The sequence below is a fragment of the Pagrus major genome, chromosome 10 (genome assembly GCF_040436345.1).
Source record: "Pagrus major chromosome 10, Pma_NU_1.0".
NCBI classification, from domain to species: domain Eukaryota; kingdom Metazoa; phylum Chordata; class Actinopteri; order Spariformes; family Sparidae; genus Pagrus; species Pagrus major.
Genome location: NC_133224.1, coordinates 9468109 through 9540197, shown reverse-complemented (window position 1 = coordinate 9540197; position 72089 = coordinate 9468109).

The window sequence follows — 72089 nt, the reverse complement described above, 5'->3', positions numbered from 1 at the left end:
TGTGCCTTTAAAAACACACTCAGGCAGCAGATAGACACTACATCTCTCTCCTCAAAAAAATGACTTCCATGCAGGCCTGTCAGGAGGGCAGCAAATTAAAAAAAAATAAATAAAAAAGCAGTCCAAAAAAGAGAGAGACAAATCGAGAGACCTGTTGTTTGTTTTTCCACAGAGCCTTCACAGATATACGGAGCGGAGGAGAACATAATACCAAATGATGCTCGCCTGACGTGCCGTTGTCTGTCTGTCATTGATAAAAGTTGGGAGCGCAGATATTCAAATGTGAAGCCGGGATGTTTTTCTCTCCTATCAGGATAACTGTCTGATCGGGATTTGCTGGTTGGAATCACATGAAAACAAATCTGAGGGCTTGAGGTGCTCATGAATTACAGCAACACATTTTTTTGCCTTTTTTCCTCAGACGCTACAGATCATACCCTAATCCCTGTTTGCTGTCTATGCAAATCACATGTCGCCGGGTTGATATCCATTCTCCTGCTAGGCTCTGGCTGGACACGAAGCTCTCTTGTTGTTTACACCGAGTCTGACTCAGAGGACTATCGGGTTTATGCAGCGACGTTGTGTGGGAGTGAAGGAGATACAGTAACAAAGCCGTCTGAGCAAACCGGTCTGAATCAAATAATACTGTATATGCGCCCCGTGTTGCTTGGAGATCCTGACATTTCCATTACCCAACGCTCTCTGTATGTGCTCTGCTGAACTCCAGGCATTATCAAAGCCAGGAAATTGCTTGAGTAATCATCCGGCAAAGACACAAATGCCAACGCTCAACAAGTTGCCTTGTTGCGTGCATTTAAAGACTATGAATGGTCTTTATATTTGGAAACCCTCGCACCATGTTGTCAATTCAGATAACCCAGTCTGAAGGCTCGGAGATATATAAGCTGTGAAGATTTAGAGGATGAAAATGAAGGAACACATCAACAAATCAAATTTGACAAGTTTTGTTCTTCCTCCAGAGGGAAATGGAAAGGGCCTTAAAAGAGAAATGAAACGGATCAAAATACTGATATTTATTTCCTCTGAGGAATTAAGGCTCAGAAGTTTCCTCTTTCAAGTCAAACGCAATCTATTTCCACTTTCATATAATTCACTCCAGTTGAAGAAACTCAGAATGCAAACTGACCCATGTGTCAGTATTATTTTGTTATTCAGCCTGTGTCTCTCTCAATATAAGATACTGTGAAAGAGAATTATCATACTGTAATACATATATCTCTGTTTTCCACTATAGTGTACTCCATCTGTGCCAGGAGCAGACTTCCTGCTCTATGGGAGTCGTTGACTGTGAGAGGCAAACACGTCTCTGTGCCACAGCAGATGTTTCATCTACAGTTATTGTAAATATGGCACACAGTAATAAATATTATCAGTGTTATTTGCTTGCTGTAATATGACCTCTTGCAAAGCGATAAACAGAATTTGTTTGTCTCTTTCTTGTTGCCAGGTTTCAGCTTTGTAATACCTCGGTCACATACAATCCCTGTGATAGTAAATATTGGCTGATATTGGCTTAAATACAAATAGAAATAGAAAGCTCAGTACAAAAATGGGCATTTTTGCACATTTATGACCTTAAGGTCCTTAGGTTTGATTGTTTTTGAAGAATGTGTGTCTTTACTCACTGACTGATCACAGCTACCAAGACCGAGGGAGGTCAGTTTGAAGACAGGGGGTATGGAGGCGATTTACAACAGCTCTGATACCTCTGCAGCACAGTATGTAGACGTTTATGACACACGTTTAAAAACTCCACGAGGTCCTGCATTAGGCATTTCACAGGGGCCCTATGTCGTCTAAAACATCATCATTTTAGTTTGAACTGTGTTCACATGGTGTTTTTACATAAATAAAGAGATGTGTCTTCAAATGACCACAAATTAACTGACATACTAGACATAGGCACCTAAAAAAGTTACAATGGCTCTGACCTGGGGTTGTCAAAAAACAGCCTCAAAGACATTCTCATGTACTTTAAAAGATAAACCTAATCCTTCCAGGAATTCCAACATATAAAAAGAGAAATTCAGTTCATTCACACGCCAATTAAAACTTTTCATATTTACTGTCCAAAAGAGTTTGATGCAGCTGTCGAGGTTAGCAGACGCCAAAACATCCCTCGCCACCTGTATGATTGCATAATCATATTTTACAGTACAGTGTCAAGGCTCCACCCGAGTGTAAACAAAACTGTTGTTGTGTGAGAAAAGGTTTCTCAGAGCCACACGGTTGCCTCTGATACTGGGCCGACACTGAGCTGCTTCACTGAGCATTAGGTCTGATTCTCAGATTGCTGCAAGATAAACAACCCAAAAGTCAGTGGGATCACCAGAAAGAAAACGAGGGAGCTACGCTGATACATAAAATAAGGAATAAGAAAATCCAGGGACCGACTTCTGAAGCTTGTATCTCATACTGTTACAGTTAATGTTTTTCTGAGTATTGGGGCAAGTTAAAGGGATAGTTCACTCGGTCTGTTTATCAAAAAAATATTTTTTTCCTCTTACCTCTAATAATACAGTATATATCCATCTAGACTGTTAGAGTCTTAGAGATCTCTCGGCTATATCTGCCTTCTCTTGAATATAATGGAACTAGATGGCAAAGTTGATCGAAGTGCCAAGAAAGAGGAATACATTAAAAAAAATCAAAAGAATTGTCTCTTTCCAGAAATGATGAACTTGTTACTCAAAATAACCCACAGACCTTGTTGTGAGTAGTATTACTACTATTGAACCACTACTAGCGGGTGTAGATTGGTAGAAAGAAAAGAGTTCCAACATGAAACCACTCTTTGAGCTTCGAGTGCCATCTACTTCCATTATATTGGATTGAAGTCAGACACCTCAGAGGAAAAATATGTAATTTCTTACTTTTGGGGTGAACTGTCCCTTTTAACTCCAAAAATATCAGCCTAAAATGAAGCCTGAGGAATAGCAATTTGTTTTCTTGCTGCTAGTTAGAAGATGAACACAAGTCTCCTGTCCACATGCAAAATATGATGCTGAACAGTTAGCTTGATTTCCCAAACTCAAACACAAAAGTTATATATTGTTTTCTTTATCTATACAAAAAGTAAAGTGTTAGAAGTGACAGGTTGCTGTTGCCATCTTGGCTTCATCCTTGTTTACAGTATTTGAGCTAAGCTAACCAGCTGCTATCTATAGCTTCATTGACGCACACACGAGTGGAAGGCTATCAATCTTCTCTTCTTACTTTTGGCAAGCTAGTAAATAAGAATATTTCCCAAACTATTCCTCAAACGATTAGCATTTGTATCTTTGGATAAAGCTAGACTAGCTCTTTCCCCCAGTTTTAAAATTTTAAGCCATGCTAACCGGGTACTGGCTGTAGCTTCATATTTACCGTACGCTTTTTCTTGGAAACCTAGCAAATAAACACATTTCCCAAAATATAACACAATTTTGTTACCTTTGGACAGAGCTAGGCTAGCTATTTCCTCCTGTTTTCCCAGTGTTTGAGCTATGCTAGCTGGGTGCTGCTAGTTACCATACAGACACGAGAGTGGTGTAGCTTTTTCTTGGTAAGCTAGGAAATAAACATATTTCCCAAGATGTCACGCAAAAAACCTTGCCATAAGTAGTCAGATATTTCACTAAAATTATGAAATGCCAACTGTAGCTAATCTATAGCCTAAAAAACAGGATTTCATGACTTTTGAATTACCATCTCTTAAATTTTTTGTCAGTGTACTTACCAGTACCATGTTGGGCTTATCTGTTTGAATACAGACGGAGTGCAGCTATCTGTCCCAGGGGGGGAGTAGTCCAGGTATTCACATGTTCTTGCAGAAAGCCCTCAGGTATATAAAAAATAATGCGTACCTCCAGCAGGAGAGTGCTTCCTGTTCCAGTATGAATAAATATTACAACCCCAGAGGCCTCCCTTGTTGTCATAATTCTGAATCTGTCAGGTCTCTCACTCTTATAAGTGCAACCTGCTATTAATTTTTAATGTATAACATGCTATAAGGGATTCATGTATGCCTCACCTGAATCACATTTGCATAATTGTCATATTTTAACCAAACAACAATGAAAGAACAATCAAATTGCCACCTACATTTTATAGCCGTGATGCACTTAAGCACTGCTGCCTTTGACAGGCCGGAAATACTGATTTAATGACTTGATTGCCCTGCGTAATGTAGGGCTTGTCAGGCATTTGTAGATAAAAATGAGCATGTTTTCCTTTCCGTTGCATCTCTGATTTGCTGTAAATGCAACTGATGTTTATTTCTTTGGAAATGAGTTATTGGCATATTCGCAAATCCGAGCTTTTCCAATCCCCCTTCCGCAGCTCCGCTCGACAGCTCAGCGATCAATCACTGGCAGCTCTCCTCCTTCCCCTCCTGCTCTATCCCCTATAGTGTGTGTGAGTCAGCCCAGATTTTCAAGAATTAGAAACTCATATTATCTGGGCTGTCGACACAAAAAATGTTTACTTTGCCTTATTTTTTAAAAACCTTGAGAAAGTGGTCAACTAAATACAGAAAAAAGCGAATGCATTACGAAATAGCTGCGTTCGCGGTTTGAAATGTGTGTCTTTTGAATCATAATAAGTCATGAGGAGAGATCTACACGCTGATAGTTTAATTTACATTCGGATTGTTTCTTATTTCATATGCATGGCTTTATATAAATATATTATGGGATGCCTGCTCTTAGCAGTGCAGAGTGATGAAAAATGATGCAAGGATTGAGATTATTTTCCTTGATTCCACAGACCATTGGGAGGATTTCTCTCGGCAGGCTGGTGAGAAGCTAGGCTTAAATCTAATAGAAAAGTCTCCTGTCTAATACCCGTTTGGTCCGAAACTGCTGAATAGGACTGAAAATCATTTGTAAGACTATGTCTCCCCTCACCCACTTCCCACTTTGATGACTTCAAAATGGTCAGCATTTTACTTCAAGTGTGTCAAATTTGAATGAGGACATTATTCCTCTCTCTGAGCCCTACTTTCTTTTTCCGAGACGACCGCAGCAGCTTAAATGCCTCGTTAGGCATCAGGGAAATTTCTCAGAGGATAACAATCATATCCGCCAGTTGGGATTGGCAGACAGCTCAGATGAGATTTATAACTGCCCACACTTGTCCAAGCTCTGGTAATGAGGTCACTGATGATGCCCATGAAACAAAAAAGGGGGCCTTGTGATCAAGGAAACAGAACTGAATCATTCTAACAAGACCACACCACTTATTATTCTAGATATTAGCAGGACAGGAAATAAAAAAGAGATGAACAAGATATAAACAGCTTGGCATTTTCACGCTTTTAAAAGACATCTTTTGAACCCTTTCATAGGCTGTGAATTTACTTTAGTTTTAAACCTTTAACAGACTGTGATTAACTTCTCACACTATCACTCCATTGGGGTTGAATGAAAGAGAAATGATAAATGTATATTTTTTTTGGCATTCTCTTCGTCTCCTTTGTGGTACGTTAAAAATCTAAAAGGTCAACATAATTTACTCCTTAATAAATAACCTCTTGCTGTTTAGAAGTGTACCATCACTCCTTATTGGACAGTGGCCTTTAATAATAGCTTGGAGTTTATTGTAAAGGCCACAAGTTCGTCAAAGCAAACCTATTTACTGGCCCTCAAAATATGAAGCAGCAGTATAATGAGCACGGTTCTGCATCTTTGGAAATACTGTAAGCTGTATTACCAGTAAAGTGGGGAAACTAATTTGGTATAATTCTTTGTGCTGACTGCTGACATTTAGGCCTTAGTTACCACAGTGCAATTCTGGGCATATTCAACATTTAGCAGTCGCCGTCAACAAAAGAAAACTGCATTCCAAGTGTTCCAGAGGAATAAATTAGACGATGAGGTGAGGGGTGATGTAGGCTTGGGAGAGGCGGCTTTTTTTTTTAAGAGGAATCCTGAGTGAAGATCTGCCAGTACGCCTTTGGAGGGCATAGCAAGGACGGAGAGGCAGGCGCCAGCGGTGAGGGCGATCCTCAAACAAACGCCTTCACCGGTGAGGGGATTAAGCCTTGGGCTTTGAAAGTGAGAGTGGGATTGAACTGTGCAGGCCTGTTGAAAATACAGCAGAAGCACCTTTTTTTTTTTTTTTCCCCCCCCTGAATGTTCCAGATGCCTCAGATTGGACCCGGTGTATGAAAAAATCCAGTCGCTTTTCATTGAAGTTGTTTGTGAACATTTCTTGCTTCCATTGAGGTGCAAATATTTGTATCAAGCCGGAGAATCTTCCCTGACAGTGTCGCAGCATTGTGTGGACGCCTCGAGGGCCTCAAAGTATAAGTATCCCTGAGAAATCGGCAGGTATGAGATTCTTTACGAAGAGTGGGCATCGGGGGGAAAACATTCCTTACATTTTGCCTGATATTGGATCATCTTCTTTCCAAGATACACCCCTCAACACGGAGGCCAGTTTAACACAAACCGTACCTCAGCACTAGCTCCTATTTCTCACTTTCTTCTGCTGAAGGACCTTGCTACAGTGCGATGTTGTGAGGGAGAATTGAATGAACCACCTTCCCTGGGAGACTAATAATATCATGGATCCTGAGTGCTTGCTCTCTGTGATGAGGCCTAACAGAAGGCTTGACAGGAGAAAATGATGTGTTGTTCTCTGCTGGGATAACAGTCCAGGTCCCCCTCAGACGATTGCAGCTGAGATATGAAGTGTACATAAACCACAGGGTTTTCGGATCCTCGAGGGCCCGCGAGGGAAGAGAAAACTCGCCGAGCAAAGGGAAATGAGTGACACAGAGGAGCGAACGGGGGCTGCTGAGAGACCCTCAAGTGCCATGTGTGCATGCGTGCGCTCTGTCACTCTCTCAACACATACAAATAGAAAAAGCACTCACTTCAAAGCATCTAGAAATTCAAGACACACTTGAAATGAAGTATAGAAAATTACTTCACAAGTTGAATCCTTAGCATTTCTATGAATATTTCATCACTGAGCAAATTTTCCTCTTGCAGGGAGGTCTGGGGGTGGGCCCGACTGATGGCAGCGACAGTCAAAACCACTTACTTACTATTGATACATTTCTCTATGTGAGACATGTACATAACATTTGAAGCCTGTGTTTTCACATAAGGAGTATCTTCAAATTAATTGACTTTCAAGAGTGAAGCTCTCCAACAAGCGTTACAGTTTAACTATATTAATTATCTGACTGGTAATGTGCCACAGTCATGCTTTTTATTATAATTAAATGCTATATAACAGTGTTAAGTTTGTGTATGTAAAGTATGTTTTTCACCGAATTGACAGCATTCATACAAACAAGCAAGCCTCGGGCCAGATGTATAAACCATGCGCATACGCCTTTCCCCCCACACGTAACCTGATATTATTAAATGAGGAATGCAGTGAGAATATGCGACCTCACACATACTTCAGGCCACACGTTTTCTCGAGAGCTGCAGGTGAGACGATGGGTTGGACGTGAAGCGTAAGGTGAGAGAGAGGGAGAGATTGTTGAGGTTGTATCCAGTTTCGCTGATTGCGTTGTTATATTTCAGGCCACACAGCGTGTCACCTGGAGCAACATTTATATACTTAATTTTAAATTGAATGCCAGACTTTAAACCCAATTCTGACTTTAATTTCAGAATTAAAGAAAAAAATGTATAAAAATTTATTTTTTTTTAAAAAGAAGTCAGAATTCTGAGAAAAAAATGTGTATCTACACAGATTTTTTAAATTGGTGTAGTACATTCAGTTGAAAGACATACATTAAAGGTGCGATGCCTAAGAACTGGCCACGTGTCGAATTCACACTCCAAACAAATAGGGGGCAGCATGTCACCAGAGTAACCGCTAACTGCTGCTAACTGTAGCTGCCACTAGCTAGTTCGCTCAGCTAGCCGTGCAGCTGGCGCTCCTATTAGCTGTCCCCGCCCGAAATAGGTGCTCTGAGCACCAGGGGAGTGTTAGTTTTGTTTACTATTGGACTATCACCTCTTGAGGTACAAAGTCGCAAGCTAGTTAGCATGCTAACGTCAATAGATATCTCTGCAACACGATACATAGACTGTTTCTGTTCGTAATTTTAGTTCATTGAAACTAAAATTCTTATATGTTGCACCTTTTAGCTAGTAACCAAAAGAAATGACTAAGGAAAGCTGAATAGGGAGGCAAGCACATTAACTGAATCAGCTGGAAAATAATTACCATATGTTTAGCCAGAAACAGAAACACTGAAAGAAGGTGCCACATACATTAAATACTGTCCTCCTAATATTTGAGCCTTCTAGCAGTTGAGTAATTTTGACTGGAACAAAGGAAGAAGTCTACTGACGTTTTGATGAAGCAATAAAGTCCATGGGGAGACGGTCAAAGTTGATGGTTGAGGCCCTTTGTTTCTCCTTTCTAGTTCTTCCAGTCAATGTTATAAAGTAGTTGTTTTAACCCAAATGTGATCAACCTTACCCATATTGTCATCACATCACAAAACTGTTTTGTAATGGTTTTGAAAGGCACACCCAAACGATTTCATGAGTTTCATTTGCGGATTGTTGGTTTCGAGTTGAGGAAAAACGAGCAGCACCTGAGTCTTCCTTCACTTCTAATCTTGAACCATCTTTTATCTCTGAAAAGCAGTGCTCTACTTTTTAACACACCTTCCTCTGAGGGGTTTATCAGTTTCATTTCTTTCCCTGAGAATTACTGCTGATGAAGTTGGACTGCTGTAGATGGTGCTCTCGTCTTTGTTCAGTCACGGCAGCTGTTGTTGCTACCAGACCAGTCATTCTGTTGATTGCGATGGGTTTTTTGATGAAGTTTGATTTTGGCCTACCACTTACTGCTTTAATCGTAACATGGTCAGATAATCCAAGTTTGAAAGGAGCCCAAGAGCCCTTTTCAGAATGACTCCCTATAATGAAACCCATAATTGTACTGCTGATCCCACTGTGTCTCGTCCACAGCTTTATGCAGCTTTCGGTTAATTCCAGACATATAGTGGGTTTATAATGGCACTCACAGAGCCCAAATATAACTGATACAATAACAAATGAGGCTAACTGTGTGCTACCTGCCCAACATTAAATAAAATATGTAGCTTGTGAACATTATCAAATATTTAGCAAGCCAGAGGTCCAGGTATTTTTCTCAGGAGTTGACACGCCAAACAAGGGATACACCAAGCAATTATTGGGTTGACAGTACAGCAGGTTAAAAAAAATAAGGTCCAGTGTAATGCCTCTGTTGTGTTGCTTGGCTATTGCTGAATCTGTATGTGTATGTCCACAAGTGAGCCATAAACTTGATAAATGATATATAAAGACGTGCTTCTGTGAGTTTGTTTTGGACGCTTCCTGTTCCCTCGTGGTCGAACATCACCTAAAGCAGCTTGGATATATTTTTAATGAAGTCATATATTTTAAAATAACCACCGGAAAAACCTTGGTATCAATAATTTAAACCACTGTAGGTGTAAAAAATGACACAGGTTCCTGCAACTGTGTGGCCTACGCTTCACCTCAGACTTCTTCATTAAGCGATGTTGACAAATAGCTTAAAAGGAAAACACCCAATGTTTTTCACAGTCTGAAATTCAAAAGCAAAGACAAATGACAGCTCAGCGAGTGATGTTTGTTTAGTCAGGCTTAGATAAGGTTCATGCAGATGTCTGAGAAATATATTTTTTCTCACAGAGATTACTGACTGCGGTGAACACACGTGTTTTTACGATGGTCACGTGAATACTACTGAAGGTATTGGAAGCAAATGTGACTGCGGTTCAATGCATTTCCACCGTGCAGTTTCTATAATTCTAATTACCTCTCCTAGAGTGGCAGACTCGGGATGTCTGAGGGGCAGGGGCAAAAAAGATAAAGGCACCAGCTGTATGCGGTGGGGCACCAGCCACAGAAAGACATGACATATTTATTGGGCGGAGAGGGCACTTTATTATGTTTTCTCCACTGGAAAGGCACCCTAGGAGGGACTTCATCATGTTTTCTCCACTGGAAAGGCACCCTAGGGGGTACTTAATCACGTTTTCTCCACTGGAAAGGCATCCTAGGGGGTACTTCATCACGTTTTCTCCACTGGAAATGCACCCTAGGGGGCACTTCATCATGTTTTCTCCACTGGAAAGGCACCCTAGGGGGCACTTCGTCATGTTTTCCAGTAGCGCATTATCAGCAAAGTAGTAGGTGAGCAGTCCTATTACTGTATGACTGACCTATTTTTTATGCCCTTGATAATCAGTGTGGAATTCAACATGAAAAAGGGAAGCTGTGTTGGTGCCAAATACATGCAAATACAGTTTAAGCCTCCAGACACATTTTAAAATCTGTTTGATTTCTCAGGGTATGCAGCATTTTTTTTTACAGTAAATACAGCAACATGCATGTCAATATGTCAACAATACATCCAAGACAAATCAGCTGGCACTTGCTCCCAATGTAAACATACATTTCAATGCTTTATTATTTGCTTTTAATGTTCACTAAGGGATATTGTTGGATGAGGAAAGAGAAAGAAAAATCCAAAGTTTGAGCTCTGGCTTATCGGCGTATACAAATCTCCCAACTTGTAAATTGGGTGACATGGGAAAACCCTTGGCAATACATTAGAAGAGTGTTCAAAGCCAAAGCATCCCATCGATTTGACCTGTGTGGGCCCTGCAAGCATGAGCCATTAGTATATTCTCAGATGCTGTTTTCAGATTTGTTTGTGTAAACGAGGTCCCACGATGATTGCACAGTAAACAGATCCAGGATTTTACAGCTATCAATCTACCAGATAGCAGGGACACCATAACCTGTCCTTGGGCATTCATACTAGTTTTTTTTTTTCCTCACATGGCGCTGCAATAACCCTCATTTTCCGTCAGTTATTTTCAGAGTAAATCCAAACATTCACTGTGCATTTCTCCGACAATTATCTGTTGAACAGACTGGTTCTTTCGAGTATTTCCATTGCTGCTTCACTAACGCCTACCATTATGTCAGGAGAGAGCTGCATATATAGTTTACAATAGCCCAGTGGTGAGTGCAAGGCAGGCATCCTTTTCTTTAGGGACTCATGTTCTGTTTGATGTGATGATACATTGGGTTGAACGGTAGCTTTCATGTCTTACTGGAGCAGGAACTGAACATGAGTATTCACACAAGTTGTACAATATTTAAAGATCATTTGGCAGATAATCCTGTTGGCAAATACATAATATAAAGTAGTATCCTGTATTTACAGTAGATCTCACCGAGAGTCACAAACTGATGAAGCATGTTTGACTCATGGGGCTTTGAGGTAACTTTTATTTTTTCTTTAATTTGAGTGATTACGCCCTGAAAAAGTAGTAGTATGGTGTAAATCATTCTCTCCAAATGTAATCGCATATTTCAATTTATTTACAAAAGTGGATAAAAAAGAGACAGATTTTGCCATATTTTACTACTTGCACATTCTGGATAAGGATATTAGTCACTTGTGTGGGGAAGATCCAAAAAGTACCAAACATTTACATGAGGTACTCATATTTCACAGGAATATTTCCATTTTATGCTAATTTACTTTATATTCTACAACAACTCAGTCCAAAATATTGTACTTTTTACTCCACTATATTTACTTGACCGCTTTATTTACTTGCCTGTGTTGGGTATAAACATCAACACTCCCCTGGTAGCTGCATGGCTAACTGAGCTAGCAAGCTGACAGTAGCTACAGTCATGGATGTATAAAAAGAATACAGTTAGCAGCAGTTACTCTGGTGATGTGCTGCTCCTATTTGTTGGCAGTATAAATTCAAGGTGGCCAATTCTTACATATTGAACTGTTAAAGCAACTACGATTTTTTTTTTTTATTCTGGCGTCCTCTGTGGACAAAAGTGGTACGGACACCACCCGCCTCCTCTAATGAAGATCTCGATCAGGCTAGCACACAGACCTTTAAAACTATGCTTCTTTTTAAACACAGCTGTTCGCAGGATGCATGGCAATGAGGTCATGTATCTACCAATCAGATCTCAGAAAAGCAGATATCCTGAGGCTCCTTTGCCTCCCAAACACTCTTAACTTACCTGTGGAGGTTACTCTGTAGGTTTTACTTATTGAGCAGGTAGCAAATGTCTTTGCTTTACTATTAATATTTTTTGCTTCGTTCATTTTATTCATCTGATTTTATCTTATCTGTTCAATGTGTTTTATGTATTAAATGAGTGAGTGGTGACCTTGTCTGTGTTCAACAATTGATTCCATTCAGTAATGTTGATATGGCAAAAAGTATTGAATCTTGAATCTTGAATCTATTTGTTGCTATGTAAGATCAATAACTGTTACATTGAGATGGTCAAGCAAAGTAAGCTTGTTTTAGTGCCTTTCACACACATTGGTGAGCCTACATGTAAGCCTAAAGCATACCGATTAGGTGCTTCATCAGTAGTAGCTGGTGAGAAAGCTAAAGTCAACAACATTCCTGCTGTAATGTTTTGATTTTACAGGGAATCTGACCTGGTGACAGGCGTTTAGAATAACTGAATAGAAATAGCCAGTTTCCTCGCTGATGGTCTTGTTTGCTTTTGTAGGTCATATAGGGGCATCAGTATAAATTTAGACTTTTTCATAACCAGTTAAAAGCCAAGCAACAGCTCATGAAAATACAAAAAAAAAAAAAACGCTCCGTCCTTTCTGTTAAAAGTGGCATAGCCCTGATGGTTTGAAAGCAGCCTATTACGTCTTCTACAGCTATTTTGTTACATATTGTGCATAATGCACACTGAGTGAAATAACCATTTTATGGAGGTGAAGGGGGGTGTCAATTTTCACATTCACATTTCACATAAAAGTAATGTGCCAGGGCGGTTGGATAATGGGCAGGTCCAGCTGTTTGCAGATCAGAATGTAATCTGTTTTCGCAACCTTTATATAAAAAAAAAAGGTGTAATTCTCCTTGTGAACAACGATCATGTAGATGAGTCACCCAAACATACAGGGTTAAGAAACAGCATCGTAGAAAGATTTTGAAGATTATAATAATTGCAGAAGGAGAAATGAGGATCAGACTGGTTTCTGTTTTACATCATGTTGATGCAGATTCTGAGGAAAATCACATACTTGAGGTTCTGTCATCTGAATACAGCAAAAATATTGTACAGGGTAAGCATACAAAGTGATGATAGGAAGTGTATCAAAACTAATAATTGATAAAATATAAAATAATGATGAAATGGCATTAAACGGTATAGACAAACAAGGATTACAAGAGTCAATGTCAGCTTTCACAGTGGAGTAAATACACATGTCATGCATTTCATTTTAGCTAATTTAGGCCTGTGGTATTCTTTTAATTGCCCTAATGAAGCCTCGTCTTCCATCATTTTTAAATATAATTGCATGTTTTCTGTCACTGTTATGTTTCTTCGACAAAGTCTTCAACGTCTGTGTACAAGCACACAATTTCTGTAACAATAATTGAGATGTAAGCTTCAGGGCAGGAATCTGTCATATTTTTGTGGAATATGAATAATAAGTATGATCATTCTGAAGGCACTTTACCCGATGATGCAAGCCAGAAAGAGGGAAATGTTATTTATTAAAGGAAAATTACCACAAAACCAAAAAATATGACAATATGACTGTACCGGGCCCTCATCGTACGCTTGCTGTTTGTTTAGGTTTAGGCTATAGATTATTAAGTTACAGTTACGTTATGTACACGTACGTTCATGAGTTTAAAAAACTCACCGTTGTTTCTGGTTTCACACTGGACAGAAACTGAGGTAGTAATGCTCTTTAAATATGTAGAATCCCTAATTATCAACTATCTTCATAATCTGAGGAAGTCAGACCATTAAAGGAACCTTAGATCCGAGTACCATTTTGCATCTTAACAATACAGTACAATTGGTGTTTGTCTTTACCAGGGGTGCCAAAACTGAAACTTAATTTGAGTGCCACGGTTGAAGAAGAAACATGTCAGAAAGTGTCTGTTGACTCCAATATACTGTTTTGGAAAGCTGCAGCAAGACAGAAGACACTAAAGCGCGTCAGAGTGGAAAATAGGAGGAAGTGTGGCCCAGGTCAAAAAAGGCTGCTAACCTCTCCTGACTGTGAAGAATTCATTACAATACGAAACAGGAACCAAAGCTGATTAATAGAACACTGCTCGTTTCTGTATCAGCTGCTATTGTTGGATTTGGGAGATATTATTTTTAATAGGGTTATATGAGAATACAGAAGAACACCCTGTGAGACCACACTGTATATAATGTCTGAAAAAGAGAATTTATTGGATTTTTATACAGGAAACCTGCAGGCAGTGTGTGTCTCTCTCCACACTCTGCTAGTTTCTGAGTCTGGATAACAAGGTAAAACAGTACAAAGTGGATAGCAGCAGTGCAACAACAAACGTGCGCGAACACACGTTGAGGGATTAGATTTTAATATCTATTTCGTTCTCATTACACTTAGATGGTGCATCTCTGATATACAAACAGCCCAGTTACAGACACTGCTTCAGATGTTTGTCTTAGCCATTTCCTCGCCAATTTCCAAAGCAGTTGGCATCCATCAACATTCTAACAATGTGACTTGGCACCGAAAAGCCATTTGCAACTATTTCAGAGCAAGGGGGGGAAAAAAAAAAAAACAAGCGTCTGCTGTTTTTAGTTCCATTCTGTTCTCAGACTGAGCATCTGGAGTTTCTTTTTGAGAAGATTCAAAAACAAATAGACTGTAAGGGCTCCAGAGTTTCAGCAGGTCTCTGAGAGAGCCATCGCTTTCTTATTCTTCCTCTATCACTCTCTCCCCACAATACCATGCTGTTTATGAAGATTACACTGCATACAATATGCATTTTAATTAGATTTTTCCTGCTTTCTTCTCATATTTTATTTAAAGTGTTGCCACATATATTATGCAGGAAATAATGTGTGTAAACGTCTCTCATCCTGGGTAGAAATAGAGAAAGAAAATGTCTCCTTTCTACCTGTTTTTTAAAACTTTTTTCCTTTGAATCATTAAGACATAGGACCCTTTAAACCCTCGCTTATTAGCAATGCTAATGTGACCTCCAGTGATGTCTGAGTGAAAGAGATTCTCTTGAATAATGCACCTGTGCTCACATCCTCCCACCTAGTCCCACCAAATTTCAACTAAAAGAGCTGTAATACATAAACGTGCTCCCGTGGGAGTGCTAACACAAAGACACCCCTCTGGATCCTGCTCGTCTTGATCTTTCAGCGGGATAATCAGCGAGGCGATTGCCGTGAAAAGTGAGCAAACTTCAGAGCTCAGTTTTTTTTAAAAGTAGACGACCTCTGTTTCAACTAAGTTCCACGGGAAGAAGGAAAAAAAAGAAATCTTTGCACTGAAAAAATATTTGCAAAGATTAATAAAAAAATACAAGTTCCTGGAAGACAAAGTGAGTCGCTGATTGCCGTGCCACACCTTGTCACCTCGCAGTAACGCTCACGTAACATTTCAAAATCGACTTCTGCTTCCCATTTTACTCCCCGGTGAGATAAGAAAAAAGCAGTTTTCTCCCTCTAATTCTCAACATTACGATTGCTTGTTTTTTTCATTCTGACTCCCTGCTTATCACCCAAAACCAATCACAGGGTGGCCTGATAAAAGGATATAATTAGAAAGTGGAAAAATAACACTCCTGCTCCGAGTGTAAAATGACTGCTGAGGGGACTTTCTGGGGGGCGAGGGCAGCATGTCGCCTGTTTTTGTCTATTCTGTGGAACCGAAAGTGGGCCACAAAACACACCTTCGAGCAAAAGTGGTGCTGTGTGGAGCCAGATGTGCCCTTTGTGGTGACACAATTAGTTGAAAAATGTGTCTAGTTTGTAGTGCTTTTAATAGGATATGAACACCACAACATCATTCCTCTGTACTCAGGTACAATATTGAGGTTCTTTACTTGATTATTTTTATTTCATGATACTATATAATTCAACTCCACTGCATGGCAGAGCAGTGGCGGACTCTGGATGTTTGAGGGGTGGGAGCAAAAAAAATTAAAGGGGCACCTGCAAGCCACTCACCCCCCAGTGAGGGGGTGAGTCCTCCACATTTATTTGCCAGTACGGATACAGTTTACTTTTCAGAATAAGATTTGACATAACTATAAATGCAATGTTATGTTAAGTCAGTTAAGTTAGGTATGAGGATGTGTTGAGTTAAAACTAGCTCCAGCTCAACCAGATACAACAGTAAAAGGCTTAATATGTAAGAGTTGGCCACTAATCGCATTCATTCTCAAAACAAATAGAGGGCAGCATATCACCGCTAACTGTAGCGGCCATTAGCTATTTAGCTCAGTTAGCAGTGCAGCTAGCGGTCCAGACTGTGAGCTCAGAGCACCAGGGGGATGTTGGTGTTTACACCGCTAGCAAGGGAGCTTTGGACCGGGACTGGACGGGGCTACTTGGTTAGCATGCTAACTTCTGTAGATACCTCCGCAACACAATACATAGACGTCACAATGTCAAAACTGTTATTTGATAATTGATGATGATAATTTTTGAAGGTTTTCAGCTATGATTCTTACATATTGCACCTTTAACATATTAATGCCTCAGTGTTAACAATGATATGATAATATATCAGTCACAGGAGCCATTTTTTGCAGTACAGTTTATTTAAAAGCTTTAAAAACTTTTTGCTGATGTATCTTAAGGATGATTTTCAGTGCAGGACTCAGTTTTCACATTGCTCTTCTGGTACTCTTCCTTTTCTAAAGATCTGAGTATTTCTACAACCACAGTAGATATCCATGTAGGCCGATATGAATGCATGAATGAATATGAGAAGAGCGTCTCCCGCTGTCGAAAAATCCCATGTATCCCTGTAAGCTTCTGACCATTTCTCCGATCACCTCGACCTCATGAATAAGTCACATCCATAGATTTGAGTATGGAAATATCTGAACAGAGGGTGACGGTGGCTTGCTGCCAAGTGAAATAGGCTGTACAGTGCTTAAGCGTGATGGATTGGTGGCACTAGCCTGGCATAATAGCCCTGTAGTGGACCAGACCCCTGTTCAAAGAACAAGCTTATACATCATGATACTGCAGACATCCAGCTAATACCCAGCCCCCACATGCTACAGAGGTAGTGGTTTCTACATCCACAAACTTGATGGATTAAGACAAACAGGTTATTTATGGACCCAGCAAAGCTTCGGGAGCTTGTTTGTGCCTTGCCCACACATCTGTTTGCTGAAGGGGAAAGAGGCTGGACAGTGAGGACCTCTGAATCTAACATTACCCAGCAAGCGGCTGGCATGAAACAAATCCAAATCAAACACCAAACTGAAGTTATGTAAAGCAAGTTGATGTGGAACAATGGCTTTTTGTCCTTTTTTTTAAACTTCAAAAGATCTTTCTCTTGGTAGAGAGTGTGTGGGCTAGATAAGAGCAGCTACAAGTGAGCTTGTTTCAGCTTGAAAAGCTAAAGGGGAAAGTAGTATTTTTACTTTGCCTTTGCACAAAATGCCCATACATATTAATACTGTGTACTGTAGCGTACACTGCTGATCACTGTGCTGCCCGTTTGAGTGAAAGACTGTTTCCACCTTTTTTGTCCTTTCTGACTTTTTGCAGTTTTGCTCGGCGCCAGAAATTACTGAAGCTAGCCATTTCTTTTTTCCCTGCTGTTTTAGCTTTCCCTCAGTCCTCAAAGAACATGCATCTGTGAATTCAAAGTAAAGTTAGTTAGTTTACTTACTTTAAAAGTGTTAAACTCTTCTAGAACCTGCAACAAACATAAGTCACTAATCGCTAGCTTTATACTAGCTGAGCGCCGACGTTTATCATTAATTGACGGCTAAAATATGGGCCTGGTTGATATGTTGATATTTTTCATTACATTTTGACTATGTTTGTGTCCCAAGGGTAATTTTGTATTGTACTCCTTTTTGTATAGCAGTTTCAAACTGTTGTTTTTCAGAGGCTAATTAGCTAGCTGTCAGGCTAGAGGCCACACACCAAGCTGGCAAGAGCAGAATTTCACTTTAAGTGATTCAATTGGTTCTTAATAGAGCATCTATTGCTTTTTCTAATGTGTGAATAGCCAGAAAAGGGAAATAGTAGTTAACCCAAACTGCAATCTTTCCTAAACCAAGTAGTTTTGCTGCCTAAACCGTACAACGAACGCCCTACAACCTTTAACCTTTTTTTTAGCTCCGATCTAGCATCAGCAGGAGGTTGACATTTCTACCACATTTAATGACAATCCTAATGCCAGCACAGCTGCAGACTCTTAGAGGTGTTGTCGTCACGACTGAAACTGCTGGGATGAGTTTTATTTTTGGCACCATTCTTGTTACACTCTGAATGTTCTGCAGGGCAAAAATCCCAGGACAAGGGTTTTTGTTGAGACGCTGCGTGGTTCACCACACGTGCCACCGCTCATGCTTTACACTCATGCATTATTTACATTGAACTCTTCAGACATGTAACAATCTGAATACATGTGTCTGTCGGAGGGAACAAGCTGTTTACACAAACAGATGTACAGGTGCATCTCCAAAGCTTTGCCTTTGACTGGTTTGTTTAGTTAATGGGAGTATATTAATATGTCAGTAGACGCCTGATTAATAGAATTGATGGGTCACGCTTCAAATCCCTCATCATGATAGCTGTGTGAGAGTTATGGTGGTGCATTCACCGGGTGTAATCTTTGATCATAGATCTTGGATCACTGGTGTCATATTTGGAACACATTACATTGTTGTGCCTCACTTAGAAATTGGAAATTGCCTCACTGAGCATCCTCAGCACCTTACAATGATATTCTCATTATATATTGTTATTGTGAAATTATCCAAGGCTCAAAATCGCATATAACCATAACACCAAAATGTCAGGCTTACAGTGGGAAGACTCGGCGTCAAGTTATTTCGGAGGTGCATTCCTTTTCCCCGAGTCCCACATTTGATTAAAAGTGAGGCTGCATTACTAATTTGCAGCACACACATTTCAATGGCATTACGTTTGAAGTGAGGAGGAAAATCTCCAGTTCAGTTTAAATCTCTCCGCTTGGTAAACCTTTTGTTTTCTAATAATTTCCACACCAGAGAAGGTGGGTTGAATACTCTAATCTCATAAGCGGCTTAATTCAGCTACTGTGACTTCATTACATTCTCTGCTGTTTGTAAACTATTCTCCTGAAAACTGCAAGTTGCTAAGGTTGACTGGAAGACAGAGTGTATAAAAACTGGAGGAACAGCCTTTGTTTCTTAGACAAAGGAACACCATACTCCAGAGGCTCAAGGTATATTAAAAGTTTGACCAGAGCCCGTAATAAAAAAACCTTTGGCTCCCACTGTGCAATTAAGCGGCGGCTGAAACTATTGATTTGATCTTTTGTTTTGTCCATCCACCCACCTGTTACATTGCTCGCACGGGAATCATCACCAACCACAAACACAGACGCCCAGAGAGAAAAGTGGGGGTGGTGCACTTCAAAAAGATCTATTTCTTATCTCTTTTTTTTTTACTTTTCATGTAATCTGCTGTCAGTTGCCAGTTTATTAAGTGGGCACCCTACTATTTTGTCCACGTCACTTATATTGCGAAGATGGACTGAGTGTTAGAGCCCAGAAAGATCGAGCTGACATCAAAGAACTAGCAGCGATGAAGGCCAACTGTTGCATCGCCTTACATGGCCCGTGTCTTGGCCAGAAAGTTGCACTTGGACACATCACAAAGACTTTAGCTGATGGCCAACTAGTGCCTGAGGAAGAAGAAATAAATCTCAAAAAGGGAAACTCAGAACTGCCAAAAAGCAGTAACCCTAACATGACCATTTTCACACCACTCTCTTGAGAGTATGTCCGATTAAAAGTTGCAAATGGCACTGGCATTGTAAGCCCTTGGTGTACGAGTGGCGGAAGAAGAACGGAAGAAGCGATGCTGCAGCAGCAGGCCTTTATGGGGCTTGAGTTTTCTTTTTCAGGTTCTCTTCTTTTGCAATTTGCAACATGTTTAGTCGTCTGCAAATACGTTGACAAGGGCCGACTAGTGTCAACTAAGGCCTAAGACGTTGCCCTTACCCAACCCTAACCCCAACCGTAGTGGTGTAGTAGTCACGATCTGTCTCGACTTGGACTCGACCGCAGCGTTCTTATTGGTCTTGTCTCGATCTCAAGAGAGGCCTCTGGATTTTATTTCAAGACCAGTCAAGACTATGACTGCACTGTATTATAGAATTTTTTGACGCCTTCTGTACTTAATGATGGTTTCTATGTGACGAGTCACCGAGAAAATCTAATGCTTGCACAAACAATTGTACTTTGTTAGTTGATGGCATATTTTATTGTGTACATTTTATTGTGTGTCATGCAGGATTGGACTCGCGCTGGTCTTGGTCTTGACTCTTTCTCAACCCCTCAATGTCTTGGTCTTGCTGTGGTGTTGATACAGTCTGGTATTGGTCATAACTTGGTCTCGGTTTAGGTGGTCTTGACTGCAACACTGTGGTTGCAGTGCAATGAAACAGCACCGCAAACTACATCCTGCAAAACATCTATTAAGTTCAATCAACATTTTGAACCATACATTAAAATTATAACCTTCATGAAGATAGGAAATAATGTATTGGTATTGTATCAGATTACATTCATTTTAGCTAGTTGTGCAATGTAGCTGCATATTTTACATTAGTTTTAATTATGCTGTTGTATGTTTAAAATGCTGTTATTGTTCAGACATGCAGACGCTGCATGAGTGGGAAATTATTATCATTATTCCTTCTTCCTTAATTCAACAATTAGCCATTTTATTCATTGAGTGTTTACTACCAAATAGATCGTTCTCATTGTAGACTTCCCCTTTTATCCTTTGTAAAGTAATGTTAATTAATTGTCATTAAGGGTTAGAAACTTCTAATTGTTGTTTAAACAACAAATCACAAGAGTCAATTCCTGTCAAAGGGCAATATTTTCTTAATTGTTCAGTATGGCTACGAGCACGTTTATGTGCCTACAATTATAACAAAATGGATACTGCAGATACATAAATAATAAAGAGTGCAACAGAGATGGTCTGTATAAAATAATAATCCAACAACAGATTCAAAGATGTCATTTTCAAGTGATGGTTCTAAACGTTGCCTTGAGGATCAACAAAAATATGAGAATGAATCCTCTGAGGATCACGAATACCTGCAACAATTAAATGGTAAGCTACTCTGTATCTGTCGAGACGTTTTAGCAGTGGACCAGCCAACGTTTCCAACACTTTCCAACCGCAACTCAGATTTAACACCATTTGGTAAGAAGACGCATTTCGTTGAATCTCGAACCATTCGAACTATATGAAGCAAAATAGTTCGACTGACTAAACAGTAACAGGCCGTTTTGTTTGAAGTTTGAATTGAGCACATTTTTTGAGCCGTGTCGAAAAAGACTCTGAAATCTCAGCGCTGACAAAAAAGTATAATAATCTTAACTTTCACCTGCTCAGATGTGAATGTTTTGTTTGCCAAATCCTGCCAGTACATCAACAGAGGCTTTTTATCCACCAAGAATTATATCCGCTAAAGAGACTGCTGTATAACAAATTGTGGGCTCCACTATAAAATATGAAAGTGGCACGAGTGTCTGCAAAAGCAACCAAACAATCATAAGGCAGTCTCAGAGCAGCTGTGCCTGATGAGGACAGATGTCTGCGTCAGGTTGTAAACGGCTTCTTTACTGTTTACAGCGTGAGCCTGCTGCCTCCTCGCCGGCCCCGGTTGTGCATTTTGATTACCTCGGAATGTGGATTGAGTCCTGCCACGCTCGCTGTGACAACCCCGGCAAAGACCCTCATGAAAGAGCAAATTGACAGTGCCGCACCAATCACTCCGCTTTAATTTGTCGCCGTGGCAAAGGTCATCACTCAGACGAATATAGCCCGTGCCACCGCGGCTCGTCTCTGGCTCGGCCTCCCACACACATCGGTCCCACAGAGCTCGCGAAGCTACTAAAACATGATATAAGGAGATTCCAAGATGCATAATTGAACAGTTTGCACCCAGCTTGATAGCTGGAAATCTGCTTCATTAATCAACTCCCACAGAGTTATGAAAGCATGATGGGGGGGGGGGGGGGGGTTATGCTGGCACAGAGCAAACATAATGGGATGGCAGTGGATGAGCCCTCAGACTACATCCAGACCTCAGTGGTAGCAAGAGGAATATGTTGAAGGTTATATAAAACATCTGTATTATACATATTCTTGCATGCATCAAATATAATAGGCATTTTTAACAGTTGTTTTCCGTCTTTTAAATCAATTTTTGTTTTTAAAACATTAACGGCATTAATCAATCTTGACATTTGTTTAAAAAAAGACATGTATTTGTGTCGTTTATTGGCTCTCAAAAGACACGTCGATATGGAGTTATTCCTGTGGTCCTACTCGATGTGATTAAATTTGTTCCCCCGCTCCCTCGGATCAAAACTGAAACGTTGACTCACTCATCTCTAAGTGTGTACAAAAATCTGCTTTAATGTCCAACGAAGCCAATTAAGCTAGGTCATCTGGTGCATAACTGCATGTCTGCCAGGAAAAGCCGGCTTTTATGCCTCGCTCTATAAGGATGTTTGATACCGCTCCTATAACGTTTGGATCTCGTCTTTTGCTTCTTGGCACTTATGGATTGATATGAAGTCAGCAAAGTGTTTGACCCCGGCTGCTGAAGCCAGGGCATACATTTCAGTCGGCATGCTTGTAGCCAGTCACTGCTTCAGACAGGCGTTATGAATAGTGAAGGTGTTCCTGCTGCCAAGTGTTAATAGAGGTCAGGAGGGAAAGCAACAAGCACAAACAGATTTTTAAACAAGAGCTGTGACACTATGAGTGGAAAAATAAAACAACCGGTGTCTCTAGCCAAGGCTGGCTATGAGGCACTCCAAACGTGTTGAAAGCCAGGAGGAGCAGGTTCTGAATGAGACTCATTATCTTCCTGTGAAGGCTGGAGGAAGCAGCAGTAATTAATCTAACATGCTTTAACCAACAGGTTTCTGAACCCAACCTGCCTGATAAATGGTTTAAAAAGCATTTTATTTTTTGTTAACAGTGAAAAACTCTTAACTTAAGTTTAATAGACTATAAATTTACCATTTATTAATGACGGTTATCATAAAGTGCTACCAAATGCTTCAGTTCCATCGGCCACACGGGAAGTTAACCAGCTGAGGGTCAGACAGTGTCGAACCATCTGTGATGATCTTTACGTTGCTCCATACTATACTCTGTACAATACCAACTACTAAATGTTTAATTTAGTTGTCTTTAGTTCACACAACTTAACAACTTCACTTCAGTTCCTATAGAATTCAACACAATCTTTCAATAATCTTTCAACCAAAGCTGGAAATACTTCATCTACATTTCAGTCTACCTGTCGTTTACTTAAAGTCAACTTTGTCACCTTTAACTCTCAAACAATGCATGCTGGGAAGTCTGCTCATGTGCTAATTATGTTTCTTTTAATGAGTTGTTTGAAAACCTCATGTGTACAAGTTCTGAAATGAAGTAATAGCTAGAAATTTAAAGTGTAATTTACTTTAAATAAATAAAACGTTTACAATAGTTAAAGCAACATTATGTAACTTTTTTCACCTTAAAATAACAAAATCATGTCTATGGCACAGTGTCTTGTAATAGGGTGAATGGTGTCTCTGTCACAGCTATCACTTGTTTCTGGAGGGCGCCAAATGAGGAACGATTAGTTGATTCCTTATGTTTTTGCCCGTTGCTGTGAGATCTCACCACCAAGTGGACCTGACTCGGCAGCATGACGCTCCTTCCAAATGCTGAGGCAGATGGTTTAAATGGTTGATAGCCAGTACTATGTGGAGCAAGGTGCCATGCCATTGTCCCGAACCCCCAATGGAAGAAAAATGTCCCATTGTGCTGTAAGCCCATTTGTCCAAACGGCTGTTATTGGGACAACAAACACACAATGCTCCGAGGCCCGTTGTTCAGAAAATACACGGTCTGGTGATATCAACTTACAAACACAACTCAACTTACCTCACAAAAAGTACTTATTTTATTGTAGTTTCAGAACGACAGGCGTTCAGAGCTGTGGGCTTTTGTCGGACAAATGGGCTTTCGGTCCAGTGCGACATTTATCTGCCTGTTGGGGAGTTGGAACAATGGGCATCCCCCGTGGAGAAAATGAAGAAAAAGTAAGTGCACTCGCTGCCACTGGAAACACCCACTGTGAAACCTGAAATTTAGACACAAGTATGTCAGAAAACAGTTTTTATCCTCTGTTGAGAAATGAAGTGAGCAGAATTGAAATTCCAGTTCGACTTAGAAAAAAAAAAAATGAAGATGTGTTCGTACAAAGTGTCTTTACAGCAGAATAATTTCATGCAGCCGGTGAAACATAAGTGTGGACATCATGTTACGACTGTAGCCGTGTGTTTCCTTGTCAGGTGCAGCGCTGAGGTTAACAAGGCCAAGTTCTGGGTACATGCGAGTCTATGTCTGTTGCCATGGAAGCCAATCTGAGCCTGCGGAGAAGCGTTTCCACCCAGAAAGTCGACCATTACGAGGAGCCAGTAATAGGTGGACTCGGCAGTGCGGTTTGTGAATTTGTGAAAAAAGTGCTTATTTTTCCAAGAATAAAGGAGCACAAAGGGAAAGTGGGTCAGTGTTCAAAGTGAAATCTATTATACAGATGGAAAAATAACAACGTGGTGGAGTCCAAGTGTTGCAGAATGAAATGTTGGGCTCTCTTGACATGTTGATGAATGTACAGTGTGGTCAGATTGTGTGTGTGCGGTGGGAATAAACCGGAGGATGTATAATAGATTTAAACGCATTTGTCAGTCGGATGCAGCTTGCGATCCCTTTTGATCACCTATTGCCAGAGGAGGCGATAGCCGAGCGAGGGATGAGATGAGTGACTAAAGGTAATAACACAAAAATCTGCAGTTTGGGAATATTTCACACAGCAGCCACGGCACTAAAAGAGATGACAAACCCCGGTATTTGCTTCAATTCCACGTGTGAGGGGGGGAAACTGTGTGGTTTGGTAGTTAAACAGTCAGCTCCGTGTCTCCTCCCATTGCATACAGCTCCCTCCTCTTTACATAAAAGCCGTTTTCCTGTGGGAACTTTTATCTTTCACCCTCCAGTTGAGATTTATAATTTGGATCACAGAACAGGAGATGTCGAGAAGAGAAGAGAGGGAAACAGAGGAAGGAGTGTGGGTGTTTAAAGACAGATAATCCATTTCAAGGCTTCCCCATAGGGAGGTTCTGTTGTGTTGTGCTGCTTATTTGTTTTTCCAGAAAGAAGTTGCTCTGCACCTCTCTCGCGGTTCCCTGCTATAGGCTCGGAGTGAAAATGACTCTGACGCAGACGGCTTTTGATTTGGGAGAGGATGGAGGGTATAAATTGTACAGGAGAACGAGGGGGGGTTTCCTAAGTGAATGTCCCCGTGTTCAAATGGCCCCGCTGGCCCCCGCAGAGGAGGCTATCTATCATTTGGGTCACTCTCATTGACAGCTGTTCTCTTTGGCTCCTATCAAGGAGAAAATGACCACTACAACTCAGAGGCTTTTCTACAGAAGCCCTGAGGGGCAGGGGAAGATTTTTTTTTTTTTTTTTTTTTCCTGGTGATAGATTTTCTGAGTCTTATCTAAATTTTTTTACGACTTGAGAACTGGTGGGAAAAAAGTTTTCCAGCTGTGAACACACAATAGATGTATGTTGTGTTTGCACAGAGATATTAAAACTCCCCTCGAAGAACACATGGATACTTTTAGCCCTGTTTAGAACATGGGGTAGTGGTGCACCGCCGCCTCTTGTGGACAAAATGAGAATTACATAAACAAACACTTTGTTTCACCCGATTTCACACATAAAAATAAATACATTTTGTCCCTGGGGAAAAAAAAAAATACAGCATGCATGATTTTTTGCACAATTTCAAAAATTTCACTTTGTTTCACACAAAAAATCCTTATTTTTTTATTTTTTTTCCCCTGAATTTTTTTTTTTTTCATATTTTTAACTTAGGAACTTTTGAAGATATCCTAGAAAAACTTTTTTTTCCCATCAGTTTTCAAGTCATGAACACAATTTAGCCCAAATTTAGAAAATGGATCCCCAGAAAGAAAGAAAAAATGTCTTCACTTGCCCCTCAGGGCTCCCGTACTTTTCACACACATAAAGGAATATAAAGTCATGTGTCTGTGCTCAGAAGTGTGCTTGAAGACTTGAAAACAACGGTCAAAAATTGACTGTAATTCTTATTATATCCAATTAGATCCCGTACGGCTTAGAGTGACTTAATTGCTGTGGATTTGGTTCATTTCACCTCATGCTGAGATTTCAGATCAATCTCTCTTCCTCTGTATTGAAAACCTTTTAACTTGTATCATCCATGTTTCCGACTAAAAATGTCCACATTTGCATAACTGTGTGAAAGAGTCTCGGCTTCAGCCCGTAACATCAGAGCAAATGCATGATAACCAGGAGAAGATGAGGAAGGATTCACATACGGCACTCTTACGAATGCATGAGATCAGTCAGGGCGGCTCTGAGGGGTCCGTTCATGCTAGCTTCACGCTGCTTGACCACTCAAATTATATTACAGATCATATTATAGATACAAATGTATCTTGTGTTAAGTCACTTTCTTGCTCTGATATATGCACTTTCATCTACATTTGCATTAAATTCTGATGGTTGCAGTTGAATATTTAAGTAGCAAAAAGGAGCGGACACAAAGTGGAATAAATTAACTTTGACAGGAATAACTGTAAACTTTTACAGCTATTATCCTCAAGATTTTCATCGTATCAAACCCAGTTATTGGTGCCTTTTATGTGCTGCTGTCAGTGAACGCATTAACACTCCTACGCTGCATTCAAGTGACATGCACGCGCATTCAGAGAAAGGTACACACCTGCTGGACAAAAAAACTGCAAGAGCTGGTGAATGTGCACATTGTAATTCGTCAATCAAATTCCCATCAAGGCCGGACGACTAAGAGAAAAAAGAAAACTGTAGCCGTTGGAAACGCGTTGCCGTGAAACCTTGATGAGCATGTAATTTCAAACAGAACTCTGTTGTGTTATTCAGACATTTTTAAAAGGCACTGAGCACTTGGTTTTAAATCATTAGTATTCCTCTATAACATGAAATAGTTCAAGCGAAATGGGAAACAATCAAAGTAAAAGTGTAGGAATAACATTCATATTCATATTTACAAATGGCGGCTGCAGTTATCAGCAGTAAGCGGTTACTCCAGTGATGTGCTGCCCCCTTGTTTGTTTTTTAGTATCAATTTGAATGGAAGCCAATTCTCACATATTGCACCTTTTAAATCTGTGTAAAGTGCGGTTGTGGCATTTTTAGTATGACGGCTCAAACACTGTGCAAACTATTCATGCATGTGTATGATTGCTCTCCTCTGTTTTCTCAGGGTCTGCATTGTTTTGAGAGAGCGAGAGAAAAGGGAGCGTTTTGACAGTCCAATTACGGGCCTTCAATAACCATTCAAAGTGTGTCACGGTGGCAGTGAGCCCCTCTGAGTTACCAATCAATTTAAAGAGCGCAACAATTATACAAGCATACATTTGTTTGATCTTTAATATTTTTCCCCCGTTTCTTGTGCCGCCGGAGCCCCTCGGAGCGTCTCCGCGGCTGTGTCAAGGGCAGAATGATTGCAGAGCTGTCTTGGTTTCGCAAATTGTCTACTCACACCTGTCATTTCAGGTTCACTTGCTTGTTAAAAAAAAAAAAAAAAAAACCCAATCAACAGTTTCGCTATACGGTAATTTGTCAACAGGCTTGAGTACAGGCTTGCTTTGACAGGGGAGGCCACTCTGATTGTTCAGCTCGACCAAAACCGGCAATTTCGCAAACAAATATTCAGAAATGTATAAGCTCCTCAGCGTGATGCTTTTATTTTATGAATGCTACCTGGTGTTTATGTCGTCTGTGTTTTCGTGACACTTTTACATTTACAAATACAATAACAGAGTTAATGGCCACGTTATGAAAGTGACATCCCACAACCGTGCCTATATATCTTTGAATTAAAAGGAATCGTGTGAAACCCTTCGGGGCGTTCAATTCACAATCGCATCAGAAAGTTCCAACGAATCTCAGGGGAGGACCGAGGCTCAGGCAGATACGAGGGATTTGCCTGAGTGCCGCCCACATGGCACATTTGCAGGACAACAAATCAAGTGGCACTCGCAAGGATGAGCGCTGTGAAAATGAAAGGGACACGTAAAGCCTTCATTCTACCAGACCTGTCAGACTCCACCAACAGAGGTTCTCTTCTTCATAAGCCTCCCTCCCTGAGATAAAGTTATTACTTCTCGGAGGGGAATTATAGTAACATCCAAAAGGAAAAAGGGGGGGATGGGGCAGAGCCCTCGGGCAGTAAGGAGTTGTTTGTCTCATCTGTGCATTTGTCTAAATTCCTTCCATTTGTTTCCTCTAAATTTGGCCCTGAAGCGAGAGCATGTGGTGACAGGTGCCCCGCGGACAGGTTCAGATAAAAGACTGAGGAGGAGGAGTGAGAGGAGAGACGGTACGAGAGTGACTCGGGATTACCGAGGTGGATTTTGTGTCATTTGGCAATTAAATGCATTTCTTAAATAAAGAATGAAATGGCATCAGTGTGTCTGAGACATGAATATTCCAGTTTAATTGCTCAACACTTGCCCGATTATAACAGTTCAGCTCAATTCAACTGGTGACAGTTTGGTTGGGGATTTGCTTGTGTGATGCTAGTAGCGGCTAATGTAGCCCCAGGCCTCCAGCCTGAAGGGGAGATGAAGAGCGGGCTGGTAAGCTAACTTCTATCTAACTGCACACCTTCACGTCAGATATATATATATATTTTTTTTCATTTTTAAACTGTATCTTGTAGCAACACCTGCTTCATTATAACCATAGCCATTTCATGTTTCACCAGTTGAATGATTTTAGCATCGGCGGCAGTCGACAGTGAAGCTGATGTCGAAGAGTTGCAATATCAAGCTGGAACACAGGATTACACACGTGCATCGTTTCCTGTGAAGTCCTCGTGCATATGAACACTGTATGAATCCAACATGGAAACGGCGGACTCCGCCACAAACAATTGAAAACTGCAGGTAGTCAATGATCGACTGGCTTTATAATGCTAATGAACTAAACAGTTAATCAACTAATCATTCGAGCTCTCCTCCAAAGACCTTTATTCATTTCTCAACTCATCACAGGAATGGTAGTTTCCACCATGAACAATGAAAACTGCTATATTGAGCTGAAATCACTGAGTGTGAATACAATGAATGGCTATGACAGTGATGACCATAATCCCCAAATCTTACCCTAAAATGTAAAAAGAATACCAAGTAGCACACTGCTACTTTAATTATTCTCCGCCTGGGATGCACAATATTGAATTTTTGCCGATATCCAAAATGTTGATATTTTTCAAAACATTTTGGCAGATTGCTGTTAAATGCACATCATTTTTCTATCTAATTGGCGAGAACATCCAGCTTCTTTGATGGCGGAATTAACATGTTATTATCGCAACTTTTATTGTGACGGCTCGCTGGGAGATGCTGACAATCAATTTTTCTCAAAATATACACATTCACAGTGGGAAATGGTTCGCCTTGCGTGTGCTAATTAAAGCATCATCTCATCAGCCTGTCATATTGGCAGAAATGTTCACTTAAGGCTGATTTATTTTTTAAATATTATCGTGCATCCCTAGTCTCTGACCATGTTGAATAAAAAACAAATTGTGTATAGGTATTTTTTCAGGTATGACCAAAAATTCTTAACCAAAGCTGTTGATTAAATTTAATAAAGTTAGATAGCTGATGTGGTTAATTTGGGAATCATTCACACGATTATGTCGATATGTTTATTTTAGTTCGACTAATTATCTGCTAATCTACCTTCACAAGCTTACAGTGGATATGATGGCTAGAAAAATAAATATAAGCTATAATGTGAGCAAGTTTCCTCCAACAAAGTGCATTAAACCAGAGATCGGTCATTTGTTCCTATCAACCATCACATACACTATATCTCAACTTACAAGCAGGGTGATAACCATTGCGGTAGGAAGCTAAAGTCATATCAGCAGCACTCTAATGCAGGAGATGAAAGTGAGATGAATATCCTCTTATTCACTGTTTCAGCTTCACTTTTTTCAGCTCAAACTGAAAAAGTGGTTGAAAACTTTTCTCCATCCCTTATCTTCCCAGGAGAGATTTACCCTCAGACATTGAGAAAGCCTGTCCGGGCCCTGAGGCACACACTACCAGGTAACTAATGAAAATGAAACATTTGTTCTTTAGGGCACCTCACAGGCACACAGCCGAGCCTGCTGTTATAGGCTCACTCTAAAGACTGCACACCCTTTGATAGATTGGCGGGAGGCGGGGTGAGAGCTAACTTTAGCCCTTAATGGTTTGAAATATGCTTGCGCTACAGTTTTTTCACTGTGAGGCCAAATGATATCCCCTCTCTTGATGATTTATCAAGCCCATTCAGAGCCTTCTCGTCAGGGATAAATTGGCTCCTGCCTTGTGTAATGCCCTTGATGGATAATCGTCTCGTTTTTCTTGATTATCCTATCTATATGGCTGTTGCTTAAAATCAAAATGAATATCACAAACATAATGCCTCGCCTCATATTTCTTAGATTATGTGAAGACGCTGGTAATGGTCAGTGATTATGACACTTCAGAAGCCAAATTAAGTGACAGCTTATAGAGGTTCGAGAGCAATTTGACCTTTGGCCTTATGGGCTTTGCTGTGATCAAATTTAGCTGCTAGATCCATCCTGACAGCCAAACATGTGCACAGAATTGTATCTTTGGCTCAGTTTTTGGACTCAGCTGCAGCATCGGTGCAATCTCATGTCGTGTCTCTGAACTCTTGTGTAATTTATTATCACTAAAGATGCAATATGTAAGATTTTAATCGAAAGCAATCAAAAATGACCTGAAATGATCAAAATAATGCAAAGACGTAACGGCTTTGACGTTACGATGTCTCTGTATTGTGTTTCAGAGATTTTCGAACGATGTTAGCATGCTAACCAGTTAGCCCCGGCCTCTCCCAGTTCAAACCTCCTTAAACATCACTTTGTGCTAGCTGCGTGGCTAACTGAGCTAACTAGCTAATGGCAGCAGTAAACGGGTAATCTAGTGATACTGCCCACTGTTTGATTTTTAGTATGACATCGACGTTTAGCCAATTCTTACATATTACACCTTTAACCTACACCTACCTAATGATGCACATGCCATGTTTATGCTACAGTTATTACTATAAAGTATATACAATTCATTAATGTTATCAGTGCACTATTTTGGCGAGTACCCGAAATTAAGTCAAGATACTTTAATATTTTATAATAATGCCAGTAAGACAGATGTCAAATAAAGGTACAGTATGTAGTTTTTGGGAAACTAAATAAACAAACTCTCTTTGTTTTCATGACTGAATAAACTGAATAAACAAACTGACCTTAAAGGACAACACACTTTCATACTGTTTTACTTTGTTTATATGTGGCGGACCCTGCTACCTTTCTAGCTTCAAAAAGTGTTCTGGGACCTTATTTTCCCTCTGAGAACAACTTGCTGAGAACAGATGTCATGGTTCTGTCTGTTTTCAGTTTCCTGTTTTATTTTGAAATTGTTCCCTTGTGTGTTGCGTCCTACTTGACACTTCCTCCTGTGTGTTTTTCCGTTAATTCCCTCACCTGTCCGTGTCCGTCCTCACTCCACCTGTACCTCGTCCTGTCATTAGTGTCTCTGTGTATATAGCCTTTGTTCTCCCTCCTGTTTTATGTCAGATCGTTTCGTTTTTCTGTGTTGGTCTGTGTCCCGTGTTTATGCTGTCTTCCTCTTTGATGTCCCCTTCCCGACCTACCCTCTCTGCCTTAGTGTTAGCTTAGCCTGTGTTGTCCTGGTCTGTCGTGCTCCGTGTTCCCCCGTGAAGTCACCCTGTGTTCTCCACCAGCTTCCTCCCTCGTGTCTCCCGTTTTTGGTATGTTTGTAGTTTGGTTTTTCTTTTGATTTGTACTTTGCTTTTGGTTGCATTTTGTCTTAGCCTTTTGTTGCTACTTTGTTTTGTGTCTTTCGGTCTCAGTTTAGTTTGTCTGTATTCCCCATTGTCTGTAGTTCAGCTTTGCTTATTAAAAACTCGCTTTTTGCCCCCCCCCCCCCCCCCCCCAAAAAAAAAAGAAATCTGTTATGTTTTGTGGGATATTAAATGGAGGACCCACACGCAGACACACACGCAAACACACACAGGAGGCAGTACTGGGGTCAATGGATAGAAGAACACAAGAGATAATGAAGGCACGGGAACACAAGAGATGCTCCTGTGCATTTTTTTCATTATCTCTTGTGTTCCTGTGCCTTTCATTATCTCTTTTGTTCCTGTGCCTTTTATTATCTCTTGTGTTCATGTACTTCATTATCTCTTGTGTTCCTGTGCCTTCATTATCTCTTGTGTTCCTGTGCCTTCATTATCTCTTGTGTTCCTGTGTCTTCATTATCTCGTGTGTTCTGTGCCTTTCATTATCTCGTGTGTTCCTGTGCCTTCATATCTCTTGTGTTCATGTACTTCATTATCTCGTGTTCCTGTTCCTTCATATCTCGTGTTCCTGTGCCTTCATTATCTCTTGTGTTCCTGTGCCTTCATTATCTCTTGTGTTCCTGTGCCTTCATTATCTCTTGTGTTCCTGTGCCTTCATTATCTCGTGTGTTCTGTGCCTTTCATTATCTTGTGTGTTCCTGTGCCTTCATATCTCTTGTGTTCATGTACTTCATTATCTCGTGTTCCTGTTCCTTCATATCTCGTGTTCCTGTTCCTTCATATCTCGTGTTCCTGTGCCTTCATTATCTTTTGTGTTCCTGTGCCTTCATATCTCTTGTGTTTATGTACTTCATTATCTCTTGTGTTCCTGTGCCTTCATTATCTTGTGTGTTCTGTGCCTTTCATTATCTCGTGTGTTCCTGTGCCTTCATATCTCTTGTGTTCATGTACTTCATTATCTCTTGTGTTCATGTACTTCATTATCTCTTGTGTTCCTGTGCCTTCATTATCTCTTGTGTTCTGTGCCTTTCATTATCTCGTGTGTTCCTGTGCCCTCCTTATCTATTGTGTTCCTGTGCCTTTCATTATCTATTGTGTTCCTGTGCCTTTCATTATCTCTTGTGTTCCTGTGCCTTCATATCTCTTGTGCTCATGTACTTCATTATCTCTTGTGTTCCTGTGCCTTCATTATCTCTTGTGTTCCTGTGCCTTTCATTATCTCGTGTGTTCCTGTGCCTTTCATTATCTCTTGTGTTCATGTACTTCATTATCTCTTGTGTTCTGTGCCTTTCATTATCTCTTGTGTTCCTGTGCCTTCATTATCTCTTGTGTTCTGTGCCTTTCATTATCTCTTGTGTTCCTGTGCCTTCATTATCTCTTGTGTTCTGTGCCTTTCATTATCTCTTGTGTTCCTGTGCCTTCATTATCTCTTGTGTTCCTGTGTCTTTCATTATCACTTGTGTTCATGTACTTCATTATCTCTTGTGTTCCTGTGCCTCTCTTGTGTTCATGTACTTCATTATCTCTTGTGTTCCTGTGCCTTTCATTATCTTGTGTGTTCCTGTGCCTTCATTACCTCTTGTGTTCATGTACTTCATTATCTCGTGTGTTCCTGTGCCTTCCTTATCTCTTGTGTTCCTGTGCCTTCATTATCTCTTGTGTTCTTGTGCCTTTCATTATCTCGTGTGTTCCTGTGACTTCATTATCTCTTGTGTTCCTGTGCCCTCATTATCTCTTGTGTTCCTGTGTCTTTCATTATCTCTTGTGTTCATGTACTTCATTATCTCTTGTGTTCCTGTTCCTTCATATCTCTTGTGTTCCTGTGCCTTCATTATCTCGTGTGTTCCTGTGCCTTTCATTATCTCGTGTGTTCCTGTGCCTTCATTATCTCTTGTGTTCCTGTGTCTTTCATTATCTGTTGTGTTCATGTACTTCATTATCTCTTGTGTTCCTGTGCCTTCATTATCTCTTGTGTTCCTGTGTCTTTCATTATCTGCTGTGTTCATGTACTTCATTATCTCTTGTGTTCCTGTGCCTCTCTTGTGTTCATGTACTTCATTATCTCTTGTGTTCCTGTGCCTTCATATCTCTTGTGTTCATGTACATATACAATTCATTTATGTTACTTTAACATTTGATATTAATGCCAGTAAGATGGATGTCAATTAAAGGTACAGTATGTAGTTTTTGGGAAACTAAATAAACAAACTCTTTGTTTTCATGACTGAATAAACTGAATAAACAAACTGACCTTAAAGACACAATTTCATACTGTTTTACTTTGTTCATATGTGGCGGACCCTGCCACCTTTCTAGTTTCAAACAGTGTTCTGGGACCTTATTTTCCCTCTGAGAACAGCTTGTTTATTCACTTATGGAAAAAATAAATATTCCATATTATACCTTCTCAATAACATAAATATTATCTTTCTCAGTTTCTGAATTTATTTTCCAAAACTACGTAGTGCACCTTTTAAACTGCAGCTTTGAAACAGAACTGTCAACATTGAATTAAAAAACTTTTTTAGAAAACAAAACAAAATGTTCAAGTGCATTTCAAAGTATTTATAAACATCTTTTGTGTTGTGAGAGCGCACTCAAAACCACATTCAAAAATCTATCGATTTGATTAAACCTGCTGCCATTTTAAAGGACGCTTCACTTTTGTTCATTTTGTGAACAAATTACATACAGAAAACAGTTCAAGTCCAATATAACTGTTCTTCCATCAATTCTACTTTTATGATTGCCTGTGACATGCCATCCCATGTACAATTTTTAAATGGGACGCACACAAACTAGAAACTGTTCGATGTTATGCACTCTAGTACAACACCACTTTCAGCTCTGGCCTCAATAACAAACATAATTGAATTTACAAAATTCCGACAATGTCACCAAACACTGAAGATTGTGTGCTTTGTAGAGATAGATGTTATATCAGGGCTGTTGTATTGGATTGCATCAGGTTTCACGGACCAGTTTTGAACAGTTAAGATCTTTCCACTAAAGCACACAAAACTCTCTGTGACATGAGACGCAAATGCAGCGACCTTCATAAAGGTTTTTTAATGTGTTTACAATACTAAAGATAATTACCTCGTGAGCACTTGATACCATCGGAACTGACACGATCTTTGTAGCAAATAATAATTCATCTTGCTTTTCCAAAAGGCCAACCTTCTATTGACCTCCATTAAGACACCAAGGTGACCTTCTCTCAATGAAAAACACCATTATGCTCCGCAATGGGAGGCATCCTGGCACTGAATATCAAACTAATAATAACATTTATATTAAAAAAAAGGTGATGAAAGTGACATGAGTTTACTTTATTTGCAAAGTCACAAGGCAACGTCTTTCAATTTAGAGCACATTAATATCTTATTTCATGCTTTCTCTGTCTGTTCCAGTGGGCTGCTTTGTCCTTTCATATATTTGTGTATTCGTCCCGGGCATATTCTTATTCAAAATAGGCAATTTTATTTTGACAGCTATTTGTATGTAAAGTGCGAGAGGGGGGGATGGGGGTGGGCGCCTTGTCATTGCTCCTGTACTTTGCTGTTTGCTGAAGCAGCCTTTTTTGTCCCCGGAATAGTCCAAGACATCCTCTCAGTGGATTAGCTGTTCTTCCTCACAATCCATTCTCAGCAAGGTAAAGTTGAAATAGAAATAGAGAAAGAGAGGGGGGGAAGCATTTTTTTGGCAGCTGGCTCACTTTCAGACCACCGCTTTTCTCTTCTCTGTTATGTCATTTTTTATTTCCAAGGCTTTGCATTCTATGCATGCACAGGCAAACTCACCATTTGCTCACTCGTGTAAATAATCATTTCATCTGTTATATTTATGATGGTATTAAACTGAACGCAAGACTCACCCTGCACAGCGTTTAACATGCATTACTCTCCGTGGCTGGGCTTTTATTTTACCCCTGCCGCAAAATGCAGCAGCTCTGGCCATCAATTAGCCTTACATTGGCCTCAGACTCCACTGCTTCTCAATCAGCAGGGCAGAGTCAATCAACCACTTAATTAAAAGAATCTCATTCTCAGTTCCACTGCTTCATTTGTACTTCCATTGCGAACCATAACAAATATGCAACCCTCCGTCATGATGAGTAGAATATAAATTCCAGCTCATCAAAATGCACTGAACTTCACTTGGGCTTTACTTTGGTTGGATTTAAACGACCTAAACTCCAACAGAACAGCTTATTGGATGTTCAGAAAGCTTCGGAAACAACCTCTCTTTTTGTGTGTACAGATGAGGGCAACAATCTGCCTGTCTATCTTGAGTGTTTGCCACTATCCCCATATTTAAACAAGCCCTGCTAACCCCTTTAAAGGTTCATTTAATAGTTATTTTACAATAATTATAAAGTATAAAAATAAAGAAATTGCTCTGTAGTCTTGTGGTACGGCAGCGGATACTTCTGTATCACTGATGCTCGGGAACCTTAGAAAATGAATGGATGTATATATTATGCGAAGGTTGTTTTGTTCTGTTCTGTATGTACATTTAGATTTGAGACTTAAAAACCAATTGCACAGACTTCTGTTGTTACAGCGTTGGAATATTTACTCCTAAACCCGGAATAATTTAGTTTTTTGGCCACTTGGGGCAGCGCAACAAGCTGAAAACACAACACTGAGAAAACTGTTATTAGCATATTTGTTCGCAAACAGTTCTCAAACATCCAGAAGACCTAAAGCAACATTAGCATTCATTAAGAGTTAAGCTCAGTACGTAATCTCCTTTTTAGCTTTGGTCTGGTTACCAATGATTCAAGAAAATATCTGGCTCTTTAGCCGGTAAATGCTCTTCTATGTTCATGGTTGCTAACTTGCTAACAGCTGTTTGGTGCTGTTCAGGGATGTAATGTACCGTGGGTTTATCAGAGCTTTTTGTCTGAGAGCCAGCCTGTTACAGTCAGAAAGGAATGAATTAAGATGGTGAATTAAGACGCTCCATAGAACTTAAGAAAAATGCTGTGTTGGGTGACAATCTGGGGGTTCATCAGTACAAGTGACCACTTTTAGATTACAATAAAGTAATAGTAATGTATTGATTCATACGGGCTTTGTAAAGGCAAAGCTGACATACAATCTGTTTTTATTTTTGTCTGATCAATGACAAACCACTCTCAGAAATGGAGCTTTGCCATCACCCAGAAGCACAACAAATCAAATCTGCTAGCATAGTTGAAATAAGCATGAAAATACTGTTTGAAAAAGGTGATGAGTGAGATCTTCTCTCATTATATTCTCTAATAATGTAATCCATCATTACATCCTGTCAGCTATGCTGGTAAGCAAGAGGATGTCCTCGGTGGTTACTGAACAGATGGCAGCCATCTTAAGGTGCAAACAACCTGCCACCGAGGAGACACAAATCCGTGGGAGTGGCAGAACAAAAAGGAAAGTGGTGGCCAATATGAAGAGGATTATAAAATCTCTGGAATACTGTTTGTTTGTGACCGTGATTTCACCACAGCAATTACATTTTCATTAATACTGCAGAGGAACAAACAGAGAAGCTGTCAAAGCAGATTGGGGGCAAACTGAACTCGACTAGCACTGATGCTCCAAAAGGTTTCTTCAGTGTCAATCAATTATTCTTTCTGAGAATATAAATGCCCCAAATGGATTTTGGCTTGTTAGTTTGATGATTATTTAACTTTTAACGTTTTACTTTGAAGTGTCATCATAGTCATTAACTATAAACTGGTTGGAATAGTGAGATATTTTGGGGAATATGATGTGTTTTCTTTCCATGTCTAAGATGAGAGGATTGATGCAGCTCTCATTTGTGAGGTAAATACCTACCATTACTTCTAAAGCTCACGAATTATTAGCAATGCTTTGTTTAATCCGTGCACAAAGCAGTGCATTTACAGGAACTAAAAGGAAGTCGCTGCCCTGGCCCAAAAAAATAGTCCAGCAGGTAATACCCTGCAAAAAAATCTAGTTTTAGAGGTGCTTGTAGGCAGGTATTGTTGTAATTGGACAGAGTCAGGCCAACTGTTTTCATTCATTATGCTAAGCTATGCTAACTGACTGCTGGTTGTAGCTACATATTTACCAAAGGTTAATGACTTGAAATTATTAATCAATTTACACATATATATTTCTGCTGTACTAGTAGCATTAAGGGACTGGAAACTACATTTCGTTATGCAACCTTGTGTTGTAAAATGATTATAAATGAATCACATCACACTGCTGCTGTTTGACAAGCGATACAGAAGTATTCGCTGCCGTATCACCACACCACAGGGCAGGTTTTTCTTCTTCTTGCGCCCTTGTGTTGTAAAATGATAATAAATAAATTGTGTGTCTCATACAGACATAGGATATTCAGTTTTACTCCTGGCAAGGTTGAGCGTTTTTCCCCAAAATGTTGAACATGCTATAAGAGCAACATAAAATGCAATGCAAGGAAAAGGTTTTGATCTTTGCTTATGTACAATACCGCCCACAACTACACCTTGGCTGTCATATGTGCCGATCCCTACAATTTTCAAGGGTTTGTTCGATTCATCGCATCAGGAACGAAGTCACAGAAAAGCAAACGCTGAGTTTCAAATATATTCACTTTATGTTGGTTGTAAAATCGGCGTCTTGTCTAAAGCTCCCTGAAACACAATCCTGCAACAGTCATTTTCCTCACACCAGCTTTCATATCACATCGACCTGCTCAAATTATCTTTCACTGTTTGTATTTCAGCAGACAGTTGACTTTTTGCTCTCTGTCTTACATCTGTAGTTCATCACCATTACAGTGTTTGACTCCTGAACAAATCCCTACAGCGGAAACCCCTTCACTCGCATTCGGCTCACGTGCAGCAACATGGTCTTCACCCAGGACAAGAAAAAAAAAAAAAACATCTTTTGAACCTTACAACTGCCATTCAGCCAGGCACAGCTAAATAATACCCATCCATTAATTTTTCATAGGGCTTTTCTGGGCCCCCATTTTGTTCATTTTCTTGTTTATTTTTTGAGGCGGTAAAAGGAGGTGCCCAGACGCAGCCGCATTCATATTTCTCTCTCTCTCTCTCTCATGTCATGCCATTCAGTGTGTGGTTTCAATTATGCATGCCGTTCTTATCTATGAATGTATGATGTTTGACTGTGCAGAAAGCACTCAGTGAGTTATTTTGTATGGGACACGGTCAGGAGTCTGAGAGCATGCTGCTGCTGACAGAGCGGCATATTAGGTGTTGGGTATGGTCACGTTTTTAGTCCATGGGTTAGGAGGTGCAGCGGTCTCTCCCCTTTTTCTCCAAGCTATAGTTTGGTTTATCCTTTGTGCCTCCGACATCTATTAATGATGAGGCGATTATTCAAACATTAAAACCAGGGACGCTCAGCTGTGTCTTTTGTGCACGCAGGCATTCGTGTAAATACAGTGAGTCCAGTGCACACTCTGGGGAGTTTACAAGCGACTGTTTGAGTATAAGCATGAATATTTTCAGAGTGAATTTGGAGGAATCTGGGGTGGGATAGGGCTGGCGAGAGAGTGCTGAAGGGTGAAAACCAGTGTGTGTGTGTGTGTGTGTGTGTGTGTGTGTGTGTGTGTGTGTGTGTGTGTGTTTGCGGTGTCAAAGCAGAGACACAGTGTCCATAGTGCATTCAGGGAAAGTGTGATGCAGGCAGCCCCCTTTCTCCTGAAGCACTTCGATGTTTTATTTATCAGTGGTGGCAAAGCAAGCGGTGTGTTTAACTCAACAACAACCGCAACAGCAGCAGAAATCTCAGCGTGCTTTTTCTCTCGGCCGCCCGACGAGCAGGGGGAACTTTTGTTCTAGAAATAACGCGCTGGAAAATGTCTGTCCTGTGATTCATTTGCCTCAATAAGCCACAAATAGCTTGCCGGCAGCTGCTCCGACGTAACCTCAGCTATCGAACAAACAAAGGGAAGGGAAGAAAAGATGGGAAAATAACACTGTCCCCGATGACATTCAAAGTAATAAATGATTGATTTGGGTTTTATCCTGCAAACAATTTGATATAATTGTTATCGAGATTGCAGATGTTATATAAAGCAATTATATGCTCATGAGGTAATTGCATTTCTTTATGCGTATTTGGATCTAATGAGCGCTACACCCCTGATTGTGATTATTAACCCTATCATCCAGTTTATTAACTTCTTCTTTGATAGCCACCAGATAACCCAACTTGCACGGCAGGGAGAAGTCATTTACTTTATAATTAAAGGCAATTAGTAAATCAATTACAGCTCGATCAAACCTGATGGAAAAGAAAACAAAATGGCATGAGCCACGACAGGCTGTATTTGCAGATAGGCACCATTACAGGCCCATCAAACATAAACCCCGATAATTGAACCTGGGGTTAAAGAAAAATCAATTTCTAATCATGGATTGTCATATCCCCAGTGTCCATGCGAGCGCAGAACCTATTTTTCAAAATTTCCCTGTCATGGAGGGCATGATGCCGTCTTAAATTAAACTTGTAAATATTTGTCACTTTCAGGCCTCAGAATGTCATATGACAGTACAGCCAGGAGAGAGATATGGCACCCTATAGACAGCTTTTTTTTTTTCAAAATCCATTACAAACAGGCCCAATCACTGATAAAAAAGCCCCTGAGTATTGGTCTGTTGATATGTGACCTTCAGTTCAAAGTTATTTCTCCATCCTCTCTTCTCTATCTATTCAGTCAGAGTAATTTTCTGATTAAATGAATTAGATCCCAGTCTCACCCTTGTGAAATATGACATTTTAATGATGCAATTTTGTGCTTTTACAACCCTTGTTTATTCCCATCCTAAAAAAAAGTCTCCCTCTTGATATTAGTGTAATTAAAACTACGAGTAAATAGAGTCACTAATCAGTGCAATTTTCCTTGATGGCAGTCGGTACAGAGGCGTCCCGTTTTGGGTTTCTGACAGGCTGCAGGGGTGTAGACTGATGAGTGATTAATGGGAAATGCAACCCCTCCCTAAACTAATCTAATCTTTCAAGTTAATATGGTGATCTTGTAGGCAAACAGTTGCAGTTACATCCAGCGGTTACAGAGCAACATTAGCAAATGTTTCATGTTTTTGGCCAATATCAACTGTCTTGTAGCTCCGTTTTTGGTCTCCACCAGTTCCCAAGAGAAATAGCTGACACTTTAGCTGCTAAACGCTCCACTATGTTCACCAGCTAGTGGCTAATTTTGTCTGATTGCTGTTTGCTGCTGATCAGGTAGTGTACAGTGGAGCTTTTAGAGCTATTTCTCTGCAAAAAAAAATTAAAAAATACACACACTCCAGGGTTTCTTGGTCTAGTATGACCAGTAGCTAATGGTGGCTAATGTTAGCTAATGTCAGCAAGCTTGAGGTAGATATTAGCTGACATTACTCTGTTTGCTGATGTTATGACTCTTCAATCATTTTGAAACTGTAACCCTGTAATCATCTCTTCCAGTCACTTTAAATGAAATGAAAATAGAGAAGAGTGGAAACCAATCTTTGGTGGAACTGCTAAAAACTCATAGACATCTAAAACATGACAAGAGCCCCAAACTGGACATAAACCAAAACATTTAGATTACTTCTGGATTAATCTTGAGCACTGCATTGGATTTTAAAAACTCATGACATCATTCTGGAATTAAAAAAAATAAATAAAATGATAATCTGAAGTAGCTGGAAGTTAGAAAGTACAGTATTCCCCTGGGAAATGTCGCATGGTCCAGCAGCCTGACGAAATTTAATAGAATATTTTACTGCTTGGGGATTGTTTTATTTTTTTTTTTTTTTTCAATTTTATGTTTTCAGTGTCCTTGTAGAGGCTTTATCAGATATGACTTTATTCGGAGTGCTAAAAACTGAGACATCAAGTGCTACTACATCAAGTGACAAAATAATATGTTTTTGAAGGTGCTTGTGAAGTACATAGGGTTACATCATCAACAGACGGTCTCATGCTAGGCAACAAGCTGCTCAAAGTTGCCTGGGTAGGAGATAATGACTGTTTGCTTTTCCAACAGCTTTTGCTGACATGCCAAAAGCTCTTCACAGAGAGTTTCAAGTAACAAATACAAGAGAAAAAATACAAGTGTGTACGCTTGGCCGCCATATGCTGCAGCACTGAGTGCGTTTCTTCACTTATACCTGCCATTTTTGTTTTTGCTATTTCAGCCTCTTCCCTCAGCCTGTGATGATTCATGTCGTTAAGTACACACATAAAAAGGACTCGAAAGCTTTTTAAGAGCGTCCCTCTAATTCTTGTCCATTGCGGTGCAGGGTCGGGTAGTGCAGGGTCATGAATAACGAACACCCCCTCCACTTTGTGTCCGTCTATTCCAGGCAGAAGTAATGTATGGGATGATTTGGATTCAAGGAAAACTAACAGTGCAGTAAGGTCAGAGAAGAGCCAGAGAGCTATTCTTTGGGTTTGTTCATTATCATTCTTTTCACCTTGTTAGGCTTAACACATGGCCAAAGCTCTTTTAGCAAGAGCCCACTGTGCTGTGATCAATGCCTGTGGACAGTCGGGGGAAGAAGCGGAGCGTGGCAGCCCAACCAAGAAGAGGAGAAAAAACAAAGTTTTGGGTAAAGCTAGCACTTAAAGTCATTTGCCAAGACACTGTTTCAGCTCCTCATCACCCCTCCTTGTTAGATCACTCACACTACTGGCAGACATGAAAAATCCTTCTCTAAGAATCCTTCGACACTTAGCCAGTGAAACTTTGGGTCTATACCATTTCTAATTTACCCCTAACCCCTCGTTTTTGAGTGCCCAGTTGCCCCTCAAAACAGAGTTACAAGGGGTAGTGGGTGAAATCCCAACCTCTGAAATGGGACAACCCTTCAAGACCCTCATACATCATCAATGGCGACCAGACATACGATTGCATTCGTTTTATTTCTCTCGCTTTACCATGGCAGTCCTGTGGCTATCCCAATGCCATTTGCCATTCATCTGACAGAAATACAGGGCTTCTGCCCTGCCAGCAATGAGGGACTGTCATGCACAAATCAGCAATGACAATATACCGTTAGCTAGTTTGTTAGCTACCAAGGCATCAGCAAACTAGCGATTGTTTTATGCTTGTTATAAAGAAAAGGACCATAACACATTAAAACCATTGTATTTGGAGGGCGATTTAGCCACAACACTTCACCGTGTACCATCAAAATTGGGTCACCCAACCCTCAAGGCATGAACCTGCAAAACAAAAGGCTAGGGCTAAGTTGTAGGGGCCAGAGGTGTATTTGGACTGGGCCTTAGTAAGGTTTGTTTTACCGCATTGGGTGTCATGATTCACTGGCAATTTTTAATTTATAGCCGATACAGAAATCTGACTTACAGCTGGTCCTGTATAGTTTAAAATAATGTTGTATAAAACATGGAGTTTGGGGATTGGAATAATTGTTGTTGAAAACTAAAAAAAGTATTTATTTATTTTGGTTATTTTGAAATAGGGACATTCAAGATATTAATTCTTCAGTGAATCGGGATTACAAGCACAGACTGAGGACATTTTTATTACGCAATCATTATCTTCTGTGAATTTTTACCACCTTAGAGGGAAAATCGCTCAGTCTCTTTGTTATGGACAGAGATCAGAGATTCCCCAAGGTCCTGTTGTGAACAGAGATTTCCCAAGATCTAGGTCAAAGGTCATCAGGAGCTATTGAGTGCACCTGTGATGTTCTCCCTCAGCTGACTGCATTCAGTCAGCTGGGCTGCCATATGAGGAGGTTGCAGTTCCCATGCTCAGTTGGTTGTGTCTTCAGGGAGTCAGCACCATCAGTTGGCTTTCTGTGTGAGTGAAAATCTGAGTCGAGTGTGTTTGAGATTTTTTTTTTTTGGCCAGTTTCCATACATTTTGTTCCCCCCTCTGTCCAGTGACTCTCACCTCACCTATGTTTTTTGGGTCCAATCCTTTTGTTCGTCTATCATTTCGATAGAATCAGTGGGTTGCTGTCAGTTTAATTCCCACCACCACCTTTTAGACACCGAGGGACCAAATTGCTTCGACCCTTTTTTTGATTTGTGCAGTGTTTCGTTAGTTTCCCAACCTGCGACCCCTGTCTTTCAGGTTTTGTTTTCTGGGGAAAGGTACCACTCTTACAATAAAAACATTGGTCATTACTATAGTAATGTGTAGTGTTATTAGCATTGGAACAGTGAAGAGACATCTCCTGCAAGAATTTTTCCGATTTTATAATCATGAAACACAGTTTTGACACTTTGCCACCAACTGGGAGACTACTTCAACTTGACATCATGCATCAGACACCCAACAGCTCATAGGGGATTGAAAGATACGATTGACAACACACAGGTCAGAGCCGTTTAGAAGGGAGGTCAAACATGCACTGCACCACCTGCATGTCTAATGAATGCTGCTTTTCCCGCAGCATGTTAGCACATTCCCTCATCTGAAAACCATGCCACCATTAGAAACAGGTTTAAATCATCTGCATGTTTTACCTTAAGTATAGGGAAGATCTCCCTGAAATGAGAAAATCGATGAAACAAGACGGTTCCAGTGTATAATCAGTCACGAAGATTGCATGTTGCACAAGATTTGTGTGTACAGAGCTATTTATTTATTGATTGATTGATTGATTGATACTTGCGTTTGCTAGAAATAAGCTACAGATTATTCTGTATTCCAGAGGGGTGTGCAAGCAGAGGATGTGTCTTCGAGGTTGTTTGAGCCATTACCAATGCAGTATAGCATGTTTATACAAAAAGAAAGCCACTTAATATACACTTTGTCCTAAAGCCACTAACAAGATGTTCCTTTTCTCTTTGCTGCGTCATCACTGCAGACAATGGGGACAAAGTTATGCTGCTGCTTCAGCCGTTCTCTTGCTTGTTTATGACAAAATAAATGGTGTGACTTCCACAAAAGAGCTACAGAGACAATGCAAAAGCAGAAGAAGAAGCACATGATCAGAGGATAAATAGCTCTGTGCTGGTTAAGATGCTAGATTCCCACTGGGCCCACCACAGGTGATGCAAAGACAAGAAGAGAAGCTTAGCGCAGGTGGACATGGCGCTGTGTGTCTTCACCGTCTATTTCATGTGTTTGAAAGCAACTTAATCCACTTGACTTCTCTTCTATCCTGTCACCTTTACTATCACCCCACAGAACTGACTTAGATGAAGGTATTGTTATAAATAGTAACATAGATCGCTTAACATTTACATTTTACGTTTATGTTCACTTTCATTGCAGGTAAAAAAGAAAAAAAAAGGTTCGACATAAATCCTGTACCAGTGAGAGACTCCACCTACAACTTTAAAAGGTTCTACTTAGACCCTTTGATCCGTTTTAAAGCAGCATTAATTGATTTTTTGGGTGAACTTATCCTTTAAAGATCATGCCTGGCTCTGTATTTTTTTTTTATTCTCCACAGTGTTCACCAGCTAGTCGCCAACTTTAGAAAAAATAATGAAAACAGCTGGCTAATAGCTAAAAATAAGGTTGAGAGCAAAAGAAGAGTTGCGGGCCAGAAAACCAAAACAATAAGCTAAAAGAGACAAAAACTCCTCCACAGAACTGAAGGGACCTGGATGGTTTGGTGATGATTCTCTGTAGGTTTGTCAATGTGAGTAACACATTTCACATTAAACTGTAATTTGATCCATTGTTAATATAAAATAATTAATTAGCATAGTTTTAATATCTCTTCATCAGCCAGGAGATCCTCCAGGTGAGAATAGGACGTACACAACATGTTTTTCCCCACTTTTAGTCCATTCTTGTCTTTAATGATTGATGTTGACAACTCAACACAGATAAACTGAGTCGTTTCCAACCTGCCAAATTCAATTTTGACCAAATTGGTGCTTCTTTTAAGTGCGAGGATGGAGTAACTCAACCTGCAGTAATGCTGCAAGCACTAGAGTTTTCACTTTTTAATGTCCAATCTGGCCTTCCACGCATTGTTCCCAAAATTCTTCCAAGAAATAATAAAACATGTATGTTCGAATGCCACCTCGTTTAGTATTAAAACCTTCCTGCCTGCTGAAATAACACGTGATGTATCTTTTACAGGCAACAGCGAGTTATGGTTGATGGGCTCATTGTTGCTCATATACATCTTCCCTTGAGACTTCACTACAGTGCCACCTGTGTGCAGAGGGTGATGATGGAGCAGCCTTGAGGCAAGAGAGAGCACTTCAGTTGACCAGTGTCAATTTCCCATGTGGCCAACAGATGGCTCTTACTGTAATAGAAATGCTCCCTGGAGGCCTCAGTCAGACCAGTCGTAGTTGTCAAGAAAAAGACACAGTAATGAAAACACATAAAAAGATGAGAATTCAAACAAAAGCAAAGCAAGTGCACTGAGTTTTATTCACAAACAGACTGAAGTTAACGAGGTTTGCTAGCATGTCACAAGCATGGCTGAAGAGCAACGAGCCGGTGTCAGGAAATCATTTATGGGAGGTGTCCACTTCATGGATTACTGTCTAACATTCCTGTAATAGTTACTGACTGGGTGTCCTGCACGGCTCATGAAACACATCACACCCTCCCGATGCATCTCCCCCCCGGTGCTCATGTGAGGACGCCATAAATCTGCACGGGCAAAAGGTGGGGTTCATTAGATGACCCCTCAGCAGCACCATCACAAACACCTCCCAACCTCCAACGCTACATCTCATCAGGGCAACAAGTGTTAGGGTAACCCTAACTCTTGATGGTCACCATCACTCACCTAACCTGTACATTTCTTTGCATTCACTCCTCATTTTGTTATGGTCCATATAAGCAAAAGGCACGTAACCACAGATACCACCTGTATTTTATTATGATCTTTAAAGACAGACTTAAATACAAAAGGGAGAGAAGACTGATACGGGACAGATGGAGCTAATAGGGCAATCAAAAAGGCAGGAAAAGACACAGAGACAGGAAGTGGAAAGTAAAACATCACACCTGAGGATTAATCTACCAAAATAAAACAGGACACAACCAAACCATGACTCGATTTTGCTCCTTAATTGCCGACAATTTCTTGAATATGGCATTTCATTTTTTTCCCCGTGACTCAGTACCTGGGGTGGGCAGGGAGCACTGACAATTATGATAAGTGATTTGTGCCCACTCGTGCAACTCCTCAAGGTAGGGCCTCTTTGATATCCTCCACTTACTCCGCCTCGCTTGTTCTGCTAAGCTTGCATTCTCATAAAGACACCACTTACTGCTCTAATAATGCAACTTTCACTTTAAATGGATTGGCCTTTTTTCGTACCAGTAATTGGTATTTTACAGTAAATTGGATTGTATTAGGGAGAAGCCGCTTGATCTAAACGCAGGATGGGGAATTGAACTTGAGTTTTTGGTTTGTTTCAGTGCAATTGGAGAAATAGGGTGGGGTGGGGGGGTCGGGGAGGTTATGTGGACAAATGAGAGCAGCAGCATCACCCACCAGGTGGTTATCCTAATGGTTACACTCTGCCACCTTCTCTTCACTTCTTCTGCTGTGTTTTATCTTTTCAGCCAGTTTGAAAAAGTGGCTGGCGGGCATGCATTTGATGTGTTAAAGGTAGATGGTTGGAGACTGCTGACTTTGCATAGTACTCTAAAGATAGAGGAGGATATATGGAGGGACGGGGGGGGGGGTTGGTGAGGAGACGGAGCTGCCGAACTCTCCCTGTCTTCTCCTGGATGCGGGCCAAGCTCGGGCCTTCAGCAGGGCCCGTTAATGATGCAGTGTTGCCAAGTGGCCGACTTTTAAAGGCTACCTGCCATATATCTCTCTCTATCCGAGGGCTCGGCTGTGAGGAGGCGCACCTCAGTCCCGCGTGTCAGCACAGGCACTGACAGGTGCCATGTGGCGACGAGTGCCATCGTCAGTACCCATCTCCCTCAAATTGGCCCCCTCGCTGAGTATCACACAGTCCAGTGGCAAAGTACAGTATATATAACACGCTGAGTTACTGTGAGAGCACTGCTACACATCGGCTGCATTTGTCTGTCCTCGACAGTTTTCGAAGTGTCCCTCAATTTTGGCGGCAATTTCTTCATTGTGCAGGTGTCACTGTTGAGGTGCCTGTTGGAATGCGGCGTGCACGTTCTGTGTGGGTGCTCGAGGAATCTGTCCGTGTGTGTTTTGAAAAGAGCCCGAGGTACGACCAGACCGGCTCTTGCCACCCGTGGGAAGAGCCATCAGGTTTAGAATGCAGCGAAACTCTGAGCAGTCGACTCAGTCAATATTTTACTGCTACTGGGAGTGACTCACGCAGGTTTGGGTTTTTTGGAACATTATATTTTGAGCTGTTAGAAAAACTGTCGGACCTCAACACAAAATAATAAAGTGCATCTGACTTTTTACCATCATTGCTGTGACTGCTCATTTTTGCAAGTGAAGGTGCGATCATGTGGTTCTCCGTGTTGTGGTTTATGCAGGTACATTGGATTTTATCAGCTTGTTATTGTGGATGTTTGACTTTCATATCAGGAGGATGAGGGGCGGTGGGTGAGGCACAGGCGGAGAGGCTGCCAAGCCAGTGACCACTGTTCGAGTCCGTGTTTCAACATTTGTAAGAGTGACACCACTGGATATTTTTAATGAGACATTTTCTAGCCTTGTTCGTGGCGACAAAACCGGGTGTTTTTAACGAGATCTCTGGACATCTCCAATCCTGCTTGTGGTGACCAAAACAGGTATTTTAAGTCAGGACATGATCTTAGCCGAGTTCTATCCAAGTGGTATTGTGCCTAAACGTAAAGTTGACACTGAAAGAAAATCCATTTTCCTCGATTAATTATGTTTTAAATTAAGTCTTACAATACCAAACATCTGGCCACCGCCGAGAGCAGCAAGTAGATTGTGTTGGAGCACATCCTTTTGTTGCCTATAAAATATGCAATCAAAATATTTCATATCCTCAGAGAAAATTAATTAAGAACAGTTATTTATGTCACAGGGTCTTATGAGCCTTGTTGTCAGTGTGAGGTTGGCAAGCAACCAGCTGAGTTCCAGGAAGTCACTGCGACTTCTCGAGAAATAGTTACAGCGCAACTTAATATTTTCACATCTCTGTTTGTGTACAGATCAAACAAATGTAACATATGGTGATAATTAAAAGGTGCAATACGCAAGAACTGGCCCCCTGTCAAATTCAGCCTACAAACAAAGACCAAGACACCAGAGCAACCACTAATTGCAGCCGTAAGTTCAGTTAACTGCAGTTAGCGGGCGTATTAGCTGACTCTGAATGCACGCCGAGCTCAGAGCGCGGGGGTGAGTGTTGGTGTAGTTTACTATTAAAGTGGCTAGGGGTTAGCTGGTTAACATGCTAACTTCAGAAGTTATCACTGAAACACAATATGTAGACTTCTTTGACGTCAAAACCGTTACTTCTTCACACTAAATTTTGAATGTTTGAAACAAAAATTCCTACATATTGAACCTTTAATGAGCATTAAAACATGCTGGTAGGCATTTTTGTTTCATTTTACAGTGGACAGAGCCAAGCGAGATTCCCCCCCTGCTTCCAGTGTTACACTAAGCTAGCTTACCTAAGCTAATTGTCTCCTGTCCTCACAAATACGCGAGCGGTTTCAGCCTTCTGATCGAACCATCAACGACAAAGTGAACAAGCCCGTTTGTTTGCTGTGGTGGCCTTCTGCATGATCTGCTGGTTCTGATTCTCACATCTCTATAAAGCAGTTCTGGGGTTTTACACGTGCACTTCTTCCCAGTTGCATGCATCCTTCATACATACTATAGCACATGCAAAATCTCCTCTAAGGCATTTAGCGTGCAATTTACGGCGCCGCGCTCCCTAAGTGGGAAAGTGCGTACACACATCAGGAGTGTTTGTGTGGGTTTGCTGATAGAGAAGCAGCTGAGAAATGGATCGCCTCTCCCCCCCCTGCACCCTCTCTCTGTCTCTCTCCCTTCCTCCCCCCTCTCAGTCTCTCTTCAATCTCTGTAATGCAGAGAAGAGCCCTGAGCTCTTTTACGTGCAGACACAAGCAAAAAGCTGCATTAAGAGGACAGAGAGGAGATTTCATTGGAGAACTAAGCTGATGAGAGAAAAACCAGTGGGGAAAAAAACAGAATTTTCTCTGCTTCACCTTAAGAAAGTGAGCTCTGCTGACTGATGTTTGCTCACCTAATATTACGCTCTTTTTCAACAGCACATAAGGAACGGTAGCGATGTGTAAATGAGCACTGATCATCTTCTCATGACTTTTTTACTCGATTTGGAGGATAACCAGCTGCAGTGTAAGCCGGCGTCATGTTCAAAAACAGTTATGAGAATAGTGGTGCAGAGTGGGAGCGCATCAGTACAATAGGTGAATCAGTTTCTGAGTCACTGGCCCTCTCTTGCATTGTTGGGGGACGCGTGGGAGTGATTCACCATTGTGCCTCCATATCTCCGTTGCCAGCTTGGCTGTCCCTTCACTGCTGATCTGCGAGATTTAGAATTGCTCCCGGAGTGCTTTTCTAATCTTTTCTCTTTCTCTTTTCAGGGGAAATGTAACCCGCAGACAAAATATTTCCCTTCGGTACCTTTAATGCCAGCTTTATTTCCTGTTCTTTTAATACACTTTCAGAGTAATAAATGGAGATGCTCATAAGGAGCGTAACCTACTGTACAGCAGATCCTATGATAATAAAGATGTCTGTTTCTCTTTTAAAGCTTATGAACTTCCTGCTACTCCAACTAAACTTTATTTTAGAAATTTAGTGCACTGCTGTGTGAGATGTCAACGCAGCAGACTGTTTTAATAAGACTCCTTAGCAAGGGCTCGCTAATTTCATTAAAACAGAGCTTGGGGGATTTCTGGGAAGAGGTGCTTGACATCTCGCAAGCATCACAACCCTGGGCCTCAGTCTGCTCGGCGAGGGGTCTGCCAGCTCATAAAAAATGCATTCCACAATGGACAGTGTGCTGATGGGAGACACTTTCTTCTCTCTCTGTTTGCCTCTCAAAGCTGACGTCCAATTAGCTTTGAGAAACAAGCTAACCCGTAGCTGCCATTTAGCCCGAACCACCAACAGCGCCTCCAAGATATCAGGACATGACATAATGAATGCAATCAACAATAATTAGGGGGAATGATGGGCTCTCACTTTGAGGCGTCATTAAGAAGGAAAGGCTGGCGCTGCACTGCCAGTGACCTCTCCCTCTTTAAACACTCCCTGCCATCAGGAAAACGGACCTCCCGCTGCATCACAGTCTTTCATGTGAGATATTTTCGCCGAACTAGGAGAATCTTAAAAGGACTTTACAAGGGGAAAAAAAAAATGAATGATCAACTTGTTGCGCGATAGTTGTGTGGGCTTCTTTTAAGAGCATTAACGGTTTAGGTTTGAAAGTGTAAGAACCACGTAGAGGCATTAGCCTTTCAACTTAAAATAAGGAGAAAATCACAGGTGACCTCTCTGTTAACATGAAGCAAAGAATATGAGTCGTAGCATCTTGTGACTTCACTGAAAGAAAGGGCTGATGTGTAAAAGATAAATCAATGTTCTTGTTTAATTGCAGGTCATAAAACATCTAGCCATTTTCCTCTGACATCACAGTCAGGGTGGGAGGCTCAAATGTCAAACTGCTGTGTTCCAGTATTGTATAAATTGTATAAATGAAGAAAATCTGACAAATTATAATCATTTCACTGATTTCTGATGACTAGGCAACTAAAAAGACGATGGACTGCAAAAATCTGGAGGTAAATCGGCTGAATTTCAAGGTAAAAAGACATATTGAGAGGGGTCTGGCTGCAGACCTCTCGCGTCAGGCCTCTTCCTGTGCAGGCTCTCGTCTCAGGCCTACCTCCAGCGTGAGGCCCGGAAATGAAAAAAAATTCCTCGGATCCAGAAAAAAACAGAAGGCGGAGACTCCGACGTCGCTCACGTGCTAGTTGTGACAGTAAGTGAGACTTTTAAAAATGAAGGTGCATGAGTTATGTTTGCACGTAACTACCTAATTAAGTTTGTTAGTGAGGGAGTTCCACACAGTTGGAACCCAGAACCCTCTTGTTGTGAGGCAACAGTGCTAACCACTGCACCACCGTGCCGCCCATTTATATGCATTACTTATATTTATACATACATATTTATATAGTATATTAATATTAATTATTATATGTTTATTTATTTACTTATATTATACAATGAAGATCACAGGTGAGTTATTGCATTTCAATAGTTTTATCTATTCCTCTCCTCCCTAAATGTTGACAATTTTGTATTTAAGCATAGTTAACAACCTAATTGGCCTCAATAGTCTTAAGATCTTAATGTCATTGAAGACAAAAGTCGAATCATTTAATACAATAGATTTTTTTTTTTTAAAAGGCATTTACCTTATATAAATGTTATGCATGAGCGTTTAAGTCTCTGAACAAATGTACATAGATTGATGTGTTCATACTCTTCAGAGGGACTCCAGGTAGACAGGCATAACCCTACCCCATTAAGACTAATATTTTGCTGGTGTAATCGGTAAATGCCACAAATAAAGGATTGACAACATCAAAAGTGTTACATATATTTAAGAAACTAATAGCTTTTGATGTTGTTGGGCGCACTTCCGGTCCCAACCGACCTCACGCTGGAGGTGGTTTTATTTTGAAGTTTGTTGCGCGCACTTCCGGTCCCAACCGACCTCACGCTGGAGGTGGTTTTATTTTGAAGTTTGTTGCGCGCACTTCCGGTCCTAAACGGCCCCACGCTGGAGGTGGGCCTGAGACGAGAGCCTGCACAGGAAGAGGCCTGACGCGAGAGGTCTGCAGCCAGACACTCTTGGACATATTTGACAACCAATTACCTAATGTTAGCATTAAGCTACTTGCTAACATTCCTGTTTTATAGTGTTACACAATGCAATAGGAAAATTATGAATTAACATCTTGGACACGTTTATTTAAGCCTGGAAGTGGATGTAATCAAACAGTTACGTTAACTAGGAAGCGGTTGAATGCTAACGTTAGCTACTGGGTTATGTATCTTGAAATATCGCCCAATGTCCCCTTACAGGTTTTTCCGAATTAATTTACGCCTTTTCTATCGTTTCGTGTATCAAACTTTAATGTTAGCTAGGTAGCCGTTGAATGCTAGCCCTAGCAACCCACATGAAGGCCGGTTAAGTCAGCGACCCACAAGTGGCCCTAGCGACTCAGTAAGGACACTCCCACACAGAGTTTAAAAGCCTGCAACTCCCCTCCAGTTAGTTAGAACTGAAGAAGCCTCTTGGATGAGAGGCAAAACATCTTCAAGAAACTAAAAACAAGTCCAGCTGCCTACGATACAGAACTGAGAATTACCATGACCTGGATGACTGAGAACCTTCATCAACATTTCCACAGACATGAGAGTAATAAAACAAAAAAAATGATAAACCGCCTACAGAATTGACGTAAGTCTCTGGATCATTCCTCCAGAAAATATTCCTAAAGTGTTGCACTTATGAAAGGTGGCTGTGATGATTCACAGTCAAACCATTTTGTCATCCCTCATGTCCCGCAAAAAAGCACTTTTAATTGTTATGTTCCATTAATTCGTCACTCATTTGTTTATTGTCAAACAGTTTCACTATCATGGAAATAAGTCCTGTGAAGATATTCTGCGTGATTGTACTCCAGGTGCTTTCTGTACCAATTAAAACTTTATTTAGACCAGTCATTAGTCATCCAGAGAAGCTGCGTTTATTTTATCTTTCTACTTTTTTTAGTTCATGCACTTTGGGTATACGATTAAGTAGCAATGATTCTTCCTTTACTCCTAATTAATTTAGGCCAAATAAGCAATAAAAAAGGGAGTCTGCATCACGCAGACTGACCACCTGTCTGGGCTGACCTTAATAGACAGGGGTAGTTTGGAGGAACAGAACAAAGGGGTAGCCAGGTGAGGAAGGCCAGACCACAGCCACACTCCAATAGAATATCAAATAGAGGGCCTAACCCCCGGGTGAAAAGGAGAGAGCATGTCCGTGCTTGATGCTCCTCTACAAGGGGTTTGAGGTTGATGGAGATCAAGGAAGAGTGGAGAAAAAGGACCACGGGCAGTCTGCACCTCCTATAGCTGCTCAAAAATTAATATCTGCTGTCTTAAGGCGGTCAATGTGCCACGATGTTTACATCTTGAGAATATTGATAAGGATCTCAATTTCATTTCACAGATAATCTTTTAGGTGGGAATTGTGGATGATCGTTGACACGACCTCAACCTGTAAGAATACGAGTGACATTCGGGGGGAAAAGAAAAAAAACCCACCAGTGTGAGTGAGAGACGTGGGGAACGAGCTCTGATTAGAAGGCCGTGGGTGTATTCTCATGAGCCCTGAATATGAAAGACGTGCGAGGCTGCAACTGTTGCGAAAGAGGGAAAAGTCATTACTTGCTGTCTGAAGTAATTTGTATTAAAAGCAGTTTGCATCGGAGTATCTGGGTATGCGAATGCAATTAATGCTAGCGGGTGTGCTATGAAATATGAACTGCGTGGCAGAAAACATTTCCACTGAGATTCAGCTCCCTGAGATTCTGTCTAATTTATGCTGAGGCGAACTTTTAAAGAAATGTGGCTGTTAAAGTGACACATACTTAGAGGTGACAGTAAATGCTAAGCATATATAATTCCTTGTTAACTTGAAAAACACAACATTTTAGCACTAATTAGATTGATTTAATATATATATATATATATATATATATATATATATATATATATATATATATATATATATATATATATATATATATATATACAGCATTTATGCAACAACCTTGAGCTTTTTTCTAATTTAACCCACAAGACCACACTCCATTTACAATATAATAGATATATTTGTTTGTGTGTGCACATTTTGTTTCACTGAAAGAATTATTAACCTTACGGGATCCTTTATAACAAAGAATGAACCTGCCATACTATGTGTTTTTTTTATCAACAACTTATGCAGCTGAAGTTTTAAACATACAATACCTAATGCAATTACAAAAGGCAAATTAAATGTTCCTTCCGGGTACCTACTTTAACACAGATTAAACAATTATTGCGAGTATGATAGGAGAGCCATTTCTTTACAATCAAGCACGTATTTTTTAATTTGATTCAAACTGTGTTTAATTTTAGCACGTTGGAGGGGAGGAGGTGCTTTTCTAAGGCTGCAGACGGCTCTTTAATCGGTTTAATTTCCTCTAATACAGTAAGAATTACTATACATGCACAACACAGCTCCTTGTGCACGTGGCTGAACATGCAAGTGTTGTAGGTAAGGTTGTTTGATGGTAGGTTTGTTCTGTAAGCCTTTTGATTCAAAGAAAGACAACATATTTTGTATCTAATAATGTGATAACTTGATTGTAATCAACATGTTTTTTAATAAGTTAGAAATTGTTGCCTTTCAATTAAATTTGCAATTAATCTTTAAGTCGCAATAACAATTTAAGGACACCAGAATCAAGCTGCACGTAGCACTGATATACATTAATATAATTTCAGATGATATGGAGTTTCGGGCCACTTGCCGATGAGTCCAACGTTCACTCTCCTTTTAACTCTGATTTTGGTCTCTACCAGCTCCTGAGGGAGATGTCTGGCTGTTTAGCTGCCACATGTTCAACTAGCTAGTTAATAACTTCTGCCATTTGGTGCTGAGCAGATGGCATATATTCGATCTGATATTGATTATGTTCTAGGAACAGAACCATCACTCCTCATCGATCCACAAGTTTTACTTGCTACTACCTTTCGCATGTTATGGGAACAACTGGGATGACGCTGACAGCAGAAACAGCTGATCAGTCATTTCAGTAGAAAGTTAGCCTCATTATAACTTGTGTGGAAATGTGTTTCCATCTCCCATTGAGCACTTTATTTCTTTGTTTAAAAAAGGTATAAACCACCTCAAGTGATTGAAAAACTTAATTCATTTGGCTGTTTCCTACAACTTTGTCTTATGCTATACTTAAAAATGCGCATTAAAAATGTTCATGGACACACAAATAATAAAAACAATGAGCAGAAAGATGCCTCAAAGCTGAGGGGAACTGCATAGTTGTAGATTATTCGCTGTGGGTTTGTTAGGAACAACCCCTTTGTCGTGCAAGCTGCATCATTATTAATGTTACACACTTTAAATTAATATCAAAATCATCATGGTAAGTTTGTTTTTTTTTACTTATTTTGGCCCAAACTTCAGTTGAGAAATACAAATCAATGTAGCCCCTACCATGTTATGCTACACAGATTTTGATTTGAGCTAAAAATCCATTCCTCCACATGCTTTGTTAGCCATCCAAAAACATACAGCATGTCTCTCCCAGCCATCTGCTTACTGAGGTAAAACAAGAAATCTGCATATTATTGAACACCACAGACATCAATAAGATATGAAATGATGAATCACAAAAACTTCAAGGAGATTAATTAGGCAGTGCAAAGCTGTTGATTGGTCTATAAAAATTGGAATGGTATTTAAGGGAATTTGCAGACTCTCAAGCAATCAAAACATGTCCTGCCATTTATGTGCTCAAGTTTTAGGGGATAATCAAAGGCATCGGCGCTGCTGGGGTGCACACAGCAAGCCAAGAAAATCATTTAAATGTGCTGAGCTTAACATACGCCCAGTGCATTCAAGCATTTCTGCATGGATCGGGTCTTGATCAGTGAGCTGTTGCATCTTTTGAACACTTGCAGGGCTGGATCACACGACTCACATCCCTCAACGTGTTACACAAAGTAACATGAGCTGTCGCCATGCAAGTGAGCTGGCCCGGCAACAATGTGCAAAAATGGACAATCAAGGACAGATTACCTTAGTGTGCCAAGTCTGAATAGAGCACATTCTTGGCTGGCAAACAAAAAGAAAGAAAGAAAATATTTTCTTTATAAAGATAATGTGGTCTATAGAGGACTTTAGTCTGGGCAGATTTCACCAACCTTTGTAGCAGGAAGGTTGGAACACAAATGGCATGAAAGTCGTCAGAGTGCATTGTTCATTCACCCGATGCTAATTTTGTTTATTGTACTATTTCTGTCGTAGAAAGTGACATGACTCTGATGCCAAAGTCATCTTCAGGCTACACAGAAGCTGCGTTTGTGCCTGCCAGGCACAGTCAACCTGGCAATTTTCATGACTTGAAGGAAAACTTAAACTCTCAACAACCTGTACACCTGCATGTCACCGTTTCCACTGCCATTTTTATTGGGCCACTTTCGCGGGTTAGCTCGCAAGTAAAGTATTAGATCTATTTGTTAGTCTATCAGTCAATCTTAAAGGTATCATATTATGCTCTTTTTCTGATCTTAACATGCTATAATATTCAAAAAACATATTATCTTTCTCCTGCTGTCCAGTGCTGCAGCGCCTTTATTAACCCCCTGTTTGAACGCTTCATTTTAGTGCCTGTTTAGTGCCATCAACTGATGTGTAAAGGGTCTTAAGGTGAATCCTGCTACATAACCTTATCACCTTGAGGCCTAGACTTGAAGAGGACGTCAAAATCTATTTTTAAGGCATTTGTTGTGCTGGTTTTGTGCTTGTATGTGGCAGATTTTATAGAAAATAGTCTAATAAAGTCACAAGTAAATATGGTGCATATTCCAGCATAAAATTCTATAAGTGTTACACAGAGAGTGGAAGGCACAGGAGTTAATAGGGGGCCCAGAAGCTCATTTTTCCCCCAAGGACCCCCTAGCAGGTCAATCCAGCCATGTAAATTACACTCCAGTGGTGTGGTGAGGTCTAAATTCACTGAAGATGTCCAAAAGTGCAGAGGCTAGATAAGTGCTTCCCATTGGGGATTATACCCAGCCTTTAAGAAAGATTTCTGGGGACAGTATTCACGTCTCCATCAGAATTATACAGTACACAGTGATGTCAAAAAGACAAATTTGTTATGGTCCTGGGTTTTTAGTTTAGTTATTTCATTTTATGTTGAAAGGGAATCTCCTCATGTGTCATGTTTTTGTTTTACGCTTCCTGTCTTTGTATATTTCCCACCTGCTCACCTGTGGTTCATGAGTCAGGGGTTGGGGTTTGCAGGGTAGGGTAAGGGTTTGGGGGAAAGGGGTTGGGGTTTTGGGGGTTGGGGGCTAAAACCTGCCTGCCTCGGTGTCTTGCATTTGGGTCCTTTTTCGCTAAACCAACCAAAATTAAAAAGATTTTCAAAAAATTAGGTTGCATTCACCTGTTCCACCTTCCTCACTTGTGTCTGAGGGTGAATGATATAGTAATATATGTTATGTCAACCATGACAAATTCTGATTAGATCCTTCATTTATAAATCACATGTAGGTCTCATATCTGGGGATCTAATTTTCTACTATTTACATTCAGTCGAGTCCTGAATTACATCTTTATCCTCTGTGGAAGGGGGAAAATGTCAGGCTATAACACTTTTGCACAGTTTCATCAGTAGCTCGAACAGCCATTAGTTCCTCAGGTCTCCCCTGGCCTCTTGATCTTCGCTCAGACTGCATCGCTCGCCGCAGACACATCTATCCAAATCTGCACGTGGCTGTTTGTGCGTGGTGGTGATGGTTGGAGGCTTTTAGCCGGATGAGCCTGCATCCCTTTCCCACAGAAATCAATTAGACCTGTCAATGGCAATCGATCTGCGAGGCACAGATCGACCGAGCTGGTGGAGGATTAGAGTTGTCGTGTGGGGGGGTGGGGGTACTGTCTCAGCGTTGGCGTCTCAGTGAACCTTGACATAACTGCACATCATCTCCTCCCTACTTCCTAGAATAGGGTCTTGTTAGCCCTCGCGGTCTCCAGGAAGCAAGCTGTGCAGTAATTGAATAACAGTAAGGCGGCTACATCAGCAAGGCCCGAGAGATGTGTTCCCTCCCCTGTCAATCCACTTAGATGATAAATGGTTCACACAAAAGGGTTTAAGAGGGTAAAGCTGAAAGGTGCTGCACAGTGTGACCAATGAGAACAAATACTCGGCTTGTAAGATGAGGATTAGTATGAAATCACAAAGACGAAGAAAAATGACAGGAGACAAAGTATATATGTATTATCTGTCCCTGTGAGCAAACACTGACTTTCTAATTGCATATCATGTCCTGCATCCACCATAGAAGAAGAAAAGAAATGAACTAAAGGCAGCCTGTTATGCTTTTTTGTTTTTTCCGTTCCTTCTGCGTTTTATATAGGTTCTTGTGCATGAAAGTTAAAATGGTCAAAGAAGCTCCTCTCTCCCACAGAAAACACTGCTCCTGAAACGCCTCATCAGTAGTCCCGCCTTTAATTCCGTTACTTTGTGACATCACACTACATCACCACGTTTGTGTAATTTACGTTTAGTGGCTAGTTTAGCACTTAAGAATCAATTCAGCACAGCTGCTCTGTTGTTGTTAGCGATATGCTGGGTCAGGCATGTGCGCGCTGACCAATCAGAACAGACTGGGTATTCGGGACAGGGGGGGGGCCTTAAAGAGACAGGAGCTAAAACAGAGCCTTTTTAAACAGAGGGGGAACACAGTGCTGCTACACTGGACAGTATGAGTACTATAATATGTAAATCTATTTTAGTAGCAACCCAAAATAAAATTATGAACCTGAAAATGTCTCCTCTAATCTTTGGAATATTTTATACAGTATGTGTGACCACTCAAGTAAAGCTGTGCCAGTCTACCTAAAGAAAATATAGCTTCAAGTATGATTAAACTGAAAAACTTTTTATATATATATATATATATATATATCAAATTCTATATGGGTGCTGTAATTGCAGGCGGTCAGTGCTTGTGACAAAGTATCACTATGACTGAATTAATGACTGTGCGCTCATGTGTGTCGAAGTATAATGCTTTAGGTTCACTGACTGATGAGATCTATTACTCCTAAAATTAGGTTTAATGTTCCTTTGGGCTGCAGGTGATTCTGACCGTCAGGGTATCCGCCTGACTGGCTCTGCAACGGAGCATTATCACCGAAATGGTAGCACGCGAATCATGTGTGTGTGTATGCATACGTGTGTGCAAGTGTGTGTGTATGTGTGTGTGTGTCTGCGTGCATGTTACTGCGAGCATGAGTGCTATCGTGTCTTGATTGTCAGGGTGTGAGTAGTGTTTATGAGAAATAATAACGCAGGAGTGAAATCCCGGCAGCGTTTAGCTGGGGCATTAATGGAGACAGAGACATTGAACCAAAATGTATTATTCAGCACTTAAAAGCACAGAGCATCTGCTCAAAGCAGTTTAAAGCCCCTGTCCAATTCCGTTGCTGCTTAATATTTCACACAATCGCTGATGGGGAGGAACGTCGCTTTAGGAGCTAATACAAGTGCCAGATATTGTGCACACATTGATGACCTTGAACAGAGAGTGCTCAAAGGTCAAAGGGAGCTGAAGCTGTTGTGTTGTGATGTCAGTGAAAACGGTTTGTAGCCTTGGATACCTCCGTGCAGAAAATATTCTTTTGTGTGTGTGTGTGTCAAAATATACTTCTATCTGTCTGTGTTCTAGCTGTTCTCTCATCTCTGCAAGTAGAAGACAACAGTGTGTCTTGTATTATTTTTCTACTTTCCTCCTCTTCTGCGAGCACACACACACACACAGGCGCTCCACGTCCCTTTGTCTCCGTTTCCAATCTCTGAACACACACAAGCCTACGTCGCTTTCATTCGAGCCGACCTACAGTATTTCTATTGGATGACACAGCGGCACCAGCAAACAGATTGCAGCGCCAGGATATATCAGATATCTCTAGGAATCTGACATTTATGGGTCTTGTTTTTCTTTCCCCATTTTGCATGGAACACATTCGGCTTTTAGCGTCCTCGCATCACCCCGGACGCCTGTCAGAAAAAGTTTGAGGTTCTGACTGAGCTGTTGCCAGATTTTTAAGGAAAGCTGGTCAGAAAAAAAACCGAGACCTCAATGCTTTTTGTGGCTGACCAATTCAGCCCTCAGGGGGAACTGCAGGAGAAGCATGCATTTCCACTTGTACTTGACTTGCACATTGCCTGAGGCAGACACCTATGTATGCCTCCACTCTCAGCTCCAGCAGCCCTGCAAAACTGCCAAATAACAACAAAAAGTTGGTGCACAGCTGGAGCAAGTGTTAAGTGTTTTTTTTTTTCTGGAACAAGATGTCTCTGCTGCGTTTGATTCATAATCTTGATAGACAGCAGAAAGGATGGAAAGGAATAGTTAATGAAACAGGGCCACTTATTACTGGCTGTCCATATAACAGAGTTTATTTAATGTAACTCAAAAGTCTTTACATTTGACTCAGAATGCAGATTAGTGACTCATGCACAATGAGTCCGTAAAAAACAGGCATCGATGCATTGAATAAAAAGACTAAGGGTGTTTATTGTTAAGCAACGCTTAAATAAGTATGACTTATTTAAATGTCACTTTGATGCAAAGACAAAGAGAAACATCAGCTGCTGTGCTGTTTGTAGGAACACTCTGCCATTCTGGATCAATGACGTCAAACGCCGACACTTGTTCCAGTGCTATTATAGCACATCAAGCTTGTTAGTTTAGTTTTTTTGTACATTTTTGTGTCAAATGTCAATGCTGTCATACAGTATAAGAATCGTGGATTAAAGAAGAGTTAAGAAAAGTAAAAGGGTTGAAAGGAAAGAGTGATATAAAACACATCACATTACACCTATAGGTTCATCTTTCTTTCAGATATTGCCTGCAATTTTTATCTGGTTTGTATGACTTCCTTCCAACTCTAGCCCATGATAACTACTGGTCTGCTTTGACAGACCAGTTACATACATTAATAGACATAAATTAAATTGAAGTACAACACAAGTCTGAAGTCTTTGAAGGGCAATTTCAAGACAAGTCTCAAGTCTCTTTAGAGGGTGGGTCCAATGCAAGACTTGAATATTAGAAAGTAAGTCTCAAATCTTTAGGGGATGAGTCCAACTCAAGACCAGAGTCTTATAGAGCAATTCCAAGACAAGCCTCAACTCAAGTCACAAAAACTAGAGAGGGCAAGTCCAAGAGTCTCAAGTCTTTAGAACTTGAGTCCGACTCAGGTCTCAAGTCTTAGAGGGCAGGCGGGTGGTGTCAAAACATGCTGCTTTATCATATCACCAGTTATATTTTGAATAACAAATATAGACTATCGCCACCTGGTGATAGGAAGAGTAATTTTCTTGGCTGTTGGCTGTAATCTCTATAGAAACAGGCTACGTTAGCCAAGGCAACAGTTGGCCTTTGTTACCACTAGTTCTTTGATGGTGGTTTGAAGTGAATGTAGAGCGCAGCCCGTAACTATAGTTGTACTGATTTAATAGTTCAGGTTTCAAATCCAATTCATAGCTGTTGTTGAACCAAGTCCAACTCAAGTCTCAAGTATTTAAAAAGCCTTTCCGGATCTATATCTAAGTGTTTTTGTTGTAAAGATGACTTGCCTCTGGATGTGAATATAGGTCTGGTTATATAAGTCTACCAAATGCATCAAACCTTTCCAATCTTAGTCTGTCTGTGGTAATAGGTTATCAATGTGATGCAGGAGTTAAAAATAACAAGAAAACTTTAATGGCCTTAATAGGTCTAGTTAGCTCCTCTACAGTGGGACTGATGTAGCTTGAGGCTATTCTTGGGGCACCGATCTTGAAATTGCTTTTTGCAAGTGAGCTTTTATTTGTAAAACACTTCTCAGAGCCGATAATGGTACTGATACTTTAGATAATGGTGATGATGATAATTATCTCTTGTATACTCTTTATACATTCAACCCCTATGGCCTAAATTTCCCCTGATGTTTTTTCTGAGGGCACCATTCTCGTGATTTGACTTAACTGCCATCCATGAAAAGCGTATTTGGTTTTAAAATCACAAAAAAACAAACACCCTCAGGCGCCCCACCCAATCACGCCCGCAACATTAACAGACCTCAGGACATCTTGTGAGTTGCATGGCTTTTCCAGTAATTAAAAATGTTCTTTCCTATCCCCAACAAACAGAATTGTACGCGCCCGAGTCCCTTTCTCACCAGCGGGTTGTAGAGTAGTTCTAGTCAGGTTTCGACATGTTGCCAACGTAACTCATCAACGCTACGAGCTTTCCTGCAAACAAGCTGGTAGAGTAAAAGAAAAATAATTTAAAGAAAGGTTTCCACAATGTATTCTACAATCTAAATGTGTTAAATGTTTTGTCACACTACTGAGGAACTTATTTATATAATTTCAATATTTTTCATGTGCAACACAAACATTGGGTTTTTAAAATGATTGTAAATATTTCCTGAGCTGGTATGAGATTGCTACAAGAAAGCAGTTATTGAGAAATATCGACTTGACTGTGAAGTGAATGTAGAAAAACTTCCAATTTGAGCATACAATATCCTGATAAATGAGGGCCATTATGTGTGGCAAACTGGGTGGAAATGACAAAGAAAAAAGTAATAAAAGCCTTTGGCCTTCAAAAACACTCACACTCTGCAAATCTCTCACATTATTTCCTGAGAACAGATGAAACCCAGACCCAGACGAACAGACTGATAACCTTTGAAGACATCGATATTAATGACACGTAGATATCAGAGTTAAAGAATGGCCTCATCAACAGTTTTTAGAGATTTCACCATCAACTGTGATCAAATATTAAGAGCACCATGTGGACTGAGAGCTGGATTAGAATCCTCACCTCTAACCCTGGAGCGCCTCGTCAGCTTGGTGCTCCACTCAAAGCGAGGTGGGGAAAAAGTCACGCTTTCGCAACTCACAAGTCCTGAGGCGGTCCTGTCTGCTCGGCGAACATGCAGCAGGAGGATCCTCCTGTTCTGGTACCTAGACTGGCAATGGCAGAACAGGGAAAGCTACCAATTCTAGTGCTCCTGGTGATGGTTTATACAACCAAACAGGTCAAGTGATGAAAAACGCTTGAAGAAAAGAAAGATGTTGATGTAGAGAGGAGGGAGGGGATTGCTAACTGCTGAATTGAGGAGAAAGCTTACAGCAGCTTTAAATATTGGATCATTGATACAGAAACATCAATATTCAATACCTGCTGAATTGTTTTTTGTGGGACCTAATCTTTCGTGGTGCAATGCAATTCATCTGTGCCTTCAAGCTATTTGGTTCACAGGGCTAGTTGGTGAACCACTAATGCTAGCCAGGTGGAACATGCTAGCTCAAGTTGATATTACAAATGTATTGGCAAACTTTTTCCTTTTTTACACATCCAGCAGTTATGGTGCAACATTAGCATTAGTGTCATGAGTCTGGCCACCAACTCCTGAGGAAAAGCTCTGGCTCTTTAGCCTCAAAATGCTCTACTTTATTCACCAGCTAGTTGCCAACAGTGTCCGTCTGTCTGTCTTTGACGCTGAGCAGGGAATGCACAATGCTTTTTTACTATTTTTTTCTGTCACGTTTTGTTATCATTGGTTACGGCTGCCAGAGTAGTGACAGTGAGTCAGACAGTAAAGTTGCGAGCAAGCCCATCAAACAACGCTCTGAAATGCAGTATAAATCTCTGTAAAGCTGCAGAGCTACAGAGTCGGGCGATAATTATCTAGATACATCACTACACGCCACCCTTTTCACATCATCTTCCCTTCGTCCCCAAAAATGATTACAAAAAAATTGATTATTGTCCCTTGGACTAGCACGTAAAGTTCTACAAGCTAACAGGCTTGCTAACTGTTTGGTAAGCTCATTAGCCTGGTTGCTAAATGGAAAATAGTTCACACAGCTTATTTGAAAGACGTATTTTTACCTATTGAATACTGTTTTAAGAAGTGCAAGTCTGCAGCACATTCCTCTTTTGTGCAACAGTTTATACTCGGATAATGGTTAAATAAACGTGAATGGTGCAAGGCAGCTCATCAGCTAGCTTCCTTCATTTTGGTGCCTGCCTTCATTTTTTAGCCTGCTATCACAGTTTGCTATGTATACATGCAGCAAATCTGAAGGTCAAAGTTCACCCAAGTTGAAAAAATTTCATTTATTTTTATGGAGAATACACATTAATTGTCATTCCTGTAAAAGTGTTAGCAAGCTAGCTAATTTTCTGCTGCATACATTACTGATTTACTTTGCCCTTCAAGGGAATCTCTAAATAACTGTGACTCCATTGGACAGATTGTTTCGAGCTAACCAGCATCCTTTCCAACAGTAACACTTTTGCCCTATTTCAGTGCTCATCCCAGTCAAGACTTACATCAAATCAACATGCCGCATGTGAAAATCCTCCACAATCAGGGGAAAAGTTTCTTGTTTTTGCCAGTGTCTGCTTGCAGATCATTCAGATTTTTGTCCTCTGCTCCACTTTGATCAGAACGTTGCCTCCTAAACTCAGTTGGATCGCAGTGCCAGTTGTCACCTTCACCGTGCATTTCATTCCCTCTAATCAACCACACCTGGCGATACACCTGGCACTCTTGTCATTAGACGAACTCCCTGATTGCGCCGTGCTGCCGGCCTCTCTCTGTCTGATTCAACTCTTTTGTTCAGCCCGGCACAAATACTGTTCCAGATTATCTACAACTTAAATCCAAGCGGGCCAAGTTTTCTTTCCCCATCAGTCACACTAGCAATTTCCCTCCCTTTTAAATTCAAATGTAAATCAAGAGGTATGTGTTGTTTGAGCGCAGTTGGGGGCAAATTAACCTCAGAGCTAACACTTACGGTACTCATTAGGACAGCAAGGAGTCATCGAGAAGAAATCGGCTGTGTCTCACCTACTTTTCACCTTCTTTCTTTTCCCTTCCTCTCCTGGATGAGACTTCGTACTTTCCATCAGACCCGGGGAATAAGGTGACTTTACTTGAGAACAGGTAGGATAGAAGTTCCCCGCTAAAGAGGCCTCGGGGAGGAGGAGGGAGAGAATAATAATGGCGAGATGCCGCTGCGTCTTAAGGGGGCTTCCCGCTGAGAGAGTAGAAGGAGAAAGACACGCTCTTCCTTGCAGCCCTTGACATCCAGGAGTGAAGGCAGTAGGAGAGTGAAGGGAGGAAGTGTAAGTGGGAGTGTTTTGGGAGGAGAATTGTGTGCCCTGTGCCCTCATCAACAAGTCTTCTTATCCACTGGGGTCCAACGGCTCCACTGACACAATGAATAATTCCCAATGTCCTCTGGCCCTGGCGGTGACCTGGAGAAGACGCTATAATTAATGCATAGGCCCGGCTTGCTCTCGCAGTCACAGATGAAAGGGAGTAGATGCAGATTTCGATTATTAGATAATATTGTAAGAAGGACAAAAACTTACTTCCACAGCTGCTTCTTTGTCTCACTTGTAGTTCGTGCCGCACTTCCACAAAAAAGCCATTGTTTGGTATGCACACCAGTAAGTGCTTGCATATGCAGACTGCGACAGTTTAAAGTGCCCAATGTCATACAGATATCCAGCAATGTCAAGATTTGTATTTCTCTGTGTTTCCAATTTCATGAGACAGTGATGCGTGACGGCAGTGACAAGAACTCCAAGGTGCCGCACTGCCCAGGTATTCACCGAGCAGTGCTGACATGGCTGTTGAATTTCGCTTTTGTCCATCCCATTTCACTTTTCGCCAAGCTCTCGCAAATGAGATTCCAGCTGTCAGCCGAGTTCTGGGATGAGAAGGCATTTTCCTGCAGTTTAGTTTGACTGATTTCTCTTCCAAAATGATTTTAGATCTAACCTACCAATTTCACTACTGCTGTCCAACATTTATAGGCATCAGTCAGTATCATGAATAACATAAAAAGATGTAAGTATTCGTTATTTGACCCTTGACCTTCCACAACTCAACTACAGGGCCAGTTCTCTTCCTCTCTGTTGTCTTGATACGGATCACCACTACTTCTCCAACCAACAGGTGCAAACAATCCTCTTCTCGCTCCATTTCCTTCGTTACTATGTTAATTAGATTTCCCTCCAAAGTCAGCTTTGAATTGGGTACGTCTGGCGGTGATTAGCTCCACTTCATCATGCCTGCAAGTTGAACACAGTATCGGGCTGCAAACGGTCGATACAAGGAGCGTCTGCTATCCCACCGACTTCCTTCCCCCAGCAACCGCCTTGCCCTTGCAAGTGTCCTGAAATAAGAAAATGCTATTGATGTCTGAAATATAGCTGACCCATATCTGCGAAGAGAGATCGGGGGTTGTATTTTCCTTCAATATGTTTTCCCTTTCAACCCTCATGCATGCAAATCACGGGCCCATTTGATACATGCTGGGAAGGAGAAGGCAGGGGGGAGGGGGAGCACTCACTTATCTGTTCATTTAACTGCTGAACTTTGAGAGCGCAGCTGCTTTGCCCAAGACAGTCTGGGCTGTTTGATGATGTTTTGAAATGTACCCAATCAAAATCAAATTAATGCTTGTCTGGTTTGAAAAGTTTGGAGCAAACTATTGTTTTGTTCAGTGCGTCTGTCCAACACACCTGTTCTCAGATTTAAACAGGAGGGCAGGTCAAATAGTGTCACGACAACAATTTGTGCTAATAAAGAGGCAACACTACCAGTAGTCAACTGGATCAGTGATCAGTGTGCTTGGGACAATTTTAAACTCTCCATAACCTTCATTCATACTCCCATACCCACCGTCTAACCCTAACGCTCTAACTTTGACCCTTACCTCTAACCCTAAACTTTACCTCTACCCTGACCCTGACCCCGACCCTCTAACCCTTAACCCTAACCCTCTAACCCCAATCCATGCCTCTAACCCCAACCCTTACATTTTACTCTAACCCTTACCTCAAACCCTCTGACCCTCTAACCTGTACTCATACCCCTAACCCTTAACCTTACCTCTAACTCCAACTCATACCTCTAACTCTAACCCCACACCTTGGCTTATAAATCAGAGTTTGAACGCATTTTTATTTTAACAGTGGAGAAACTACTTTTTAAAGCTTCTGTGAAATTTTAGTTTGGTCATGTCTCTTGTCCTGCTGGAATACCTCCCTGAGAGAGAAGGAGAAAACTAAAGAAGACTAATTTTCCAAAAATCTCAGTAATGTTCTGACACAGAGGGACATCTCACGATAAGCTCTTACCCTTACTTTGTCCTCTTTATGCTGCTGAGTAAAGACAGACAGGTGTATGGCCACGGACGATGCGTTATTGCTCCACCACTCGCAGGCAGCCCAGATGCTAGAAAGCTGTCGAAACTGGCTTGATCCTGGTTTGGGGTTAATTAAACTTGCAAACCCTGCGGCGGGGACGGGCTTCCAAGGCCAGAACTGAAGAGGACACAAGCTCGAGGTCAGCAGGACCTTGTTAGGTGGAGCACGGGCTTGACATAACAGCGATGGGGAAATGGTTTGTAAGGTTCAGAGAAGGGGCAGAATGAGTAGGCCACAGCTGCACTCTGGGAAGGTGAAAAATGAAACAGCTTCAGCAAAGGCGTGGGAGTGCGGTTGATCCAGCCGACGAGCGGGTAGCGACGCGAGACAGATGATTGCCAGCAACCCCTCCACCCCCACCCCCTCGCCTCCTTTTCAAGCTGAACGTTGGTGAGAGAAGCATGTTGGATGAGCAGCTGTACAGGAGCTTTCTGCTTCCTGCCAGCTTGTTCAGCAAGGTGACCTTAAACTAGTTTGGCGGTGGTCCCAAGGCCCAAGCTGTGAATCTCGCAGGAGGGTTTAGTGGCAACAGAAATCACTCTGCCACTCTTGCCAACAATTATGAGAGCCACGTCTGTGAACTCACCACACTTTTTACTGTCCGCGGCCTCTCAGCGAAAATGAAACAATACAACTGAATGACAGTGAGAAATTACACCTTGGGTTTAATCTCCCTTTTGGCTGGCGGTGGATATCACTAGCATCTATAGTGTGTTTTATGACATCATAGGCAGGTCCAAGACTGAAATAAATCACCTTCAAACAAGTGGCAGGTGTCTGCAATTTCAGGCATCATGCTGTGATATATCAGTCCAATTTAACAATCATGAAGTTGTTAAATTTTGTAAATGTCTTTTTTTTTATGTACAAACTCCCTGGCTTGAATCAACACTGGTGACAGTGTCACAACCGTGTGATTTTCTCACCTGCTGATCAAGAGGTGCTTCTCTCCCAAGTCGTCTCATTAGCACCCAGTAGAGGCATATGTGTATGAAGTGACATACTGTATAGAGACAGCCATTATCATAAGCTAATAGGTCTCTTCTGACATTTCCAAGTAACTTCAGGCATGGAGCCATAACCAGTGCGAGAATAAGGACTTAAAAGTGAGCCTTTGGGACCCAGAGCCGATCAGTGCGTCTCTATGCATCAAGGACCCCTGTCTCAAGGGTGCTCTATTTTTCGCCAGCAGAAAGGCCTTTGTGTTCGAAGTCTCACTTAGCACACTGCATATCTTACATTTTCTGAGAAGACTCCCCAAAGTAACTGCAGCTAGTTAAAGCTGGGTATTCTGAGGTTATATCATTTTCACCCTGGGCTGTATTGTGTGTGTCTCTGTGTTCCACTATGAATCTAAAAATGCAGGGAATCGACAGCAAATTTAGTGAAAGGTTATTTTATGCATGACTTAGAAATGTTTAGTTTGACAGCGTGCTTGAAAAAAGTGACATGAAATCGCAGACATCTACAAAATGTGAAGATACGCGCACTTGAAGATGGGGATAATAGAAACATGGTGTCTGTAAACTTTCAAGAAGAGTTAGTGAACTTTGCGAGTGTCAGCTTGTCAGCTAAAATGCTTTTACTATTCTTACAAGAGTAGTAGAGTTTATACAATGATGCTACAGCACTACAGCATAAAGATGATAGGCATGTGATGTTTAAAGTTCTCTACAATGGAATTGGTTTCTTTAGTATTATAATTGATATCATGTCCACTGGCTGGTGCAGTTTCCTGACAATAGTTAGCTTAGGTTGCTAGCTGAAAAAGCTTTTGCTCAGTGTGTTTCACCACAATGTTCTTTTAGTTAAGCTAGCTAGCTAGCAACAGAGTCTCTCCTGTATCACGGATGTTACACAAACACAAAGCCTGAACCAATCACTGCTCTGGACATACATGGACACACCCATCTCATTATCATATAAGCATTAGGAAAATTGTAATGACAAAAAGGAAATACTGCATGGGAAAAACAAACTCATGATTAAATGTGTGTCAAGATCCCCTAAAAATATTAACACAAAGCTGAAAAATATAGGGAATTGTTTAATTAATATAATTTTTAACCTGCAATAACTGATTTGTTGGCCTCATGGTGGCAGCAGAAACAAGCTGTCAACACAGCAAATATGATCATCTGATATAACTCAAGTCATGATATAACTTGTTAGCAAACGGATCCATATTTACAAATCCAGCAGCAACATTAGCATTTATTTGAAATCATGCTTTGGCCATTTTTTACTGTCTTTTAACTCTGTTTTGGGTCTCCACCAACGTCTGAGGGACATATCCCTCTTTAGTTTGCCAAATGCTCCACTATTACTCCATTGATGTATTTATTTTTTGTTACATTTCTAAATGTCTGATAACCTTTTTACCACATTTCTTCAGTTTTGGGGCTCCACAAATGTGTAGGTGCGATGCTGTTTATGTGCGAATTATGTGATTGCATGGCTTTGACGTGGATTTATGTATCATGAGAGGAAGTTTGCTGGAGAGGGATTATCCTCTTCCTCTCTGTTTGGCTTGCCATCCTAATGTGACCTTTAGGAGAATTCCCCATTAGCCAGAGGGAGGCACTGAGCGCATGTTGTGCAAAGGCCACTGCGAAGGAAGTGTGGAGCCTGAAGGGAGCAGAGGTGTGACAAAAACCTCACTACAGATGACTTAAACAATTGGACTGCCGCTATTGATTGATGTGAAGTGCGTTGATAGCTTTTACACCCATTTTTGGGATTGAATGATCAGCGTTACAAGCTGTGACTCTGCAGGGAATGTTATGTATTTTACCTTGATAAATATAAAAGTTTACTTTTTAAACAATACAATAAATATGTAACACTGTAGTTACAATGTATTTTGTAATTAATGTGTTATCGCTACTGCCAAGATGATGTTTTCTTATTATTTTCTCTATATATTTATTCATAATCTTGTAGAGGCAGTAGAGTGGAAGGTCATTTCACTTTAGCACGTCGTCACCTCAGTCAAAAAGTCCTCAGCAGAAGTAGAGATAAGCAAAACAAGCCCATTCTTATAATTCAAGGTAATAGCTTTTTCAGCTCATTTACATCAGAAAACAATAGGTCTTTGCAGCTTGTGTGTGTGTGCCGCCGTCGGTACTGTAGGTGAGCATGTGTGTACGTCTGAGAGAAACGACTGCACAGTAAACAGAGAGAGGAGGGGGAAATAATTAAAACTTGAGGGAAATTCGGCTTTTATCTGTGTGTGTGTTTTTCTTTTCTTTCTTTCTTTCCTTTTTCGGTTGATGTTGTTTGGCGGTTAAAAGCCGCCTTGTCGAGCTGAAAACAGAAATGAATGCGTGTTGAGTGAGTGTGATTTGGGTTTTTTGATGTTTCCCAACAAATAAAAGCAGGTGTTAACAGCGAGAGATGGGCGAGGGAGAGTGCATTGGTGGTTTGGGAGAATGAATAGCCTTTCTTGTCATAATAATTACTAGCCGATGAATCATCCACTTTTTTGTAAACAGTGCAAATGCTGTTTGATCCACCTGAGAAGCAACTAATTCAATTATTCATGTTGACTATTGTTATGGATAAAGAGGTGAAATGCACACAACTTTGCAAGAATTTTGAATTTGCAAGATGCTTTATGTAGCATGAATTGCAACTGGTGAGCATTGTACATTTTTAGCCATGTTAGAGACTGAAATATTTCACCAACTATGAGATGGATTGACATAAAATTTTCTACAGACGTTTATGGTTCCCAGAGGATGAATCCTTACGACTTTGGTGGTCCTCTGACTTTATTTCTAACGCCACCGTGAGTTTCACATTTGTGATTTTTAGTGAAATGCCGTAACTACTTTGGAATAGAATGCCAGTGCAGATACTCGTGATCCCCAGAGGACGAACCCTTGACACTTTGGTGATCCTGTGGTTTCTCTTAAGACAATAAGACAATGTCTTATTATGTCTATAAATATATAATAATAAATGTTATAGGTGGATCCTAATGACTTTGCTGATCCCCTGACTATTCCTCTGCTGCCATCATGAGGTTCAAATTA